Source organism: Crinia signifera, chromosome 9 (assembly GCF_055691185.1).
Source record: "Crinia signifera chromosome 9, ASM5569118v1, whole genome shotgun sequence".
In the NCBI taxonomy this organism is placed as follows: Eukaryota; Metazoa; Chordata; class Amphibia; order Anura; family Myobatrachidae; genus Crinia; species Crinia signifera.
In genome coordinates this window covers 3423440-3477526 of record NC_139225.1, presented here as the reverse complement: position 1 = coordinate 3477526, position 54087 = coordinate 3423440, and the positions used below count along the sequence as shown (strand labels likewise).

Sequence of the window (54087 nt, the reverse complement as noted above, 5' to 3'; positions counted from 1 at the left end):
TCTGGTTGGTGCGGCCGGAGCCGCACACGGTGCTCTGGCCGCACAAACCAATCCCCGCCCACGAGACGGATCGCCACGGCCGTCCGTACACGGACGGCTGTCGATCCGCATAAAAATGGTGGAGGCGTACGCCTCCACCATGGTGGGAGCTGCCCCCTGCATTCGATGGTCGTCGACCATCGAAGGCAGGTCCGCACGCCCCAGCAGCTCCCGCAAGCTGAGACCACACGGACAATCGTCCGTGTGCTAGCTTGTATGGGGGCTGAGAGCTGACATCCGGCGACGTCAGCTTTCCGCCCCCATGAGTTGCGTCATACCCTCATTACCATGCATACGCCCCGCGTTTGCATGGGAACGCCCATGAAACGCGGGGCGTACACATAGGGAAATGAGGGTATGAAGCCCCTCACGCCCCTATACGCCCCCTTTGCGGCAGACGAACTACGTCTGCGGCGAAGGGGGCTGCACATGCGCAGATTGACCTCTGCGCATGTGCAGACTGAAAACATCGGCGGTACGGCCGCACGCGGGCCGTACCGCACGATGCAGAATAAGGGCCTTGGATTTAACCCTTTGTGTGCCAACATCTCTGTCAGAGATGCGCAAAATATCCACTACAAATGCCGGCGTCGCTCACATTTGTTATATAAGTGAAAAAAAATGTTGTTTAAAAAATATTATATTTCCTATATAAAGGTGAACATTCCAGGTCACGTTTCACACCTATTTTGACTAATTGTTTTGACACTCAAAGTGTTAAGCATACTTACCAAATAAGCCACACTTTTCAAAATAGCCCCAGGATGCTTTTGGTCCAAGGAAATGTTAAAGGTCTCCAAATTTAATTTCCTGAGTGCAGGTGCCATAAGGAGTGTCGAAGACAGGGCCATAATATAAATAGATAGGATGGGTACTGAATATGCGTTGCAGCCTGTGCACTGGGTTCCATTTAACTAATTTTTTATTTATTTATTACCAGCTATTTATATAATGCACAAAATTTGAACATTCACATCAGTCCCTGCCCCAGTGGAGATTACACTCTATATTCCCTACCACATGTACATGCACAAATATACTGATAGGTTAATTGGCTCCCAACTTACCAGTATATTTTTGTATTGTGGGAGGAAACCGGAGTACCCGGAGGAAACCCACGCAAGTACGGGGAGAATATACAAACTCTGCACAGTTAGAGACATGGTGGGAATAGAACCCATGACCTCAGCGCTGTGAGGCAGTAATGTAACCATTACACTGTCTGTACTGCCCCGTATATATAACACATGGTGGGAATAGAACCCATGACCTCAGCGCTGTGAGGCAGTAATGCTAACCGTTACACCATCCGTACTGCCCCGTATATATAACACATGGTGGGGATAGAACCCATGACCTCAGCGCTGTGAGGCAGTAATGCTAACCATTACATTATTCATACTGCCCCGTATATATAACACATGGTGGGGATAGAACCCATGACCTCAGCGCTGTGAGGCAGTAATGCTAACCATTACATTATTCATACTGCCCCACACCATCCTTGTGGCCACTTGGGTATAATAATGATGCATACAGATGTAGCGGGTCTCATCATTGCCGCCAGGCCGCCATGGAGGAGGTTCTGGCGCATCGATCTTCTCCTGGCGCTGGCATCCGCCAAGGGGCGTGGGAGCACGCCATGTAATACAATCCGCCACCACTGGGTGGCTAATGCTCCATCAAGCTACAGTCGGAGTGATGTGCCAGTGGTATCCCGCCATTCGCCGTAAAGAGCGCGCTTACGGTATGAGACGCTCGTGCACAATGAGCCGCTCGTAGGAAATGAGCCGCTCGTAGGAAATGAGACGCCCGTGGCCGTAGGAGTGAGCAAAAGGGCTGTGTGTGCAGTCATGATACTATACAAATACAGTATTTACCGTACAATACCTTCACGTTCACGAATAATAAAGTTCCTGTAGTTCCTGCGCCTCATGCACGCGCTGCAGCACAAATTTTACGCATGCGCAAATGAGGTTTTCAAAAGTGACATCTGGTGGTTATTCTGTGGTATTGCACGCCACGGCGAATCGCCAAGCTTGTAAAAAGTATTGCGAATGCCGAGCGCCACGGCCGCCATGGCGGAAAAATCGCCATAGGCGGCAACGATGAGACCCGCTACATCTGTTCTTGCATTTCAATATTGGGTACTGGCAATTATAATAAAGGGGAATGCATTTGGTTCTAATAAAGGTTAGTCCCGATACTGACCTTGTTCCCTTGTGGCTCTGACCTGGGTTATTATTTCTCATCTGCTGGCACTTAGAGATGACATCATCGACAAGTGCCAAGAAATCCAACTGTCCGCATGCTGTAAAGAGGATGACCAGGGTTACCCATTTACACCGAGTCCTTCCTGAGTCCAATTCTCGTAACTACCTGGGAAGGATTGTGGGCTCACTGGACCCAGGGTTATTTTTCTGGGACCCTTTTCCTGAACCACAATAATGGTAATAACTTGAGTTTTAAAGGGTATGGGTTATGAGGTCTACACTGTCTAGGTCACAGGTTCTCAAACTCGGTCCTCAGGACCCCACACAGTGCATGTTTTGCAGGTCTCCTCACAGAATCACAAGTTAAATAATTAGCTCCACCTTTTAAAATGTGTCAATGAGTAATGAGTGCACCTGTGCACCAGTCTAGTCTAGGTCAACAGTCATTAGATCGACCACTGTTGGTCAACATGGTCAACACAAGCAAAAGGCGCCATTGAAAAGGTCGATGGTAAAAGGTTGACTGCGCTCGTAATGCTTCCTGGGCGCGGTGTCACGCGGCGTTCGTCTTACTATTTTAGTCTCCTTAATATTAGTTACTGTGTAAGATACATGACTACTTTGTGTACTATGCTATGATACACAGAATTTGTGGACTAATATTCCAAATGTGGACATGCAGATATTGATACAGTGTGTAGCAGAATAATAATAATGTGAATAATCCAGTAACTGTTGTGTTCTGCTGTATGTTCCTCACCTTATATTACAGACACACGTCTCGCTCTGACCCATTCATAATGTTTACTCCAATGAACATTTTGCTTAATGTTAAATTATTCAATATTATTGTCAGTCTTATCCTTCGTTCTCTACTGGCAAGGGGATGGCGTCGTGAGGAAATGGTAGTTTGGTGTTATAATCCGAGTTCATAAAACGGATTTGAAAAAGAGAAATGTTTTACTTAGGAGACAGAATTTATAGTAAGTGACATGTTAACCTACTGTAGCAAATGTTTCTAAGAATCACACAAAATGATAAATACATTTATGATTGATTTTTTTCCCTTTATTTTTTTCCTTTGGAAATAAGAGAAAGATTTGCAGTTGTGTAGAGAAGGGGTGTCACTTATTAGATAGACAGTCAATAGGCTGAAACCAATTCGTCGACATCCGAATGGTTAAAAGAGAAGTGTGAAAAATTTACCTTCTCATGTTATGCTCCATACATTGTATTGCAATCTATCTCATCAGCAATATGTTGGAAATAGTATATACTATTGTGACCTGAGCCGTATTAAAGGGGGGGTGCGTGTGTGTGTATGTATGTGTGTGTGTGTGTGTGTGTGTATGTGTGTGTGTATGTTTAATAGCGGTAGTTTAACTTATTTTTGTATTATATGAGTTATTATTTTACATTGTGTTTATTCTTTATTACCTGTGTGTGAACCAAAATAAATCATTTGTAATAATATGTAAAAGCTAATGTTCTGTACACACGGTCGACAGCCCTTCTATTGGATCCCGATGCTATCGGATCGCATAGGGATCGAATCGCACAGCAAGCCAAAAGACACACCAGCAATTGTGACTATATAGTACAGATCTGTACTATATGGTCAATGCAGCCCTCTCTATCTGGCTTTGATTTTTGCTGTATGGGAGCCCGCATTGGGATCGAATCGGTATAAAAAAACCTGTGCGGTCACCATACGATCTCTGTGCGATCCCGATGCGATTTTGACTATATAGTCAAAATTGTAGGCTAAATTGTACCTTGTGTACACACCATAAGTGTGTATGTCTTGCGATATAAGGTATCAGGATAGATAGTTTGAAGCTCTGACTGGGGTGTCTAAAACTCTTGCAGCTCCCTGATCCCAGTGCTGTCTAAGAGGGGGCTCTGGAGTTCCCCCCCCCCCAACGGCCATGGTGTTGCCAGGGCAGCGGAGAGGTATTCCGGGCCCCGGTAAAATTTGGGGGCGTGGCCACCTCCATGGTTAGGCCACTCTCCAAAAATGTTTAGGGGGGTGAAAAAAAAAGTCAAAGGGGGGGGGGGGGGTGTGTGTGTGTTATTGTCCCATTCTCAGCAGCAGCAGCAGCACACACCTATAGCATGTGCTGTGCTGACAGCAGGCTCAGCATGAGCTCTCACACTGTCAGTGAGACGCTCATGCTGAAGGTGCCCACAGACGCTACAATTATCGAATGCGTTTTGTACTTTTTAAGCACAAATTGCATCTTAAGTACAATTATTGGATGGTGTTTATGTTCCCTGGAGCCCGATATTGTATGTCTAAAAAAGTACGTGCTGCACGTACTTTTTAGACTACATCTGAAATTTAACATTACAAACATGGGTTCATCACATGCATCCAAGTGCACATCTCATAGCAAGCTGGAAGAAAAATTGTATAGAACCATTGTACAGTCAAAAACGCATAGCACAGTACAATTGTAGCGTCTGTGGGCACCTTTAGCCTGCTGTCAGCACAGCACATGTTGTACATGTGTGCTGCTGCTGCCCGGGGGGACAAAGGGGGAAGGGAGGTATCAGACCAGGGCCCCCGCTGGGCCCCTCTAGTAAGCCTGGGCCCGGGTAAATTGCACCCGCTCCCCCCTTCTGCGGCCCTGGGTGTAGCTGGGACCTGTTCTGCTGTAGTGTTTCCAGCAGTGCACCACCTTCTAGCAGCAAATCCCCACCCCCATCACTTAGTCGTACACTGGGCACTCCCCTCTGCTGCCGAGCACTCCGCCATCTCCACACGGAAGTTCAGCACTTTTTGAGCACACGACTAATATCACAAACGAACAATCTTGGATTATACTTGCAATAGTAAATGCTAAAGTCAAGGCACCAACTTTATCATTTTTGAGCCTAGTTTCCCCACCGAATCCAGCAATAGTTTCTAAATATTTCTTTCTGAACATTTTTGGGTTTACACTCTGATTAGTACCCCCCTCACGTCATGTGTTTTCATAGTTAGCAGGTTTTGTAATCATACCCCAGTTATTCTTGCAACATGAGTCGTTCAAATATACAGCAAGCCCAAATCTGTATGTTTTGTCAAGAACCAACTCGCAGCAGTGAGTTTCAATGGAAAAACTAAGATTGCTGGACTTACAAGAAGCTATAAATCCATCTACGGATACACCAAGTTCTTAAGGGATCTATCCTCTAAAATCTGTATGTTGCATTTATTCATGACTTAATAAACAATGTAGAAGTGTTACCAATGCGGGCCATGATTTGTTTTCAAAGCAGCTTCGTTCTTTGGTCATATTATTCATCATGAGGTTACTGACCATGAACCGCGCTCCGTTCTGTTGTGGTATTCAGGGCGATAGATCTCAGTTATTTTACTTATGTGTTCATCTTATTTGCATTCCGTCTGTTTACCTATCCCACTGTCAAGATATTATTAATGGGTCTTTTTTGTATAATTTATAGTGGTCTATTTTAACAATAAACATTTAAGGGTCTGATTCAGGTTGGTTTGCTATGTAGAGTACATTTGCTGCTTAATAAGTGGGTAAACAACACCCGCCCCCCACTGCCCAGCTAATGTCCGTGCCTACAAGTGAATGGATGTGTACGTTGATGCGTCCATTCGCACGTGGGCGTATAGGCGAAAAATCTTTTGATGGTCGCTGGCCATCAAATTATTTTTTTACCCGTTCGCAAATAACAGTCAATGTAGACTGACTTTGCCCCTGATATAGCCAAGAAGGGGGCGGGCGCATGTGATGTCAGCCGCCCACTTTGTGCAGTGTTCCCAATGCCTGTGTTTGCATGGGGTCATCCAGCGGTTTTCTGGGCACACCCTCCATTTTTGTGGGCACGCCCAGGAAAGGTGGGGTGTCCCCTTGCAGCTGCCCCCTGCCCGCCCACTACCCACCCCACTACCCACCCCACTGTGTGCGAACGCCGCGGCGACTGTCAAAGCCACCAATGGCCTTCGCACATCAGGTCTGCACGTGAGTATATTCGCTGATACGCATGCGCACGGCCAAAACATCGGTCCCAGCAGCAAATTAACAGGGGATCGAGTCAAACTGAATCAGGCCGTAACTTTCTATTATTTATCCTATACTGTATATATTGTGTGAGACATGTATTAGATCAGTTATGGTATATATGGTCGACAGTGATTAGGTCAATACATACACTATGTCAACATTGACAGAATGTTGACACACGCAAAAGGTTGACATGAACATGGACGACACAAGAAAGGGTCGACGTAAGTTTTTGCGGGTTTTTCAGGTATCTATGCTGACACATGTTGACATTGACACCCTATAAGTGTAACCAGCAATTTTTGATTTAGAATAAAATTCCTTTATTCGTCTCACAATGGAGAAACTTCAGAATGTCTCATATTCCTGGATTATATTTCTTGCCGTTTCTATCCTCATTCTTTTAGCTGCCATTACTATCCTGATTACCGCACTATAATATTATGTATACCAGTGTAGCGTCCAATCGCTGCTGTTCTATTCAGTGGGAAATGACTGGGCAACCCTTACAGCTACGAGCCATAGGCAGGTGCGCAGACTTATGTAGAAAAGAAAGTAACATGGGTGTAGAATTTGAAACAGAAGAGTTAATAGTAAATACCACTTGTAATCGGGTCCGCTGAGTTCCCCCTGGATAAAGCAAAGTCTAGGAAAAAAAAACAAAAGATTGTGATTAACGTTAAAAATGAATTGAAACTCCAGGGAGTGCACTGGGGTAAGGACTATTGGTATCATGTATATCATATCGTGGTGATGGATAAAATCTGCACAGGTCTCCTAGGCCAGAACCCGCCAACAACCATGTGTTTTCCCGTACAGTGCTGTGGAGAGTGCAGATCAACTGGTGGTTCTGAGCCACCTATACCTCCAGCAGCCTGTGGCAGGCGCAGTGTCTATTGCTGAACTTCCTCTGAACATGGCCTCTGTGGTCTGTAGTCTCACTGTATGCTCACTGGCACGCTGTGAGACTCTTAAGGGGTATCCTTTGTTTATCGCCCCCAATATCCCATCTAATGTGATGGAATATCATAGGGGGATATTCACTAGCGCCGATCGCGCATAGCGGCTATACCCGACCAAACTAATGAGCGTATTACCAAAAAGTCCCGAATCCGTGCTCAAACCAGTCACTTTTTGTGCATTTTATGCTCACAGCCCCAGCACTGAGGGGTTGCAAACGTAAATTATGTAAACCGCAGCCAATTGCACTCGGACGGATCTACAACTGAATAGCTCCGCTGGGCACCTTCTGCTTACTGCCGGCGCTCTTACCTCTGAATTTCCCCTTTTATAACATACCCAGGATATAGCATTTTTTGTAGTTCACTTCAGACCACCTCCAGGCAACTCCTATGGTTCTATGGTTTTGTGCCAACAGTTCTAATGCATCAACATCATACACAAGAGCGGTCTATGCGTACAGTCCGGGTAACACAGACGACATTGTTAAGACTTTAGCAGATTCTGTTACAGCGTCTTATATAGCGCAGCAGATTCCGTTACAGCATCTTATAAAGCGCAGCAGATTCCGTTACAGTGTCTTATATAGCGCAACAGATTCCGTTACAATGTCTTATAGAGCGCAGCAGATTCCATTACAGTGTCTTATATAGCGCAGCAGATTCCATTACAGCGTCTTATATAGCGCAGCAGATTCCGTTACAGCGTCTTATATAGCGCAGCAGATTCCATTACAGTGTCTTATATGGCGCAGCAGATTCCGTTACAGTGTCTTATATAGTGCAGCAGATTCCGTTACAGTGTCTTATATAGCGCAGCAGATTCCGTTACAGGGTCTTATATAGCGCAGCAGATTCCGTTACAGCGTCTTATATAGTGCAGCAGATTCCGTTACAGTGTCTTATTTAGCGCAGCAGATTCCGTTACAGGGTCTTATATAGCGCAGCAGATTCCGTTACAGTGTCTTATATAGCGCAGCAGATTCCGTTACAGTGTCTTATATAGCGGAGCATATTCCGTTACAGTGTCTTATATAGCGCAGCAGATTCCGTTACAGTGTCTTATATAGAGCAGTAGATTCTGTTACAGTGTCTATATAGCGCAGCATATTCCATTACAGGTACTTATATAGAGCAGCAGATTCCGTTACATGGTCTTATATAGCGCAGCAGATTCCGTTACAGTGTCTTATATAGAGCAGTAGATTCCGTTACAGTGTCTTATATAGCGCAGCATATTCCGTTACAGCGTCTTATATAGCGCAGCAGATTCCGTTACAGCGTCTTATATAGCGCAGGAGATTCCGTTACAGTGACTTATATAGCGCAGCATATTCCGTTACAGTGTCTTATATAGCGCAGCAGATTCCGTTACAGTGTCTTATATAGCGCAGCAGATTCCGTTACAGGTACTTATATAGCGCAACAGATTCCGTTACAGCGTCTTATATAGCGCAGCATATTTCGTTACAGGTTCTTATATAGAGCAGCAGATTCCGTTACAGTGTCTTATATAGCGCTGCAGATTCCGTTACAGTGTCTTATATAGCGCAGCAGATTCCGTTACAGTGTTTTATATAGCGCTGCAGGTTCCGTTACAGCGTCTTATATAGCGCAGCAGATTCCGTTACAGTGTCTTATATAGCGCAGCCGATTCCGTTACAGTGTTTTATATAGCGCTGCAGGTTCCGTTACAGTGTCTTATATAGCGCAGCAGATTATGTTACATCGTCTTATATAGCGCAGCAGATTCCGTTGCGCTTTACAATAGTAGACAGTGATAAAACAAACTAGGTAACAACAGACAGACTTGGAGGTAGGAGGGCCCTGCCGCAAGCTTACAATCTATAGGGATATAGGCAGTGCTATTTTTGTAGGAAAATAGGTTCAGGTACTGTGGGCGGGGGCAAAAAGTGGGCGGTGATGTGGGAGGAACTACAAAGGGGGTGTGGCATTACATAAAAAAAAAACATAATTCCTCACTCTGTCACGCTTATTATACATATGCCACACACCGTGATGCCCATTATACATATGCCACACACAGTGATGCCCATTATACATATGCCCCACATCGTGATGCTCCATTATACATATGCCACACACCGTGATGCCCATTATACATATGCCACACACCGTGATGCTCCATTATACATATGCCACACACCGTGATGCCCATTATACATATGCCACACACCGTGATGCCCATTATACATATGCCACACACCGTGATGCCCATTATACATATGCCACACACCGTGATGCCCATCATACATATACAATTTTTGCTGCCATCAAGTCGCATATGCCACTTAGCATCTACTCCTATGTTCCGATTCATCACCAGCAGCAAAATACAATCCCTGGAATTATATTTAATGACATATCTTGCAGCATGCACCTCTCTTCCACTCAGCCTCGATTTATTATCTGTAACCAGGCAAGTTATTAATAAACCCATTTTTACACGTGCTGCATAAACTTCTGGGTTTTATCCACTGCGGTCACCGTGTCACCCCGCAGTAGCACAGGCCGGGTGACCCCACTGGCGGTCGCTGGGAGGGGGAGAGAAGGGGCAGCGCAGGCCCGGGCACCCGGCTTACTCACCACCAGATCTGGAACTCTGCGGGCCGGCAGTGAACTGCATTCGCAACTTCTTGGTGGGCAGCCCGTCACCATCCGCCGCGGTCCCGGCGGCCAACACACCGCTCACCAGCAACAACCACGAAGCGACCCGCACCGACATCCCGGCCTCTCACTCGATCTGACTGAGAAGAGAGGCGTGCTGCTAGTAAAATTCACATCTCACGCTGGACCGCTAGCCAATAGGCGCTCGCGGTCCAGCAGCCACCAGTTGATTGGCTGCTGGACCGCAAGCACCCATTGGCTAGCCGTCCAGCGTGAGACGTGAATGTTACCTAGCAGCACGTCTCTCCTGGAGTCCGTACGCTGGTAAAAAGCGAGCGGGGGGAGCAGAACAGAGAGCGGGGAGAGCGGGCAGGGAAGCGGGCTGACGGTGCCGGGCGGCCTGGAGCAGGTTCCGGAACGCCGTTCGTGATGATGTCATTTTTAATATGACCTTCAGGAATGGCGTTCCGGACCGTTCCGGCACAAAAATAGCCCTGGATATAGGAGGGAAACACAAGGACAGGCACCAGTAATAGCATAGCTTGTAGGTCCAGAAGGGAAGCTATATAATACATAGGTGCCTCAGAGGGTTATGGGTGCGGTGTATAAATATGATAGGCTTGCCTGAAGAGGTGAGTTTTCTATGTCAATATGAACACCGTATAAGTGTATTACTATGCTCACCAAGCTTTGGGCACACTATTTTATTCTCCCTTTAAGCCCACTGGGATAGTATGAACGGGATTGGTTTGAAATCCCGGCGGTCAAAATCCTGATGCTGGAATCCCGACCGCCGAAATCCCAACAAGGGGGGACATGGGACATGCGGGCTTGCTGCACTCGCGATACTAATTTATTCTCCCTCTATGGGTGTCGTGGACACCCACAGTGGGACAAAGTGCCGAGATTTCGGCTGCATCCCGTATGAACAAATCGGTTTAAAACAAAAAATCCTGAAAAACCTTTTCCTGTGTTGACCATATCTATGTCCACCATTTGCTTGTGTTGACCTTGTGTGTATTGACCATTTTCAGGTGCTGACATAATCACTGTCGACCATTAGTGGTGGACGTAGTCAGTGTGGACCAGATACAGTATCAATCAGACCCAGTATGTATAATATATTCCACGACCTGTTCTCGGACCGCAGAAGACCTCTCGCTGACCCCTCGCTGACCCCTCGCTGACCCCTCTTTGCAAACCGATTTGCTGAGTAGAATATTCTACATCAGAAATACAATCTGATTGCTGTATAACCGTGTAGAGTATCTGTGCAGAGAGGATATGGACATTTGGGAAAAGCCAAAGGGCTGAACCTCCCATGTGACGACCTTGCATATGTCCCTCACTAATTGAAAAGAACAGAACAGCCAGTGGATAAATTAATTAGTAATAATACATCACACTTCTTCCTCAAGAATAACACAGCCTCAACATCTGTGTATTTACTGTAACAAGAGGGACGTGTTGTGCATGTTGCTCCCTGTGTTCCTTTGTGTTACCAGTACAGGCATTGATGTTACATTAGGAATAAATACTGCCGCCAAAGATTCAATGTAAGGCTGAGTTCTGATCTACTTAATGGTATTTTGCAGAGGCAGCACTTGTGCACTTGCCTGTCTGTCTGGCCTCAGACTGTCAGTTGTGTCACGTGACCCTTCGGATCCGGCACTGATGGAAGGCACAATAGGAGTACAACTCCTAATGATGACTTTCCGGAAACGACCGCACATGCTGCTGGTGCCCTCCCAATGTCGCTCTATGGGGCTGAGAGTTGGTCAAATAAATCATCCTTATTCAAATCAAGGATTTCTCAGACCCCGACTCCCAAATTGTGCTTCTAGGTGCAATATTAATAATGATGACAGCCAATGAATGATCAGATTATTGCAGTCGACCACATAGCAGAATACCAATCCAGGTTTGTACAATGGGCCTAATTCAGACCTGATTGCAGGGCGCATTTTGTTTACAAACATACTGCAATTTAGTTTTCAGTTTGAACACATCTCATCCAAATCTAAATCTCTCTGCACATGTATCAGCCCCACCTGCAGGGCACATGTATCAGCCCCACCTGCAGGGCACATGTATCAGCCCCGCCTGCAGGGCACATGTATCAGCCCCACCTGCAGGGCACATGTATCAGCCCCACCTGCAGGGCACATGTATCAGCCCCGCCTGCAGGGCACATGTATCAGCCCCACCTGCAGGGCACATGTATCAGCCCCACCTGCAGGGCACATGTATCAGCCCCGCCTGCAGGGCACATGTGTCAGCCCCACCTGCAGGGTACATGTATCAGCCCCGCCTGGAGTGCACATGTGTCAGCCCCACCTGCAGGGCACATGTATCAGCCCCACCTGCAGGGCACATGTATCAGCCCCACCTGCAGGGTACATGCATCAGCCCCACCTGCGGTGCACATGATTCAGCCCCACCTGCGGTGCACATGCATCAGCCCCACCTGCGGGGCACATGCATCAGCCCCACCTGCGGGGCACATGCATCAGCCCCACCTGCGGGGCACATGCATCAGCCCCACCTGCGGGGCACATGCATCAGCCCCACCTGCGGGGCACATGCATCAGCCCCACCTGCGGGGCACATGCATCAGCCCCACCTGCGGGGCACATGCATCAGCCCCACCTGCGGGGCACATGCATCAGCCCCACCTGCGGGGCACATGCATCAGCCCCACCTGCGGGGCACATGCATCAGCCCCACCTGCGGGGCACATGCATCAGCCCCACCTGCGGCGCACATGCATCAGCCCCACCTGCGGGGCACAAGGTTTTGTCTATTTGCAAACCTGAAATCAGGTCTGAATTAGGCCCAATGTTGATACGCACTGTGCATCTGGTTGTATAATTGCTAGTTCACTAGTTCATTATAAAAGGGAATAATGGGCAAGCACCTTGTTGGGGCGGGTGAGTTTAGTGCAGGGCGAGAGCATACCTGCCAACTGTCCTGATTTCACAGGACTGTACAATTATTTTGGGGACATCCCGCATCCTACATGGAGCCAGCAGTGTCCTGCTGTGAGGGGGGGAGGGCAGTTGTAAGTCCCCCCAGCCTGGTGCAGCCCTGCTGAGCAGAGCAGTGGTGAATAGACTCTTTCCGGGGATAGAGGGGCTGGGGACATGCCACCGCAGGGATGAAAACAGGGTGTGGCCTCACAGAAGTGACAAAACTGTTAGCTAAGCCACCATGGCCCTAACTGTGCAGAGTTTGTATATTCTTCCTCTGGGTTTCCTCCCCCAACCCAAAAATATACTGGTAGGCTAATTGGCTCCCAACAAATTAACCCTAGAGTGTGTGTGCGTGTAATGTGGTAGGGAATATAGATTGTAAGCTCCACTGGGGCAGGGACAGATGTGAATGTTCAAATATTCTCTGTACAACGCTACGGAATATGTGTGCGCTCAGTGCTATTTTTCAGCAGGAACTCAGTTCCTGAACTTCTAATTAAATATGACATCATCAGGAACTGAAAATCTACTTTCCATAAGATAAGTTGTATTTTAAAGTCATATGTGAGTACCTTTGTTTCTAAATACAATATATAGATATATCTCTCCCTCTCACTATTATATATATATATATATATATATATATATATATATATATATTTTTTTTTTTTTTTTTTTTTAATTTTATTTAATTGATCTGCCCCCAGACCTGGAGTTCCTTGACCTATTTTCCCAGAAAAATGTGTGCGCTATATAAGAAACTGTTAATAAATAAATAAAATCAGCGTTCATGCAAAAAATAAAATAGTCACATTTCTTTAGATGATAGCAAGGTTTTTGGTGAAAAACACATAAGGAAGCCGACACATAAATCTAGGCGTTTAATCGAAAATTAGATGCAATGGTATGATGGTAAATACTCATTTTTCGGCAACCTGAAGCTGCAAAGTAATTACACGGCCATATACAATAGGCGGCAATAATCGGTCGTCCTGACCTAAACGTCTTGCACCTTCGACATCCTCCGGTATCATTTACAAAACTGTTACTTTATCCCTTCACTGAGTTACTGAGATATCTAATTACGCCACACAACTATGTGAACGGCATATCTGCAAGTATATAACCACAGAGCAGGTGCAACGCTGGGTTATTTAAGGTTATTACAATAGGAAGGGAAAAATGCTGAAATATGAACCAACAAAATGCAGCAAGAATGAAAAGAAATGATGGTTGATTCACTGCGTTCTGTGTTTAATACAGAGCAGTTAAATTACTGGGGAGCTCTGGCTTCCTGGGCTGATGCGGGAACAATCCTTGTTGTGAGCAGTGAGTTAATTATCTACAATGAATCAACGGAATCTCTGCAGAACAGATCACATTTCACACACAGCCATATCAATCACATCTCGCAGAAGGGAGAATACTTTGTGTATTAAGACTTCATCCACATTATCAATTCTGCTCACTAAAAGCCAGAGGGAATCTTCCTGCCAACACACACACACACACACACACACACACCTAGTATAGACATCTTTTACCGTTACAGTGTAACGTGGCTTAAGGATGTTCCGTAAAGCCTGGGAGAGGGGTCTTCCCTTAGGAATCATAAGTATAGACCGGGGACTGATGTAGAGTTGGGTGTAAACAGATTATTAGTGCAAATTGCACTCTTTTGCATTCCTTCCAACTGTCCCGATTACATTGGGACAGTCTTGCTATTTGGAGACTGTCCCGCTGTCCCTCCTGCAGGTGGAAATGTCCGGGGGGCAGGAGATCACTGGTGCGGATTGCCAGGGCTGCCGACAGGGGGGTGCCAGGGGTGCATCTGTACCGGGCCCCGGCCTCTGGAGGGGCCTGGGCAGCTGCACACAGTGGCACTGCACCACTCCCCTCCCCCCGCACAAATCACCCCACCGGTGGTAAGGCGCGCACAATACACAGTGCAGCCTGCAGAGTGCCGAGCCTAGGATACAGAGGGAAGGGGGGGGGGGGGGGATTGTGCATACCTCTCAACATGACCCATTACAGGAGGGACGAAATACTCGCCACTAGGACATTTTGTCCCCCTGGAATGGGTCATGTTGGGAGGTATGGATTATGTGTATTAAATTTAAACTATTGGAGTATATTAGATTAAAACTAATAGTGTAATAATGCCTGGGTACTGTTTATAGCTCCACCCAATTGAGAAACAATTATCTTATAAAGTTTCCTTGTAGTAGAACAAATGCAACATACTCTAAGCAACCTTATATGTCTGATCCCGCAGATAGATCCTAGCACTTACACACTGAGAAAGGAATCAGGAGAGCTAGTGATATGATTGTGCTAAGGCCAAGGGGTCCCCTGATAGATGGGGCCCAGGGTACAGTGATTCCTTATGTTCTGTTTTGTTAGCTACATATGTAAGTGTATATGTATATATATAAGTGTAAGGATGGCTGCATTGCCTTGTGCAGAGCTCAATCATACATAAATATACTGCCAAAGATTGAATTGGGAGGCAAACTATGACATCACACTTATCCAAGTGATTATGTCACGGTATATGGTGCCTATTGGGTTGGACCAGTATATTTATACTTTACGGAGCTACAAATGGTAGGGGTGTTAACATGAGGAGAAAAACCATCCTTTGATTCAGATTTTACGATGAGGAGGAACTAATTGGGACATTTATTGCAATGTAAGGCACCTCACAGTAACCACAACCATAACTGTGCTTAAACAGAGTGATGCCAGTGAGTTGCCAAGAGGAGTCTCGACATGTCTGACAAGTACAGAAGGTACAGCTCCATTGTGTTTGGCTGGTGGCAGATGACAGGCGAGGCGAGATGACAACCTGCTTGGTCACATCCTGTGGTCAGGGAGCAAGTGAAGATTGAAGCTCACTTCCGGATTGTCTTTGGGTAAGCAGTGACAAATGACGCATGTGGGGTTCTATCGCTTCCTCTGTTCGGTGTTCTTCCTATGTTTGCAATGCTCTGCAGGAGCAATTGGTAAAAGTGTTTTAGCCGCTTGGTAGAATAAAGCAGTTTTGTTTGAGGATACTGTACATGCTTAAATGTACCCATGGTACCAGTAGAAGGAAAGGATTATGGGTGGCAAGACAACGCCAGAGGGTATCCATCATCTGCAACATTCTTTGTTGGTTTGTTTAGAGGCAAGCGATGCAGCAGGGGTGTAACTAGTACTTTGTGGGTAACATAGCAAAATGTTGAAAGGGATCCTCCACCATTGTCACTGCAATGCCCCTTATAGGGTCAGAAGAGAGAGTGAGGGGAATGAGAGACAAAGGAGGCCATTAATTCAGGGAGCTGTGTATAGCGCTGTTATGTTAGAGAATGCCGCACTCGTGGGTGGTTACTCGCAAGTACCTGCATTCTCTGACTAAATTGCCCTGCTGGGATGCTGTTTGCACTGCGCTTGGGCATAAAACAGCATTGCTGTGATAGGTTTGTCGGATTTCCACTAGTTGAATTTAGCAATGCGCTGACTTAAATATCCCAGAGGAGCTCTCTCTCTCTTTCTCTCTGTTTGATTTTAATCAACCCCAAAGAGGGTATCAGAGAGAGAGAGAGAGAGAGAGAGAGAGAGAGAGAGAGAGAGGGGTGGTCAGGGAAAAAGAGGGGCTTATGGGAGAAGAGGAAAGAGAGAGAGTGGGTGTCAGAGAGAAAATGGGGAGAAGCGAGAAGGGGGTGCGAGCAGGAGTTGGAGAGCATGTCGAAAGGAGGAATAGAAAAAGACAGGGGGGGGGAGTGTCAGAAAGAGAATGGGGGAGAGAGAAGGAGTGAGAGATAAAGAGAGAGAGAGAGGATGTCAGGAAGAGAGACAGAGAGACAGCACCAGTATAAGACTGTCAGGGAGAGAGAGAGAAAGAGGGAGGGAGTAAAGAGAGATGGGAAGTGTGAGGAGAGAGATAGTGAAGAAAGAGAGAGATTAAGGGCAGAGAGAGAGATAAAGAGAGGTGAGACAGAGATGGAGTCGGAGAGAGAAAGGGTTGTGAGTAAGAGAGGAGTTGAGTGACGGGGGTAGAGGAGGAGAGGTAGGGGTAGTGGTGGAGAGGGGTAAAGGAGGAGAGGAGTAGAGGAGGATGGCGGGTGGGATAGGAGGAGCATGCAGCAGTATAGCCAGTGATCTATGGGGCAGGAGCCAGCAACACCCAAGGTACTGATTCAGTCCCCCTGTGACAGCATCTGCACCCTTGTAATACCCAGCAGGGGCATCCCATACCACCTGTCTACAACCCACATACAGAGAGGGGTTGTTGCTTCAGCCACAGCATTAGCTGCTTATCAAGTATTGGGGGACCCCTAGAGCCAGAGTGGGGACATCACCTGTGAGACTCTCACTGTCAAAGCCGGCCATGTATTGAGGCTACTTCTGCAGCCTGTTGTGCAGCTACACACAGGAGGTTACCCCAAGATAGGGAACCTGCCTGTCCCTCAAACATGAGGACCGTTTATTGTTACGTTTTTCCTGTGGAGTATAAATAAGTGTGCACACTATTATAGGGACTGTAAACATGTGAGGACCTGTCAATGAGGGACCATTGTTTTGAGCCAGTGACTGGTAATCCGTCACAGTGTATGTTGATTGATTTGCTAAAAATTTGCATTAAGTTTGTTAAAGCGTTTAGATTGGCTGTAGGGCCAGAGAGAGTGAAACTAGATATAGACAAGTTAAGTAGCGCCACCTGGCGGATGACGGTTAGAACCGCCATAGTCCATGCAGGATTAGAATACTGGAGTAATTATTGCTTTATTTTATGCTTTACCGTAAATGTCTGTTTGTTGAGTATTTGTTACATCGCTTGCAACTTATTGAAATATTGCAGTGGCCAGTCCATGTGGTGCTAAATAAATTACTGCCACTGCTAACTGTAGTAGTGTTGCTTTTGTGGGTCCTCCTTGGGTGGTGCCATCCCCTGCTGCAGGTTCTTCCAAGAAGAGGCCGTGAAGATCTGAAGCTGGCAAGTCCAGATCCAGGTACGCCATCACACGACACCATCACAGGGGCATTGTCACACAACTAGTTGGTTGGTTGGACTGAAAATCTAGTACTGGGGCAAATGCCAATAAGCTATTTAATCAGAAACTCAGGAGAATGGACAAAAGCATTCAGTGAAATTGTTTAAATCAAATAGGTCCCAACTACATTACATTCTCTGAGTGATGGTTGTTGTCCATTTTCAGATTTGGGAAACAAATGACTTAATTACAAATTACATTTGCTCCTATACAGTACCAGGTTTTTATTCCATCCAACCAACTAGTTGGATGGTTGGATGAAGGTTGGTCTGATGTGTGGAAAGCATAACTCTCTCTGCACATGTTACATCAGCCCCAGCTGCAGTGCACATGGTTTTGTACATTAAAGAAGGAGTTTGCTTTTGCAAACCAACCTGAATCACCCCAGAGTGTACACACCTAGGTGCTGCTACCACAGTATCAGAGGTGTGGTAGAAAGGTTATGTGTGGTTCTGTGGTGACAGGGATATGGCTAATACTATGCACAAATATGGGAGTGTCAATGTTAGTGGCTGAATGATCAGAGACAGCTGCAGGCGTAGAAGTCCGTGGTAATATGAAGAAACTGCACCTGTCAGATAAACCAGGTGTCTCCCCCGCATCAATCATCTCAGGTCACATGGCGCACTGAGGCTAGTTCTATGAGGACACATCTGTGCACAGGGGAAGGAGTTTCTAGTAGCATTTCCCAAAGTTGCAGACCAGCGACCACCAAGAGACACTGCTGAGTAGACACCACACATACATAATGGATGGTGATGTAGACATATTGGAAACCCACAGGGACACAAAGGGCAGAAGTCTCCGAAAAGCTAATACACCAAATGATCTCAAGAAAAATCATAGTACATTTAAGGTAGGATTGATTATAACTGTTAGAGAAGTCATGGAAATGAAAATACCATTTTGTTCTTGTACAGTATTTACAACATGTGCATTAAGGACCCCGGCGCCACAAAGATCACATTAAACTCTCTGGCGCTAATCTGCAATTAAAATGTTCCTTGAATATAATGATGTTATTAAAAGCAGTATTAAAGGTTACGGACATTCCTTGCCTTGCAGAAACAGTTCGAGCTGGGGAGATTATAGGAGGAATTGTATGTTCGTCTCACGAAGTCTCAATCTGAAGCTCTGCAATGTTTGACAAATGTTCTCCTACCAGGTGTGCTTACGGCAACAGGGTTATTATCACAGCTGAACTGTACATGTGATTATCAGGAGAATCTATTCAGAACCATTTGCTTGGTGGGGTGGGACATAAAATGACATGACAGCAGGGGTGGATTGGTAATTGGAGTGACAGGGAAGATTCCTGGATGGGAGGCTGGTGGTGCGGGTGTGTAAGGGAGGACAGGGTGTCAGGCTGGTGGTCTGGGTGTGTTAGGGAGGACAGAGTATTACGCCGGTGGTGCTGGTTTGTTAGGGAGTACAGGGTGTCAGGCTGGTGGTGTGGGTGTGTTAGGGAGGACAGAGTGTCAGGTGGGTGTGCTAGGGAGGACAGAGTGTCAGGCTGGTGGTGTGGGTGTGTTGGGGAGGACAGGGTGTCAGGCTGGTGGTGCGGGTGTGTTAGGGAGGACAGAGTGTCAGGCTGGTGGTGTGGGTGTGTTAGGGAGGACATAGTGTCAGGCTGGTGGTGCGGATGTGTTAGGGAGGACAGAGTGTCAGGTGGGTGTGTTAGGGAGGACAGAGTGTCAGGCTGGTGGTGTGGGTGTGTTAGGGAGGACAGAGTGTCAGGTGGGTGTGTTAGGGAGGACAGAGTGTCAGGCTGGTGGTGTGGGAGTGTTGGGGAGGACAGGGTGTCAGGCTGGTGGTCTGGGTGTGTTAGGGAGGACAGAGTGTCAGGCTGGTGGTCTGGGTGTGTTAGGGAGGACAGAGTGTCAGGCTGGTGGTCTGGGTGTGTTGGGGAATACATAGTGTCAGGCTGGTGGTGCGGGTGTGTTAGGGAGGACAGAGTGTCAGGTGGGTGTGTTAGGGAGGACAGAGTGTCAGGCTGGTGGTGTGGGAGTGTTGGGGAGGACAGGGTGTCAGGCTGGTGGTCTGGGTGTGTTAGGGAGGACAGAGTGTCAGGCTGGTGGTCTGGGTGTGTTGGGGAGGACAGGGTGTCAGGCTGGTGGTCTGGGTGTGTTAGGGAGGACAGGGTGTCAGGCTGGTGGTCTGGGTGTGTTAGGGAGGACAGGGTGTCAGGCTGGTGGTCTGGGTGTGTTAGGGAGGACAGAGTGTCAGGCTGGTGGTGTGGGTGTGTTAGGGAGGACATAGTGTCAGGCTGGTGGTGCGGGTGTGTAAGGGAGGACAGGGTGTCAGGCTGGTGGTCTGGGTGTGCTAGGGAGGACAGAGTGTCAGGCTGGTGGTGTGGGAGTGTTGGGGAGGACAGGGTGTCAGGCTGGTGGTCTGGGTGTGTTAGGGAGGACAGGGTGTCAGGCTGGTGGTCTGGGTGTGTTGGGGAATACATAGTGTCAGGCTGGTGGTCTGGGTGTGTTAGGGAGGACAGAGTGTCAGGCTGGTGGTCTGGGTGTGTTAGGGAGGACAGAGTGTCAGGCTGGTGGTGTGGGTGTGTTAGGGAGGACATAGTGTCAGGCTGGTGGTGCGGATGTGTTAGGGAGGACAGAGTGTCAGGTGGGTGTGTTAGGGAGGACAGAGTGTCAGGCTGGTGGTGTGGGAGTGTTGGGGAGGACAGGGTGTCAGGCTGGTGGTCTGGGTGTGTTAGGGAGGACAGAGTGTCAGGCTGGTGGTCTGGGTGTGTTAGGGAGGACAGAGTGTCAGGCTGGTGGTCTGGGTGTGTTGGGGAGTACAGAGTGTCAGGCTGGTGGTCTGGGTGTGTTAGGGAGGACAGGGTGTCAGGCTGGTGGTCTGGGTGTGTTAGGGAGGACAGAGTGTCAGGCTGGTGGTGCGGGTGTGTTATGGAGTACAGGGTGTCAGGCTGGTGGTCTGGGTGTGTTGGGGAGTACAGCGTGTCATGCTGGTGTGGGCAGAGCCGGCTCTACCATTAGGCAGCTGCCTAGGGCACAAGGATCTGGGGGGGGGGGCACCAAATCTGCCTATCAAATAATGAAGGATGTCTATGAGGATCCTTGTTGTACATAATGCAGGTGGCTGCTGCGGAACTTCTAAGACCTCACCTCCATACTTTTCCTTGAGGCACACTTCCCTACTTTGCTGCTCCCTCCTTGCACTCTGTTGTGGGTGGCAAAGGTAGGCCTCCAGGTAAAGCAGGGGATCTGCCCACGTTCTCGGGGTGCTGCGAGGACCACCTGATTTTTGGGAGCCTCCCTGCAATTCCAGGAGAAAGAGAAGTGGTCGATTGCGCTAATAATTTTTTAAAAACATTCAAATGTAAATTAAACAAAAATGGTCAGGTGTGAATAATAAATGACACTTTAATTATCACATATAAAAAATTATATATATATATATATACATGTAAAAAGAGATTATGAGAATTTAAAATTGGACAAAAGATCGATAGTCACCCAAATAATCGTGATGAACGTCCCAGTCCTTTAGGGAATTATCCCAATCGATTTTGTGAGGGACCGTGGATATGGTATTTGTAATCCAATATTGCTGGTTATGGACAAGGATGAAAAAAACTCCAGTGCTGGTGCCACTTTTTCCACAGAAGTTTACCGGGCTTTTGAAGGAGGTGGCGTGCCTCCAAGATGGTCTTGTGCCCCGGATTGTGGTGAATGGGCCACTCCCCTTTGTCCAGGGAATGAATGTCCCAAATGGAAAGGATGGAAAAGAAGGTCCCAAAATGGAAAGAAGGGGGGATAAGCCTTTGGTGGTCCACAGTATAGGCAGAGTAGATTTGTCTGGCAAGGGTTGTAGCGATGAAGAGTCCCTTTTGGTTGTAGCGATCAATGGTTGTAGCGATCAAGAGTCCCTTTTGAAAAGCACCTGGTGCATTCGCCGCAGGGGTTAAAATTCACCACCAGGGGCTCGCTGCCCCTGACGAGTTGAATAGGGTGACACGGAGGGCTGGCAGCGAATGCTCCAGCCCTCCGGAACCCTGCGAATGTGCAGCGAATCCTAAACAAGATTCGCTGTACATTTCCTAGGGGGAGTGGGGGCCCCCCAGAAACCGGGAGGGTTGCCCACCTTTCTGGGGGCCCGGGAGGGGGACCCGATTTTTGGGACCCTACCCTGCCATTCTGGGAGGGTAGCCAACCCTGGAATAACCCCATGTTTGCATGCCCTGGTCACAGAGGATTTATCTTTTCGTTTCTGCCCACCAAAGCTGCTATGAATAAGTATTTTCAGAGAGGCAAATTGCATGTGCGCCCATTAATATTTTTCCCTGATGCGAATTTGCTTTAAGTATTTAATAATCCAATAATTCCGCCCTGACCCTCACAGGATTTAAATATAATTGATGAGCTTTAAAAACGGCAGAGGTCCATCAGCCACCTGAACTGTGTCTTGTGTTTTTCTCATCCTGTAATTCTGTTTCTATTGATCCAGAGGAAGTCAAACAAAAACCCCAGCTAAGCAATTGTCAATTACATCGTAGATGAAGAAATAAATTGATGCCATAAAGACCCCAAAATAACTTTATGCACCAGTTGTGTTATTATTGGACATCTATAGTGAAGGGTTTTCTGATAGCATATATCACATGACATGCACAGATAGTTACATAGGTCAAACATCACAAAGGTTTCTAAAAGGTACAAATGTTCGATCTTTCCATTGATTTAAATACAACTCAGCAAAAGGCCAAAAATATTCATAGCATTGGCCCTTATTCTGGATCACTTGCAAAGGCAAATTCCTTCTCAAATGGGCAAACCCATGTGCACTGCAGGGTGGGCCGATGTAACATGTGCAGAGAGAGTTAGATTTGGGTGGGGTTTTACTGCAAAGTGAGATCTATATTGCAGTGTAAAAATAAAGCAGCCAGTATTTACCCTGCACAGAAACAAAATAACTCACCCAAATCTAACTCTCTCTGCACATGTTACCTCTCCCCCCCCCCCCCCTGTAGTCCATTTGAGAAGCAATTTGCCTTTGCGAGTGAACCAGAATAATGGCCAATATTTGAATTCTTCTTTAAAATTAATATAATTATCGAAAATAAAATATGTATGTTTGTACAATATATAACCCGATGCCATAGCAACCCAATGTGACCGCCGACGGCGGCTAACATTCTTCCGTAAAAGACCCAACTGATAGACTAATAGAGCAGTCTATTTACTCAGTCACAGAGGCTATACATAGGCCCACTGTGGCTGCAGAAGCGGTGGTACCGTGGCTCAAGGTAATAGAGGAGGAGTTGCCTCGGAGGATTATAAGCAGGGGCGTATTTAGGGGTGAGGGCACCCATAGGCACAAAAATAACGCCCCCCCCCCCAGCGTAAATATATATATTTTTTATTGATTAGTTATAAGCCCTCATTTAATAATAGCCAATTTAATAGAATAATAAAAAATCCACCAAATGTCACCTTTTCTATCATGTATACATATGTACTATGTATGACAGCTTACAGGGGCAGTATCTGCATGTCTTATCCATTTACACGCTATTCAAGATGGAATATGGTACAGTGCAGTGGATATTTTGCAGTTAATGGTACATTTCATGCTGAGAGTACTATCACAAGCATCCAAGTGCCACCCCCAAACATGTGCCGCCCCTAGGCACGTGCCTCATGTGCCTCTCTCATATTAGACAGGCTGCTTTCTACATTAATGAGGCTCTTGGGTGCTTGCTGCTAAGGCCTCAGCAAACTCAGTGCTGGCTCGTATCATGCTCTGGCTGTGACCATAGAAAGCTGATTTGTAGTCCAAAAGGGCATTAGAAATTTTACCTTTTAAAGGGAAAGTGCTATTTGCAGAGGAGCTCAATAAAATTGTAGTCTCCTTAGCGGCTGCCAAAATTGCTGGTTTACCTTCTGCCCTTCCATACAGGCCTGAGGCTCCTCCCTTTTCGGTCCTTTCATCCTCAAGGGTTTTCCCCGGAACTCCAATGCCGCTAAATCCACCAAGCCTAAGCCCAAGCGGACCTGGGCTACTAGGCACCCCTGCCTGCCACATGATGGGACAGGTCACCCTCTGGGGGAGCCCATGTAGGGAGGCTGACTTCTGCGCTTTGCACAGGAGTGGATCAGTACCACCACCAATGCTTGGGTGTATGAAGTTGTGTCCCAGTGTCCTTCAAAAACCGACCGCTCTAGAAATGACGGGGCCTCCTGTCAGAGCATCACAAAGTGGACAGTCTCAAAGTGATATTACAATCCCTGCTACAGTCCAAAGTGATAGTGCCTGTTTCTCAGCACCAGAAGGGTCTAGGATATTATTCGCCCCTGTTTTTGGTCCCAAAACCAAACGGGATATACAGGCTCATACTGAATCTAAAATCACTCAAAAAAATGTGTAAAGGTACCAAGGTTCAGGATGGAAACATTGCAGACTATAGTGTTGGCAATGGAACCAGGGGACTACATGGTGTCCCGGGATATATGGGATGCGTATTTACACATAGCTATTGGTCCATAACACCAGCGGTTCCTTCGCTTTGCTTTATTGTCCCCACATTTCCAGTTTCAGGCACTCTCTGTTGGCTTAGCCCCAGCGACAAAAATCATGGTGGTTATGGCAGTACAACTTCAGGGGCATACAAGTGTTCCCTTACCTGGACAACCTTCTACTTGTATCCAGGTCACCAGAGGTGTTATCCAAACACTTACAAACAACATTGACACTCTTTCAACAACATAAGTGGATCCTCAACTGGCAAAAATCCTCCATGGTCCCGTTACTGAGGATGCTGCATCTGGTTGCAATACCTGATTCCAGTGCACATCAACTGCTTCTGACACCAGACAAGTGTCAGAACTGTTTCTTCAACAGCCCAGGGTCTCAATTCATCAGGCAATGCAAATTCTAGGCCTGATGGTGTTGATGTTCAACATGGTCGAATGGGTGCAATATCACTCTTGCCTGCTACAGCGTTTGATTCTACTCAGGTGGGATGGGCAGCAACATCGATATACAATTCATGAATCTGCCTCCAGTATTATTTATTTATTTATTAACAGTTTCTTATATAGCGCAGCATATTCCGTTGCGCTTTACAATAGCAGACAGTGATACAACAAAACAGGGTATTTACAGACAGTCAAAATGTAGGAGGGCCCTGCTCGCAAGCTTACAATCTATAGTATAGTGGGGGTATCTTTGACATGGTGGCTAAACGCTCATCACCTAAATCAAGGACGGCCGTTTTGGATCAACAACTGGGCTCTACTTACTACGGATGCAAGCCGGCGAGGCTGGGGTGCCGTAGTAGAATCCCGATCCTTACAAGGAAAATTGATTTGGGCAGAAGCTCAATTATCCATCGACATTCTGGAGCTGCAGGCAGTGTACAATGCACTATGCAAACCACAAGACTTTCTCCAGGGCCGACCAGTACAGGTACGGTCAGACAAGGCCACAACAGTGGCTTATGAAAACCACCAAGGCGGCACTCACGGTGTCAAAGCCATGAAGGGGGTATCAAAAATATTGACTTGGGCCGAACAACACGTCCCAGCATTGTCGGCGGTGTTTATTCCTGGAATCTTATACTGGGAGGTGGACTTCCTAAGTCCCCAAGATATTCATCCGGGAGAATGGTCTTTCCACCCATATTTGTTCCTACTAGTGGAATGCTGGGGTCATCCAGATGTGGACCTCATAGTGTCTCACTACAATCACAAGGTAGCTGCTTACAGGTCACGGTCCCAAGATCCACAAGCATCATTTACAGACGCACTGTCAATACCGTGGAGCCGTGGAAGTTCCGTCTTCATATTAATATTTCCTCCAGTTTCCATGCTTCCACGAGTGCTTCAGAAACTCAAACTGGAAGGCGCTGCTGCTTTGCCAGGGTGCGGTGTGAAAGGGGTATCAGAAGCATTTACAGCTACCACTGCCACTTCCTGTAATCAGAGAACGTACCATTAGAAACGGACTTTATCATTTTTCTTTGTCATTGAATATTAGGAGCCTGAGTTCCTGAATCGGTGCTACCCATAGGCGCAGATTCTATGGGTGCTCAAGGGCCAGAGCACCCACAGAAAACTATGAGCAACCACTGGCCCGCAACCTCCTAAGTCACACTGCCAGGCCACATCCACCTGCTGATTCGTGTCCGCTGCACCCACACCACCGAACCACCGGCGAGCAACAACAGGCAGAGTGCAGCATGCATGCTGCCCAATAAGTACACACACCACCCTCTCCGTGCAGCATGTGTGCCCACAGTGCAAGGCAAGCACACCACCATGTGCCATGTATACAGTGTATACAGTGTGCAGCACTAGCCACTGCACACCATGACACAGGACCGCCCAGGCTAGCACACTGCAGGGCCACACCCCCTCCCCAAATGACACACCCCCTCACGAGGCCACACCTCCCTGAGCACCCTCCAGCAAAAAACACAAATCAGCACCCCTAGTGTTCAAAATAATGAATTCATTAACTATAACCCTGCACTAGCTGCAGGAATCCCAATTCTGGGCTCACAACTTTCCTAGTTACTGGCTATCTGTACTGTACCAGATGGGTCACATTTCTGGTCTCGTCTCCCACAAGGGCCAAGCTACAATGGATCCACAAGGCACTTACGTTATCATTGTACTTTTTATGAGATCTCAAACTTTCTGACACAAGCCTTTCATGAGATAATGAGGCCGGTTTCTCTGTTTGTCCCAGTCCTTACTACAAGCAGCTTCCACAATGGCTGGACAGGTTGAGATTGAATCAACATGACAGTCTGTCCCTGGTGTGTTTGACTCAGACTTTTCCGCTTGATGGGCTGTGGAGCGGGAAGCATCCCATGTTGTGTAGTTGTATTCTGTAACTCATCAGCCACTTTCCAGGGTTGATTTGCTATTTTGTGTACTGGCGCAGCTGCTGATTGTTCAGTCTTTGGAATAACTGCCTAGGGGGTTATTGGATCATTGCTGTGTTTCCTTCGTATCCCTCATGTGGTCTTTCCTATATGGAGTATAGTCTACTCTGACTTACTCCTGCGTTGCAGGTGGCTGCCTTCTGTACGCAGAAACCCTTATGTGCGTCAGAGGTCCTCCTCGGGGGTGTCCTGCAGAAAACCTTCAGAAAATCTTTCTGAAATGGGTGTAAATGGGCAGAATGTGATTCTGGGTAATGTCCTGATTACATTGAATGACAATTCTTCTTGAGACTTTGGCCCTTATTCTGGTTCACTCGCAAAGGCAAATTCCTTCTTAAATGGACAAAACCATGTGCACTGCAGGTGGGGCAGATGTAACTTGTGCAGAGAGAATTATAATGGGTGGGGTTTTACTTCAAAGCGAGATCTATAATTGCAGTGTAAAAATAAAGCAACCAGTATTTTCCCTGCACAGAAACAAAATAACTTCCCCAAATCTAACTCTCTCTGCACAAGTTACATCTGCCCCACCTGCAGTGCAACATGGTTTTGTTCATTTGAGAAGGAATTTGCCTTTGCTAGTAAACCAGAATAAGGGCCTTAGTGAGATTTGGGTTTGGTTGCCATTAACCATGCGTGTATAAACAAGGGGTTAATCTTGCCAACCTTTACTGTTCCTAACAATGTATGGAATGTGTAGCAGGAATTAGTTTTACCCCCGTGTTCCACAGATATCTTCCATAGACAATGATTTGTGGGTGTGAAATTCATCTATGACACTATACAAATCTCAGGCGATTCTAGGCAGCCTGGCGCACAGGTAGTCTCCTGACTGGTTCACGTTGTCTTCTGGCTCCTCTCCTCTTGGGGCCATCTCTCACCAGCATAGTAGGCCCTCTCCAAAACATTGCACTGGGGCAGCTTCACACTTATTCAAGGGAACAAATGACAAAATATCATAACATGACCCTCCTGCGGTCCAGGGCCATCTCCCGTCATCCACCAATCTCATGCTGACAGATATACACTGTCTGGCTGCAGGCTGAGAGGTACAGATTGTTTGACCACCACCACCTGCCCTTGCTCCGACGCACCTAGAACTGTGGCATGATGGGCAGATGTCCAGTGTACCTAAACGTGAAGATAACCCTGATGTTGCTAACTTGCCCACAGTCCTGATGACCGCCATGGAGGTTTTCAATGCAGGCCTCATTAATAGTCAGTTCATAGGCTGGGGGGCAGTTGTTGTTCCCCATGGTCGCGGTTAGTGGTACCCCGGAATCTTTGTGCACAGATAACCCTTATGGTACATTAGGCCTTTCCTCGCCCTCTAGCTCTTCAACATGTCCCCTTTTTGGTCTCTAAGGGCATTTACGACAAATGCTTCAGAGAACGGCCAGTCATTTCAAGTCATGACAGGACTCGCCTCCCACTAGTGAAAGCACTCGCCGCCCCGCTGCACGCCCCGGCGTCCTGCAGATGATGATCGCCCGCCCCCTGCAGCTCCCCATTACATGTGTTCATTCGCAAGCGATTGATCACATGTAAAAAAATGGCCCATCAAATGCCAAATTGTATGTGAGCCTCCCGGGGAGCTGCCGGGCGGCTCACAGGAGAATTGGGTCCGACTTGTCCTAAGGACAAGTCGACCTAAAGTATGGGGGCCTTTACAGGCTGAGTTTGAACAATGGCAGTTAGGAGCTGATTGGATGGTTGTTTTTTACTCTCCACATTATCACTTTTTGAAGCTTGATACATCCGGCTCAATATCTGCCCCAGGGATCGACTGACCGTGGAAATGAAATGTACACGCTATGAGCTGTCATGTATTATTCTGTTAGTTAGCTAATTATTCTCCTCTTAAGACCGGTGTGTAAGAACTGCTGAGAAGTACTGGTTCCGGTGTGTAAGAACTGCTGAGAAGTACTGGTTCCGGTGTGTAAGAACTGCTGAGAAGTACTGGTTCCGGTGTGTAAGAACTGCTGAGAAGTACTGGTTCCGGTGTGTAAGAACTGCTGAGAAGTACTGGTTCCGGTGTGTAAGAACTGCTGAGAAGTACTGGTTCCGGTGTGTAAGAACTGCTGAGAAGTACTGGTTCCGGTGTGTAAGAACTGCTGAGAAGTACTGGTTCCGGTGTGTAAGAACTGCTGAGAACTACTGGTTCCGGTGTGTAAGAACTGCTGAGAACTACTGGTTCCGGTGTGTAAGAACTGCTGAGAACTACTGGTTCCGGTGTGTAAGAGAACTGCTGAGAAGTACTGGTTCCGGTGTGTAAGAACTGCTGAGAACTACTGGTTCCGGTGTGTAAGTGAACTGCTGAGAAGTACTGGTTCCGGTGTGTAAGAACTGCTGAGAACTACTGGTTCCGGTGTGTAAGTGAACTGCTGAGAAGTACTGGTTCCGGTGTGTAAGAACTGCTGAGAATTACTGGTTCCGGTGTGTAAGAACTGCTGAGAACTACTGGTTCCGGTGTGTAAGAACTGCTGAGAACTACTGGTTCCGGTGTGTAAGAACTGCTGAGAACTACTGGTTCCGGTGTGTAAGAACTGCTGAGAAGTACTGGTTCCGGTGTGTAAGAACTGCTGAGAACTACTGGTTCCGGTGTGTAAGAACTGCTGAGAACTACTGGTTCCGGTGTGTAAGAACTGCTGAGAAGTACTGGTTCCGGTGTGTAAGAACTGCTGAGAACTACTGGTTCCGGTGTGTAAGAACTGCTGAGAAGTACTGGTTCCGGTGTGTAAGAACTGCTGAGAACTACTGGTTCCGGTGTGTAAGAACTGCTGAGAACTACTGGTTCCGGTGTGTAAGAACTGCTGAGAACTACTGGTTCCGGTGTGTAAGAACTGCTGAGAAGTACTGGTTCCAGTGTGTAAGAACTGCTGAGAAGTACTGGTTCCGCTGTGTAAGAACTGCTGAGAAGTACTGGTTCCGGTGTGTAAGAACTGCTGAGAAGTACTGGTTCCGGTGTATAAGAATTGCTGAGAAGTACTGGTTCCGGTGTGTAAGAACTGCTGAGAAGTACTGGTTCTGGTGTGTAAGAACTGCTGAGAACTACTGGTTCCGGTGTGTAAGAACTGCTGAGAACTACTGGTTCCGGTGTGTAAGAACTGCTGAGAAGTACTGGTTCCGCTGTGTAAGAACTGCTGAGAAGTACTGGTTCCGGTGTGTAAGAACTGCTGAGAACTACTGGTTCCGGTGTGTAAGAACTGCTGAGAAGTACTGGTTCCGGTGTGTAAGAACTGCTGAGAAGTACTGGTTCCGCTGTGTAAGAACTGCTGAGAAGTACTGGTTCCGGTGTGTAAGAACTGCTGAGAACTACTGGTTCCGGTGTGTAAGAACTGCTGAGAAGTACTGGTTCCGCTGTGTAAGAACTGCTGAGAAGTACTGGTTCCGGTGTGTAAGAACTGCTGAGAACTACTGGTTCCGCTGTGTAAGAACTGCTGAGAAGTACTGGTTCCGGTGTGTAAGAACTGCTGAGAACTACTGGTTCCGGTGTGTAAGAACTGCTGAGAAGTACTGGTTCCGGTGTGTAAGAACTGCTGAGACCTACTGGTTTCGGTGTGTAAGAACTGCTGAGAAGTACTGGTTCCGGTGTGTAAGAACTGCTGAGAAGTACTGGTTCCGGTGTGTAAGAACTGCTGAGAAGTACTGGTTCCGGTGTGTTAGAACTGCTGAGACCTACTGGTTCCGGTGTGTAAGAACTGCTGAGAACTACTGGTTCCGGTGTGTAAGAACTGCTGAGAAGTACTGGTTCCGGTGTGTAAGAACTGCTGAGACCTACTGGTTTCGGTGTGTAAGAACTGCTGAGAAGCACTGGTTCCGGTGTGTAAGAACTGCTGAGAAGTACTGGTTCCGGTGTGTAAGAACTGCTGAGAAGTACTGGTTCCGGTGTGTTAGAACTGCTGAGACCTACTGGTTCCGGTGTGTAAGAACTGCTGAGAAGTACTGATTCCGGTGTGTAAGAAATGCTGAGAAGTACTGGTTCCGGTGTGTAAGAACTGCTGAGAAGTACTGGTTCCGGTGTGTTAGAACTGCTGAGACCTACTGGTTCCGGTGTGTAAGAACTGCTGAGAACTACTGGTTCCGGTGTGTAAGAACTGCTGAGAAGTACTGGTTTGTGTAAGCCCCTGTCATCCATACATATTTCTGTCATTCCCACAACTCTTGCTATAATTAACTGGGAAGGTGAGCTAGGCGTTATTGATGAAGAGGATCGGGATCATTGCTACAAACATTCCCATAGGCAATTGTAGTATCCAGTAACAGGCTTGTGCAAAGTACATTCTTTCACTGCCCTTATTAGAATACTCCTCGTACCATCAGCATTCAGTCCCAAAGGACATATTACCCCGGTTGCCTGTTACTAAATGGTACCGTATGTGCAAATCCTACAGTAGAGGGTTATTGGAAATCAATTCTAGGATTTAGGAAATTAGTTGTGGGCCTTCCAAATATCTAAGACCCCTTTATATGCCTACCGGGACTGGTGGACCATGGGTCTCCAGGGTTGGTATTTGACCTTTGATCTTACTGCTTTTTTATGCTTTAAATGCTTTTTTGTTAAAGTGGAAGGTTGTCTTCCCTGTGTTGCTTATTAAAAAGCAATGGTGCATAAAAGCTGTGTTGATATATCATCTAATATACTGTACATTGTTTAGGGATGACCTGATGCGTTTGACAAGGTCTACGTCCACGTGTGGAGTCAACCTTATGGTGAGAGTTTAAGAAATCAAGGCCAACTTTGAATAACTCTCCTCTGAGAGTACACAGAAGGGAGATGTAGGTGTCCATTGCTAGGGGCAGGGAGATGCAAATCATGCCATCGTGGCCCTGCCTTGTTCTCATTTATTTTACTGAGAAGTGAGCAGGATGCGAGAGAGTGACCCACTCTTCCGAGAGTCCGTGGGGACAGCTCAAATCCAGTTATCTGTGGGCTGTGCTCCCAATTCAGACCTGTACCCTTGGCTGTAATTATCAGATGCATATGCGCTAGCTATCCGTACGAAGACAACCAGAGAAGACTAGAGACACTTGCAGGGTGATGGCCGTTTGGGGGCATTAACCCAGCATTTTCCGGGAGGGCCCCAGAATGCAGGCATTCCCGGCCGTTGGGTGGTGGGGCCTCCTTCTCCCCATGGCCTTCACAGTGCGGAGCCTAGACTTACTCAGTGCTTGCGAACAGGAGGAATATATTTGATGGCGAGTGATCCCCAATGGATTCCCCCTGTGTACACGAGTGGGATTTCAATCATGCGAGGTGGCTTGAGGTGGCGTTTACCTGCTCGTTGGGCTCCGAACACTCGCAGCCCAATGAGCCCGTCCGAATTAGACCCTATATGCCCTTTCTGCCTGTCCCCTATTCCCAACCATCTTCTAATGTGTGTCCTTGTTCTTATGTCTCTCTTCTTTTTTCCCTATAAAATGTAATAAAGTTTGACTTAAATGGATAAGTCGGTATTAAGGTGTTATGGCTGTAAGCCTGGCTCGTATTACACATTTGCTGGCATTGCTGGCGCGCAGTACATGACAGATAAATGACGTCTGTATTGCACATGCATGAGATTCATGGCTGGATACGAGGAGAGCTTGTGCTGTATGTCAGCAATCTGGACAGTTGCCGCTCTGTTGATGCGTTGTCACTGTATGATAACGCTGGTGAATCTTCCTGTGACAAATGGCCGGCCTTGCATGCTATTTATCTAATAAGTGACAGTTTGTACCTGTTTCTGCAGTAAATGAGAGCCGGTGCGCGCTGTGTCTCCATTAAGTGCCACTTTACACACACTCCCCATTAGATGACAGTTTCTACGTGCTGTTCCTTGACACATTATACATGTTCCGCTGCTAAATAGCAGCTTATGCATGCTGTTACCCTGGTAGGTTTATGTGCAGTAATTCCATATTAAACGAGCTGGCGCCCTCTGTTACACCATTGTTCTTGATGAGATACTGTAAATGCAAAACATTTGTGACTTTAACTGTGCTTGGTAGAACATAAAGGGAACTTGGCACCACGAGAACGGGAGTTACCATGTAGTGTATCACGGGGTTATGGACTCTTTCACTGCTGCATCTTAACTTCATATCCCAGATGTTATGGTATAAACTATAGATTGTAAGCTTGCAGCAGGGCCCTCCGACCTCCAAGTCTGTCTGTTGTTACCCAGTTTGTTTTATCACTGTCTACTTTTGTAAAGCGCAACAATCTGCTGCGCTATATAAGACACTGTAACGGAATCTGCTGCGCTATATAAGACACTGTAACGGAATCTGCTGCGCTATATAAGACGCTGTAACGGAATCTGCTGCGCTATATAAGACGCTGTAACGGAATCTGCTGCGCTATATAAGACGCTGTAACGGAATCTGCTGCGCTATATAAGACACTGTAACGGAATCTGCTGCGCTATATAAGACACTGTAACGGAATCTGCTGCGCTATATAAGACACTGTAATGGAATCTGCTGCGCTATATAAGACACTAACGGAATCTGCTGCGCTATATAAGACGCTGTAACAGAATCTGCTGCGCTATATAAGACGCTGTAACGGAATCTGCTGCGCTATATAAGGCGCTGTAACAGAATCTGCTGCGCTATATAAGACGCTGTAACGGAATCTGCTGCGCTATATAAGACGCTGTAATGGAATCTGCTGCGCTATATAAGACACTGTAACGGAATCTGCTGCGCTATATAAGACACTGTAACGGAATCTGCTGCACTATATAAGACGCTGTAATATATATATATATATATATATATATATATATATATATACATACATATATATACATACATACATATACATACATTCATACACAAACATACATACATACATACATACATACATACATATATACATACATTCATACACAAACATACATATATACACACATACATACATATACATACATACACAAACATACATACATACATACATACATACATATATATATACATACATACATACATACATACATACATACATACATTCATATGTTTGCTAGGCTGATAACATACACAACCTACCGAACAGTCTGTATCACTGGAACCATGACCACAGCCCACAGTTATCACGCCTGAGCTGTCAGCAATCCACGTGGGATCATGCCTATATTATATGCAATTCAGAGTTTAACATCTTCCAAATGTAACACGGAATTAATATCGTTTTTCTTATTAATTTTTTTACTTTCGGTCAGTTATGTACTTATTGTCTGTGATTGGAACCTCTACAGTGTGAATCCTGTTCTACCCCTTTCACATCGCAAAATGCAGGGTCGCACTGGGACTTTGAAATGGTTCAGTCCCGGAGCAACCCTGCATTCTACTGTTCACATCCACTCAGCGAACTGCCAATATTGCCGGTTCTCTGACCTAACCCAGGGGCGTAGCAGAGCATCATCGGAGGCGGGGGAGGAGGCAACGCTTAGTGCTGGCGCTGCTCCAAGCACTGCCTCCTCCATTGGTGTGAACGGGAAACGGGTCTCTCATCCTTAGTAACCTGTTCACACCGCAAAGCAACACGGCAATGAACCGGTAAGATCCCTTCTTTTTTACTGGTTCATATTGCCGTGTTGCTACCGCTTTGCAGGACCCGATAACCCCTGTGAAAGGGGTATAGGTTGCTTTTTATTTTACCCTTGTATGTCCTATTGTCATGTATTGCTAATTGCACATTTTAACCTACGTAGTGCATCCAAGATGGCCGCCTGGCCTGGGACTCTCCTGTGTAGAAAGAGCCGTGACTGGTTCTGATAATTTTGCAATGATCTCTCCTAATCCAAATGCGCGTAGGAGGAATGATCCTTGGCAATGATAACACAAAATGTCTGTCACACCTTTGTATTTTATTCATTGTTTCTGTATTCTCTGAAAACCTAAACTTCTGTAATACGTTCATGTTCTCTGTAACGTGTTTTGTGCAGAACTGGAGAAAATATTGTAGAAATCGAATTCTTCTTCTTCTTCCTCTTCCTCCTTTGTTAAATCTTCTTTTTAGTTGTATTTATTATTATTATTATTATTATTATTATTATTATTATTATTTATCAGGAGTTTATAACCCATATATCAGATAACCGATTTGCATTATTCACATACAACACATACAAATATAATGTTTCCCTACCAAACCTTGAGCGCATATTAGTCAGAGGAATTGATTCATTACTCCATAAGCCCCGCCCATTTGTATGGTCACCTCAGTGATCAGGGTGTAAGCCTACTCCATAAGCCCCACCCATTTGTATGGTCACCTCAGTGATCAGGGTGTAAGCCTACTCCATAAGCCCCGCCCATTTGTATGGTCACCTCAGAGATCAGGGTGTAAGCCTACTCCATATGCCCCTCCCATTTGTATGGTTACCTCAGAGATCAGGGTGTAAGCCTACTCCATAAGCCCCGCCCATTTGTATGGTCACCTCAGTGATAGGGGTGTAAGCTTACTCCATAAGCCCCACCCATTTGTATGGTCACCTCAGTGATCAGGGTGTAAGCCTACTCCATAAGCCCAGCCCATTTGTATGGTCACCTCAGTGATCAGGGTGTAAGCCTGCTCCATAAGCCCCGCCCATTTGTATTGTCACCTCAGTGATCAGGGTGTAAACCTACTCCTTGGGCCCCGCCCATTTGTGTGGTCACCTCAGTGATCAGGGTGTAAGCCTACTCCATACGCCCCGCCCATTTGTATGGTCACCTCAGTGATCAGGGTGTAAGCCTACTCCATAAGCCCCGCCCATTTGTATGGTCACCTCAATGATCAGGGTGTAAGCCTACTCCATAAGCCCCTCCCATGTGTATGGTCACCTCAGTGATCAGGGTGTAAGCCTACTCCATAAGCCCCTCCCATTTGTATCGTTACCTCAGAGATCAGGGTGTAAGCCTACTCCATAAGCCCCCACCCATTTGTATGGTTACCTCAGAGATCAGGGTGTAAGCCTACTCCATACGCCCCTACCATTTGTATGGTCACCTCAGTGATCAGGGTATAAGCCTACTCCATAATCCCCGCCCATTTGTAGGTCACCTCAGTGATCAGGGTGTAAGCCTACTCCATAAGCCCCACCTATTTGTATGGTCACCTCAGTGATCAGGGTGTAAGCCTACTCCATTTACTTTCCATTACCACCTCTAATCTCATTTACCCACCAGCCCCCACTGCGACCTCCTGACCTTTGGGGGCATTTATTAATATAAATAAAGACAAATTCACACAAAATATATTTAAAAAATAAATGAAAACTTTTATTTTAAGTAATATATATATATTCTTTTTACTCTGCATTATACAATAGGGAATTCTGGAACAAGATTGTTCCAGAACTCTTACAGACTTGTCCTATAAGAGGAACAAGATGGTGGAGTCATCCATCAGCACTCAGGAGAGGAAAAACCCCCTGTGGGGGAAACCTCTGGGGACCCATGGCTGACGGACTGCCCGTCCCTCTAGGCATTAAGAGACTTTGCAGAGTTTGCCCAAACCACCCACCCACTAACCTTATATAACCCGTCATCCCTTCTGTCACCCCAAATCTGTATTTTAACTTTTTTCCCGGATGATGAAGAACGCACCCGATGCCACCGGGGGGCACGCGCATGTCCACAGTAATGGGGGGGAGAGACAAGGTAGGGGGAGAGACAGACAAGGGAGGGGGGCGAGACAGACAAGGTAAAGGGGCGAGACAGACAAGGTAGGGGGAAAGAGACAAGGTAGCTAGCTACCCATTAGTATTAGGACTCTATGTAAGAATCAGCCAGAACCCCTTTAGGACTTGTCTCTGGTGCTATAAGGGGTTAGGGCTGCAATGATATATATATAGGACAGCTCTAACTCTGTTTCCTATGTCCCCACCGGGTCTGATCTCTATACACATACACAGACGGCCGTCATGTATGTGCATTAGTCAGTAACCCATTGCCAACAGGCTGCTGGCAACACAGCAGAGGATACAGCGAAGGAGGGGACACCGCTGGTCCTCGCTGGAAAGATACTGTGTGTGATGATAAATACCAGCGGCATATCCTGTGTATCACACGGACACTAACACAATATGCTGCCAGTATTTAGTATCACTCTTACATGGAGCCCAAACTATGATATAACTATAACAACAGTAACAGATAATAACAAAGTAATGGGTACAGCACCGTATACATCTCTCCCACCTCTGCACATTAATAAGTAGGGATCCGCACGGGGACTTGATGCAGCATAGGACACCTTGTGCCTTGCGACACGTCCTGACCGCTCCATACAGGGTTTATCCAGCGCCATCTAGACACCGCCCTTAGGTGTCCCAGGCACAGCCCTAGTGGCTGCTTAGTACTGCCCCCCTAGGTGGGAGATTTGTTTTTATCCAATACTGTCCTGTCGGTCAGGTGATCAGTCATATATTACAGTAGTCGCGCTCCGAGTCTGCCGCCGCATCGCACTAACCTGCCCTAGTCCAGTCACTAACCTTATGTGAGTATGTCCTCCTGCTGGTGAGCTGCGCACTGCCCGAGTCCTGTGAGGTGAATGAGTGAGACAGCCTCAGTACAGCCCTGATTATGACATCACTATACCCTCACAGACTGATTGGCTGTTTGTGGTTTGAGGCCCATTATGACATCACAGCTCCTTTGTCTTCTGCATGACTGACCTGAGGGAAATGTGATTTTACTTCTTATTTTAAATATTACATTCACATCAGAATCTAATGTATTATTTGATGGCGGCAGGATTTCCCTATAAATCTTTGGGAATGTGAGGTTTTATATGAACACAATTGTCACTGTAGTTACATTGTTTTCTAGCAGGGGTGGCCAGATTTTTGTGTCCCGGGATCATACCTCCCATCATAACCCATTCTGGGAGGGACAAGATGCTCTCTTTCTGGACATCCATGTCAGTGGCAGTTGCAGGGCTGCAGCACAGTCCACAATTCAGATAGGGGAGCCCCACCAACTGCCACCCCAAACACCACAGTCTGGACTCACTGGCAGGTGTGGCTCCCCTTTTTGAATTTGCGACATTGGTGCAGTCCCACCTCTGCAACTACTACTGGCAGCAAGTCCAGGAGCAGAGCATTTTGTCCCCCCTGGAATGGGTCATGTTGGGAGGTATGCGGGATCTACTTTTAGTTCACATATTTAGCAGAGATCTACCATTGTCAATGGGCCTGATTCGGTGGTGGCCCATGTACTGATATTTAGTTTGACTATTCCGCATGCATGAGAGTACCGGAAACCCCTTACTGCAGACCCGTAAATCTAACTGTACGATGGCGGGCACAGTGGCACATGGCATTGCTGCCAGTAGAGATGGTAACTGTATATTTCTGCAGATATAAATATATAAGAATCAAAAACTGCACATATATACACAAACATACATACATACATACACAAACATACTGTACATACATACATACACAAACATACATACATACATACATACACACACACACAAACACACACAAACATATACACACATACATACATACATACATACACAAACATATATACATAGATACATACATATACACATACATACATACATACATACATATACACACACATACATACATACCCAAACATACACAAACATACATACATACACACGTAAATACATACATACATACATGCATACATACACAAACATACATGCATACATACATACATACACACATACATATATATACATACATACATAGAATCCACCTCTGAACCAGGATCACAGGCCCTATGCTTCCCACAATAGATTTTGTTTTGCTGATCGCTCTTACACACATAGGGCCATATTGCGCTTGCCTCGCTCGGACACCAATTCATTTGCAGAGTGTATCTTAGCCCACTGCGCATGCGTACCATTCCCAAGGCGCATGTGTAGGTTTGGGGAACCGTGCACACTCGCGACCTTACGAGTAGAAATACGCTAGCGAACAAACTCGTGCAGAGTAGTCGTATTGTGGGCGTATGGATTGGCGAGGGCACAAAACTGGGCACAACTGGGTGGTAACCGGGGCGTATTCTGGGGTGGTGACTACATGTGCTGGGCGGTGGCTTCACTCCACTGTGAGAGCGCTCGGACTGATTGAGCTTAAAATCACTAGCTCTGTAAAAGTAAGTCTCACGCCTCGCAGGCCAGCCGATTCTCTGCCCCACATTCGCACGGGCGATCAACACGGACAATTGCTAAAATACCTACACACAATATACACCCATGCAGCATACAAGTTTCTCTACTATTAGTTATATAATCACATATATAAGAATGGTAGATGCTATATGTGATTGGATTACTAATAGTATTACTAATACTGGCCATAGTGACCTTCAAATGAAATTGGTTTTATATTGTTATATTTTATTTTGTATTTTAATTGCTTTGATACCTTTATGTTTATTTTTGGATTACATTTGATTTCTATTTTAGCGCAGTCTGTCTTTTTCCCTCTCTGTGTTCTTTCTATATGTGGTCCAAGTACCCGCATCTGACTGCTGCCTGAACAGAATATTTGTGATTGCTCATAATTTGTTACACTGTGGTCCGACAGCGCACAGCCATTTTTCTTCTGTTATAGGATCTATTAGTCAGTCAGCGACTGATAACAGGACACAAGCACGGAACCACTCGGGTATCGTATCATATAACGGAGCAGGCGGCAGCTGTACTCCAGCAGCATCAGCCTGCAGCCACTGTACCACCCATATCAGACAATTACACCCCACACACTACATCCAGGAGTCGCTCAGGGTGTACTTGGTGCTGTGAGGAGCCTCTGTGCTGGTACAGAGTGGTAAGCCCAGCATATGTGGGTGTGGGGCCAGACTGATATATAGCAGCTGCAGAGGGCTCTTCACAGCACTCCGGTGACGTCATGACATCAGGGGCACTACCGGGAGCTCTGCGTTCTGAAACGTCAGATGTTCATGTTCACGTGTATTTTGTTAATTTGGCCGTGATCTACCAGCGGATGCCCCACATCTACTGGTAGATCAGGATCTACCTTTTGGCCAGGTCTGATCTAGAATAATCCCAGGCATGAACAGTATAAATACAACCAAAAATAAAGACAGAGAAATCTGATGCTAAAACACAGTCATAGTAAAAAAGATGATTCATTCAGAGACAACAGACCACATATGTCCTGTATTCACAAAAGACTTGCAGAAGTTTATTTGGAAAATGAATCTTGCTGGTTGACTACCAAGGAGGCTGCAAATGCCAATACATAAATCAGCGAGTATTACAGAACACATGAGGTCTGTTGTCCATGAATAATTATTGTTTTCATAGGATTGTGATCATTGTTATCTGTGTGTTTTACCATTAACTTACTATTTCTATACTGTACATGCTCGGAGTAATTATTGTGTCACATTGAAATCTTGACACAAGACGCCTTTTTGGGTAGCACAGTTCCAATCTCTTATATGCTAGTTGTAAGCCTGCCATGCAAGTACGGACTTGTGCATCTGTAGAGAAGCGACAAGGCTTTACAATAATAAATATAATATAATATATTATAATATGGCAGGATGTATTTACCTCCCATCTGTGCATTATTGTGTATGCTGCTTTAAATTAGTGTAGAAAGAATAGAAATTAAACTGCTAAAATGAGTGTGATAAATCCTGCTACTTGTGACAGAAGAGGTAAGACCAGTGCTATTTTTCAGCAGGAACCAGCAGGAACTCAGTTCCTGAACCTCTAAATAAATATGACATCATCAGGAACTAAAAATGTACTTTCCATAAGATTAGTTTTATTTTAAAGTCCCCTGTGAGTGCCTTTGTTTCTAAATACAATATATACATCTATCTCTCCCTCCCTCTCTTTATTATATATATTTTTTTTTTATTTAATTGATCCACCCCCAGACCTGGAGTTCCTGAACCTATTTTTCCAGAAAAATAGTACTGGGTAAGACACATATGCACACCTCCCTACTGTCCTGCTTTTTGCAGGAACGTCATGGTTCTTTGGGATGATCCCGTCCGGGGCCAGCAGTGTCCCGTGGCGGGGGAGGGGGGGTTGGGGGCAGTTGGGAGTCCCCCCTGTCACCCCCCTGAAACTATCTCCCCAGCCCCACAGTCTGCAGAATAGCCCCTCAGGCTGCGTCTATTCTGTAGACATAGCCAGCAGCTCAGAGAGCCGCTAACCATGCCCCCACAGTGTCGAAAATGGTGCGTGGCCTCGCGGGAATAGACCACGCCCCGTATCGCTAGACCACGCCCCCACCCCAAATTTGGGAGGTCCCTCTTCGCATCTGGACAAAGTTGGGAGGTATGCACATGTGCACTACTTGGCTGTGCTTAATTAATTGTGTGCAGATATAGCGCCTGGTCCAGTCCTGTTCACTAGGCAGATATAGCGCCTGGTCCAGTCCTGTTCACTAGGCTGCATCTGTTCACAGTCTAGCAAACAGCTAAACGCCGCCTGGCCGAACACCCGTTCCCACCCCCCCCTCCGCACGAATCCCCGCATCCCCGCATGCGACCATCAAATGATTTTTTTTCCTGTTCGCAGATAAAAGTCGGTCTAGACCAGCTTTTATCTTGGCCAGAGATGGCCGGATTCGGGGCGGGTGCTGACGTCATGTAACTTCAGCCACCTTCCCCGAGCAGGCAGTGTTCACTGTGGACCGCCAAGTGTTTTTATCAGTTCACCCATAAAATGCTGGCCGTTCCCCTGCTCCAGCCCCCTGCCCCGCCCCCTTCCCTCCCCTCTCAGAAGGAATGCCTCGGCAAATGTGTCACCAAAGGTGTTTGCACAGGTGGTATGCACATGAGCAGACCCCACATGAGCCGGCAGACCGATTTCGGCCTGCACCGAGCGGGTATGAATCCCCCCTTCCCCCCCATAAAGGTCTGTGGAACTTCTGACATCAGTCATTTGCTGGACAATGGAGAGGGATCATTTGGGCTTAGCTCGTGGTTAGGAAAGCCATGCTTGTAGAACAAAGGGGATGTAACCACATTTGTGAGGAACCTGACAGAGCAGCCAGTTCTTTGTCAAACAAACCTTTTGCAATTGGTGTCATTGGTGGAATCCTTCTTCTGTCCGTGTATCACGTGGTAGAGACCAGACGCTGGCTTGCTGAGTTGGTGACTGCCTCAGCCGGCCCATTTCATAGATCAGTTTGATGGCAAATGTGTAAAGTCTATACAGTAACATTCTAAGAGGAATAGATGTGATGATTACCAAAAAGCAAAATATTGTTGTATTTGCTAAAGCTGAGAGAGTTAAAGGAAAAAATATATGTTCCCTGGCTGAATACTCAAATGTGTAGATTTTTTTTGCATCTGTCTTATTCAGCAAGCTCATACTTGCCCGCACTCTAGATCGGCTCCCTAAAAATCGAGTGGTGTCCTACCTCCTTGTAAGTGTAGGCAAGTTTCCTGGAGCCAGCATCACCCTATCAAAGGGAAACAAAGTTTAATTTTTCCTAAACTTCCAGAGACCAGAATGGGGGACATAATGAGGATACTTGTGAGTGGGCAGCAGCAGCAACTGAGACAGATGCAACAGGAATTGTTGTGTGAACAGTTAGTGCGACAACGGAGGTTATTCTGTTTGATGCGCTCGCATGAGAATTCCTACGCAAGGTGGAATTTAGCTCACTGCTGCAGTGCGCACGTGCAGGTTTCATAGTCCGTTCACGCTCGCACCCCTACACTTGCGAACGAGTCCTAACATGAAGATGTGATGTGGGTGTTTCTCTGGGCAAGGCTTCGTAAGAGGGCAAAATGGGCGGAAACCTGGGCTTATATAAGAGGAGTTGACGACAAGTGCTGGGTGGTAGCTTTGCAACCACCCAGGAGCACGCAAGTGTGCAGATACTCTGAGTCCACTGCCGTTTAGGTACCGTTGCGAATGCTCACATTCCACCTGGCGGGCTGTGTGGAAAAGATGGCACCATACTTTACTGGTAATGCCCAGCAGGATTATATATAGAGCTGGAGAAGAACGAGGTATCGTTATTCTTAACCATAACAGGCAGAGAAATTGGTTCATTACCAGGCCAGGCTCAGCGCTTCCATGAGTTGTGTTTCTCCAAAGTGACACCATTCAGAACTTAGTTGGCTGCTTTAATCAAGAAAGCTGGAAGAGATCTCCTGTCAAAGGATGGTGGACCCATTGGTGTTGGCCCACAATCTATGCCAAGACAAAAACTGTGTCCATGCCCAACTGTGAAGTCCCTGCCCAACTGTGAAAATCCCCATGGCAAAGTAGAAAAACCTGAGGATCTAACATGTTCTGAATGTGGGCAACATGGACACGACTGGATAGAATGCCTGACACTGCTGGAGTCTATATACTGCCCTTTGGCTCATGACGGGAGACCAGTGTGTAAGGAAACGTGGCACTGGCATGTGCATCTTACCCGCGAGTTGGCCTGCACTCTGCCGCAGATCAGTTGCTGGCATCACCATTGTTGCTGGGGGCTGGGGTGATGTGAAGCTGTTGCATTTCGCCCTGTCACCTCATTGCTGTGGTCCAGCATGCGGCCTGGTGTCCTATGCTGGCGTACGGCTGTATGGGCGTTGCCATGACACCCGGGGGTCATCTGATCTCTGTACTCCAATCCTCAGAGTCTGGATTATACCATGTGATGCAGGCTCAGCATTACCTGTCCAGGTCTTAAGCACCTATCCCAGTCCCAGCTGAGATCACATGACTATCTCCCTATCAGAAACCACTTTGGCATACCTCCCAACATGACCCATTCCAGGAGGGACAAGATGCTCTGTTCCTGGACTTCCATGCAAGTGGCAGTTGCCGATGCCGGTCTGCAGCACAGTCCAAAGGAAGCCACATCAACTGTCACCCCAAACACCGTAGTCCATGACTCACTAGCTGGTGTGGCTCCCCTTTTTGAACATTGGATTGTGGTGAAGTCCCACCTCTGTAACGGTCACTGGCATGGAAGTCCAGCAGCAGAGCATTTTGTCATTCCTGGAATAGGTCATGTTGGGAGTTATGCTTTGGGGATAAAAGGAGTCAGTCTTGTTCAATCCGGTGCCTTGAACAACTTGACTTCCTCCGGAGAGTTTCCCAGAGGCTGATTCCAAGGCTCCAGGTTTCCTGCTACAGAGAACCTCATCCTGCTGCTACTGTTGTTACCTTGCCTGGTTGAATCCACCTGCTATGGCTGCTGTTATATCATCTCCAGCGTCAAGAGTACAGTCAGCTACCAGAGTGCAGCACAGGACCATCGGCTCCCAGGCCGACACAGTCGTCGACTCCTAGGCCGACACAGTCCTCGACTCCTAGGCCGACACAGTCCCAGGCTCCCTGGCAGACACAGTCCCAGGCTCCCAGGCTGACACAGTCCCAAGCTCCCAGGCCGACACAGTCCCAGGCTCCCAGGCTGACACAGTCCCAGGCTCCCTGGCAGACACAGTCCCAGGCTCCCAGGCCGACACAGTCCTCGACTCCTAGGCCGACACAGTCCCAGGCTCCCAGGCTGACACAGTCCCAGGCTCCCAGGCTGACACAGTCCCAGGCTCCCTGGCCGACACAGTCCCAGGCTCCCAGGCTGACCCATTCCTCGACTCCTAGGCCGACACAGTCCCAGGCTCCCAGGCTGACACAGTCCCAGGCCGATACAGTCATCAGCTTCCAAGTTACCACAGAACATCGCTTCACAAGCTGACTCCGAGTCTCTGCTGACTCTTCAGTAGTGATTCCTTAGTGGTGGCATAGCAGGTGAGGGACTCTGACAGAGGGCCATGACCTGCCCACCATTGTGGGTTAGGCTGCTGGAAGGGATGGTTAGGGGGGGGCAGGGGGAGGGTCAGTATATTTACCTGACCTGCTGGCATCCTCACTGCCGGTCATCCGTATGTATTCCATTCCCTACACCTCTGAGGGTAATCTGATTTGGACAATACCTTCATTTACATACTGTGGCAGGGACAGCGTCTTTTCACATGAAAGTAATGTGGAAGATCCAGTCCAGGTTTTAGAGCAGCAGTAAGAAAACTGATGTGATCTGTGTTGGGCTGATTAGCAGCACCTGTGCTCTCCTGATATAAGTGTTTCCAGGGCAGGAGGTCATTGTTCCTGATGCTGGACTAGCTGCCCAGGTGATAGGCTGGAGTGTGGGCTATGGTAGGGACCACTGGAGCTTTCTGAAGAGTTTATACTATGCTGTGACACCTGTATGCTGACAGTGTAGGTGATTCCTTGTCATAATACTACATAATATGCATAATATACTGGTATTTAAAAATAAAAAGATCATTATAGGTAATTACATACAGTATTAACATTTCACCTGAAAAAGTAGCAAGGTTTGATGTATTTGGTTCCGGTGCAGGATGCCTGTGTACGCTCACAATGGGCTTTTCTGTGTGAATTTTAAGCAGCTAAACAAAGATACAGTATTTTTACAAGAATACCGAAGTCATCAAATCAAATACCGTTACATTTTATTGACAATTCAAAAAAAGACCGTTCAATATGCCCGTAATTTTATTAATAGGTATCAGAGTCAACAGGCTTAGTGTCTCATTGATTCACTTTACACCATAAACCTGACTTTTTACAAAAAATAAAATAATAATAAAAAATGTAATAAATCAAAATTACAGCTAGATCCCGGAGCTTTTCCTTCCTGGCTGCAGGTGGGGCATTGCAATGTTGGCATGGAAAGAGTCTGCCATCCCACCGTACAAGCAATTTCCATGTTAAAGCAGGATGGAGTGCGTAATGAGTGAAGGAAAATGGAATAAATAGTGGCATCTTTCTGAGAAAATGCCCAATCAGCTCAGGGGGGAGAGGCAGTACCAGCACACCAAGGCATACCTGATTTCACTGACTCAGCGTCTTGTGCAGATGTAAAACAGCAGATGTGGGCAAATGTAAACCTTTCATCACGCATTCTGTGCAGCTTTGGGTCTGGTGGTAACGCTGACAACCATCCGAAATAAACCCTCATTGCTTTCTGCATTTGAAAGCCGGATGGTAACAATGAAACGCAGCACAGAAGCCGGCGATCTGTATGGCAGCCCGGAATGATTCAGAGATATAATCTAATTGACGCTGAGTAAGGTCAGACATATTCTCCCCTCTGTGAGGCTAAATATGCAGCTGCGGGTTCCTCCGGAGCAACACATTTCAAACTTGTTTTAACTGTAGCTCTAGAACAATGAATTTCGCAATGATTCTGCCAGCCGGTGGACAAATTATATTAACATTTTTTTTTTAAAGTGATGTCAAGATATTGAGGAGCGAGTGCTAAATAAGCGCAAGTGATCGTAGACTTCTCAGGAAGTGGGATTACATGAGCCCCTCCAGGTAAAATCCGCCACTGTGAAGCCAGATAAGGCCTGTGAGACTGCTCTGGCTTCACTGTGACTGGCAGTGACTTCCTATTGGATGTCCGACCTGCCAGTCACCAAGGCAGTCCCATTGGGAGTTGTTCCCTCCCTCCGGGATGCCTCTGTATAGGCTGCTGAGCGGCAGCTCATAAAAACCTGGTTCCGCCCATGTGCAGTACGAGGATGCTACTGCACCTGCGCCAGATCCGAGACCCTGAATAACCCTCTTTGGGCTGCTGCAAAAGAAAGATTTTTCAGGAACATAGAAAACAGCAAGCGGCCAGCAAGGGGGTTAGACAGCAATGATGGCTTGTTTTAGGCGATCCTTGCCAAAACCAAGCCATCTGCGCCATACAAACCCTCTCGCCGACCGCAATGAATATGCCCCTTGGTTGCAAGAAGCCAATGTAGACAGAGAAAATGTTCATCGTTGGGCTGGCGATGGTGAGCGATGGTGCTGCAGCCAGTGGACAGCTGCGCAGCATGAAGATACAGTAGCGACTGCATCCTCCTTTGATTCAGAACATTTAACCCATCACAAATGAGAACTTTTTGTATGGCCACCTGTGTATAGCTAATAGGCGACGGGTATAATAGGCTCATACTGTATATGTTGTGCATGCTGATATAATTGTAAGATAAAATATGTTTTGTGCCCCAGAAAACACAGTCGTTCTCCATCCATTGGGAGGGAGGGCCGCTGACGTCAGCAGTGGCCTCCTCCCCACGGCCTCCCCATGGCCTCCGCACCTGCACGTTGGGCTCTGAACACTCGCAGCCCACCGAGCAAGATCTGAATGAGGCCTACTGTGTGTAAGAGAGAACAAGAGATTATCTATAGCAATAGTACAAGGTGACTAAATCTAAGGCAGACTATAAAACAGATTGTGCCCATGTAGTTGCCAGAGCAAGTTAGCGGTGTACAGAGAGACGGATCCTTTAGTACCATGGTAACACGTTATTGTGTAACATCCCAGCATACCGCAGCCTGCAGCAAGATAGGACAACTTCTCTGTGCAGCATCTATCTGGCACAGGATGGGGAATGGAAGGAGGAGGGGAAAAATAATCTATTTCTCCTGCATTTTTTGACACATTTAGCTGTTTATCAAAAATATGAGCTTGGGAGCCAGCAGTAAAGTAGGCGGTAGATGCATGTCAATCCTTCATACTGTACTAAGATATTGGGGGGGGGGGGTCTAGTTAAATTGTAAACATTTGCAATGTCGACATCTGAAACACCGACATCTGCACGGTCCGGCAGTGGAATGTTAGGGTTAGGCCGTGGTCAGGGGAGGTTAAGGCACTAGAAAAAGGGTTAGGCAACCTCACCTCCCCAAGTACTGCTGTGTGTCCAAGAAGTCCTCATCAGGGACTGCAGGACTAGGGAAGGGCATCGTTGCCTTTGCCATCGATGGCTGTTATCGATGGCAAAAGCGCAACTGACCATCGACAGTGCATAACTATCCAATGGATAACCATTGATGTTTTTACATATCGATGGTTATCCATTTTCTTTGATTGATTGGCCTCTGGGCCAATCAAAATACGGGGGCGGAGATTTGCGGGTGATGGGGGCGGAGCTATGCTCCGTGTCCTGGCTCCTTGGGTAAAAAGCAAAAATGAAACTATTCGTTTAAGCTTGACATCGATGATGGGAAACCATCTGGTTCTACCCCATCGATGTCAAAACTATTCAATATCGTCCATAAACCATCAATGATTTCTAATCATCGATGGTCGATTGCAATCCCTAAGCAGGACCCAGAAGAGACTGCTGGAGCAACCACATTCACTGTTACTGTTAGACCACCAGGGAAGTGTTGTCTATATTCTAATGTTGGCCTTACGTCAATGGATGAATGTTCAAACTGGTCAATGTCCAGAAGCTACAGGTCAAAATTTACAAGTGATTTTCACATTTCTATTGGTAGAATATTGGTAGAATATACTGTATATTTGGCTTTGTAACATTATACCTACTGTATGTTCTTTAGGGGGGTGTATACAGGATGAGATTATTTCATGAGATACAGAACTGTTATTTATTATGGAGGGGGCAGTTACTCCTCCAGTCTCAATAGCTATATTTATGCCGCAATCTCTAAGCTGACATTTTGTTACTTTGAGTTGCCCTAGTTGAAGTTTATACCTTCAGCCTACAAATGGGACACCAATGGGGCTTTTTATCAACTCATTGTGTGCAAAAAATATCCGCAAAAAATTGGACACCTTGTTGGGGGACGAATACCCCTTTCACACCGGCCACCCGGCAATTACCCGGCATTTTTGAGTACCGGGTCATTTTGCCAGGTGCAGCCTGACCCCATTCACACCATCTGCAAATTACCGGGTTAAAGCTTTTCAACCCAGTAATTTGCTGGAAAACCCAGGTTTTTTGGTGGTGTGAATGGGTCAAGAGCAGGGTCGGAGTGCCGGGATTTAAGACCCGTCTTGACCCTTTCACACCACCGAAAAACCTGGGTTCTTCAGCAAATGACCGGGTTGAAAAGCTTTAACCTATTAATGTGCGTCTTGGGGTGAAAGAGGTAAAAGTAAACACCAAAACCGGACCCCGGTACACCAAGACCGGACAGGCTCCATTTATCAAACTCTTCATTACGGAGCTTGTAATGTTTGGCTAGGGGGTGCGTCATCCACGGAAGTGCCTGTGATAGCCGTCCGCGGTGGTGCCTGTGATAGCCGTCCGCGGTGGTGCCTGTGATAGCCGTCCGCAGTGGTGCCTGTGAGAGAGACATGGGAAAGGGCAGATTACAGCATCCCTGTATGGTCCAGACTGTTCTGGTTTTTACTACAGACCCAGGCCATAAAGGAAGCATTTATGCTCTTCCTCCTCTTCTCCCTGGTGACCGGTGTCACAGGCAGCCCTACCAGACGGAACACCCCCTGTACAGGCCCCCCACCCGGACCTGAATGAATTTGGTAAATGGAGCCTGTCCTAATCAGCGTTTCAGGGTCCTGCTCTCAGGAGATGGCTCTGTAAACTAAAACTTGTCTAGGTATACGGGGAAGTGTATACACCCTGCCAGAGTTGGTGCCAAATCCAGACATTTTTCTGACTTGCTATTGAATGCATGCCCTTCCAAACAGCAAGGAGTGACTTTATGTCACATGGATGATAATTCATGTACTTGAAATCTTTAGAACCGCACCACATAACTAGGTGGCCTGGATCACCGACTGCAAGGATAGCAACGGATGCCCTCACTCCGCCTAAGTCTTCCATATAGCTGGTACAATTTATTCAAATGCTGCCACCTTGTTCCATATGTACCGTTCAGTAGAAATATAGGTACATTGACACAACTCAAGGTGAGGGACGTCTCCAAAACAAAAATGATTTGGTGTTCTGCCTCTGTTGCCTTGTAGCCTATAAACCATCTTCTTTGACCTTGTGGACAGACCTGAGTCTTAAATCTTTTCGTAGATGATCGTCTACTATATAAAACAGACTAAATGAAGAACGTGAGCTGGAACCGCACCAGTTTGTGTAATCTGACATCGTCCATGCCTTAAACTGAGCGTAAATACTACGTCCATATAGCCAGACCATGTTTCTGAATACAGTAACGTCTCCAACACACTATCCCTCACCATTGATCCATTAATATAACAGTTTGCATGAGGGAATAAAAATAGACAACACTTTATCGGAGACCAGAATAGAACATGTAACATGAAGCTCTCCTGGAACAAACAGATACAAAGACTTAGGGATTTAATAATAAATAAAAAAGGATGGAGTAGAGGGACGAGACAAACCTCGAACAAGAATATAAGAAACGTTAAGATTACATATACAATCAATATTCAACAGCAAAGCAACAGAACCAGGATTTGAGGAACAAACCGAGGGCTTAAGTGGACCTCACAGCCTGTTCTTTCAGATCTGATGTTGTTTTCGTTGTGTTTAAAACCTTGTAGTGTGACATGAAGTGTAAGAAACTGTGCTCTCTATAGGAAGGCAAAAACACTGACGGGACTGTGTCCGCCCATAGGGCTTAACAGGCGTACAATCAATTCCACGCCCTTGCCACCACTCTCCTTGACCTTCAATGACATTCTGTACAGTAACCAAGGAGCAACATGGCTGAAAGAGTAAGAACAATAATATAGGCAATGGCAGCAGGGCTAGGGTCTATTTTATTTAGTACCATTTATATAGCGCACACATATTCCGCAGCGCTGTACAGAGACTATTATTACCAGTTATTATATAGCGCACACATATTCCGCAGCGCTGTACAGAGACTATTATTACCAGTTATTTATATAGCGCACACATATTCCGCAGTGCTGTACAGAGACTATTATTACCAGTTATTATACAGCACACACATATTCCGCAGCGCTGTACAGAGACTATTATTACCAGTTATTATACAGCACACACATATTCCGCAGCGCTGTACAGAGACTATTATTACCAGTTATTATATAGCGCACACATATTCCGCAGCGCTGTACAGAGACTATTATTACCAGTTATTTATATAGCGCACACATATTCCGCAGTGCTGTACAGAGACTATTATTACCAGTTATTATACAGCACACACATATTCCGCAGCGCTGTACAGAGACTATTATTACCAGTTATTATATAGCGCACACATATTCCGCAGTGCTGTACAGAGACTATTATTACCAGTTATTATACAGCGCACACATATTCCGCAGCGCTGTACAGAGACTATTATTACCAGTTATTATACAGCACACACATATTCCGCAGCGCTGTACAGAGACTATTATTACCAGTTATTATACAGCACACACATATTCCATAGCGCTGTACAGAGACTTTTATTACCAGTTATTATATAGTGCACACATATTCCACAGCGCTGTACAGAGAATATTATTACCAGTTATTATATAGTGCACACATATTCTGCAGCACTGTACAGAGACTATTATATTACCAGTTATTATATAGCGCACACATATTCCGCAGCGCTGTACAGAGAGTATTATTACCAGTTATATATATAGCGCACACATATTCTGCAGCGCTGTACAGAGACTATTATTACCAGTTATTATATAGCGCACACATATTCCACAGCGCTGTACAGAGACTATTATTACCAGTTATATATATAGCGCACACATATTCCACAGCGCTGTACAGAGACTATTATTACCAGTTATATATATAGCGCACACATATTCCGCAGCGCTGTACAGAGAATATTATTACCAGTTATTATATAGCGCACACATATTCCGCAGCGCTGTACAGAGTATATTATTACCAGTTATTATATAGCGCGCACATATTCCGCAGTGCTGTACAGAGAATATTATTACCAGTTATTATATAGCGCACACATATTCCGCAGCACTGTACAGAGAATATTATTACCAGTTATTATATAGAGCACACATATTCCACAGCGCTGTACAGAGAATATTATTACCAGTTATTATATAGCGCACACATATTCCTCAGCACTGTACAGAGAATATTATTACCAGTTATTATATAGCGCACACATATTCCACAGCACTGTACAGAGACTATTATTACCAGTTATTATATAGCGCACACATATTCCGCAGCGCTGTACAGAGAATATTATTACCAGTTATTATATAGCGCACACATATTCCGCAGCACTGTACAGAGAATATTATTACCAGTTATTATATAGCGCACACATATTCCACAGCGTTGTACAGAGACTATTATTACCAGTTATATTATATAGCGCACACATATTTCGCAGCACTGTACAGAGAATATTATTACCAGTTATTATATAGCGCACACATATTCCGCAGCGCTGTACAGAGAATATTATTACCAGTTATTATATAGCGCACACATATTCCGCAGCGCTGTACAGAGAATATTATTACCAGTTATTATATAGCGCACACATATTCCACAGCGATGTACAGAGACTATTATTACCAGTTATATTATATAGCGCACACATATTCCACAGCACTGTACAGAGAATATTATTACCAGTTGTTATATAGCGCACACATATTCCGCAGCGCTGTTCAGAGAATATTATTAACAGTTATTATATAGCGCACACATATTCCACAGCGATGTACAGAGACTATTATTACCAGTTATATTATATAGCGCACACATATTCCGCAGCACTGTACAGAGAATATTATTACCAGTTATTATATAGCGCACACATATTCCGCAGCGCTGTACAGAGAATATTATTACCAGTTATTATATAGCGCACACATATTCCGCAGCGCTGTACAGAAAATATTATTACCAGTTATTTATATAGCGCACACATATTCCGCAGTGCTGTACAGAGAATATTATTACTAGTTTTTATATAGCGCATACATATTCTGCAGCGCTGTACAGAGATTATTATTACCAGTAATTTATATAGCGCATACATATTCCGCAGCGCTGTACAGAGAATATTATTACCAGTTATTTATATAGCGCACATATATTCCGCAGCGCTGTACAGTTAATATTATTACCAGTTATATTATATAGCGCACACATATTCCGCAGTGCTGTACAGAGTATATTATTACCAGTTATTATATAGCGCACACATATTCCGCAGCGCTGTACGGAGAATATTGTTACTAGTTATTTATATAGCGCACACATATTCTGCAGCGCTGTACAGAGACTATTACCAGTTATTATATAGCGCACACATATTCCGCAGCGCTGTACAGAGAATATTATTACCAGTTATTTATATAGCGCACACATATTCCGCAGCATTGTACAGAGGATATTATTACCAGTTATTATATAGCGCACACATATTCCGCAGCGCTGTACAGAGACTATTATTACCAGTTATTATATAGCGCACACATATTCCGCAGCATTGTACAGAGACTATTATTACCAGTTATTATATAGCGCACACATATTCCGCAGCGCTGTACAGATAATATTATTACCAGTTATTATATAGCGCACACATATTCCGCAGCATTGTACAGAGACTATTATTACCAGTTATTATATAGCGCACACATATTCTGCAGAGCTGTACAGAGACTATTACCAGTTATTATATAGCGCACACATATTCCGCAGCGCTGTACAGAGAATAATATTACCAGTTATTTATATAGCGCACACATATTCCGCAGCATTGTACAGAGGATATTATTACCAGTTATTATATAGCGCACACATATTCCGCAGCGCTGTACAGAGACTATTATTACCAGTTATTATATAGCGCACACATATTCCGCAGCATTGTACAGAGACTATTATTACCAGTTATTATATAGTGCACACATATTCCGCAGCACTGTACAGAGACTATTATTACCAGTTATTATATAGCGCACACATTCCACAGCGCTGTACAGAGAATATTATTACCAGTTATTATATAGCGCACACATATTCCGCAGCGCTGTACAGAGCATATTATTACCAGTAATTTATATAGCGCATACATATTCCGCAGCGCTGTACAGAGAATATTATTACCAGTTATTTATATAGCGCACATATATTCCGCAGCGCTGTACAGTTAATATTATTACGTTATATTATATAGCGCACACATATTCCGCAGTGCTGTACAGAGTATATTATTACCAGTTATTATATAGCGCACACATATTCCGCAGCGCTGTACGGAGAATATTGTTACTAGTTATTTATATAGCGCACACATATTCTGCAGCGCTGTACAGAGACTATTACCAGTTATTATATAGCGCACACATATTCCGCAGCGCTGTACAGAGAATATTATTACCAGTTATTTATATAGCGCACACATATTCCGCAGAATTGTACAGAGGATATTATTACCAGTTATTATATAGCGCACACATATTCCGCAGCGCTGTACAGAGACTATTATTACCAGTTATTATATAGCGCACACATATTCCGCAGCATTGTACAGAGACTATTATTACCAGTTATTATATAGCGCACACATATTCCGCAGCGCTGTACAGATAATATTATTACCAGTTATTATATAGCGCAC

General features: G+C 46.0%; 1 long non-coding RNA gene across 1 annotated transcript; it reads right to left on the bottom strand.

Annotated features, from left to right (window-relative positions):
- Positions 1-36060: 36060 nt before the first annotated feature.
- LOC146036477 (uncharacterized) lies at positions 36061-45708 on the bottom strand. Its single transcript, XR_014460820.1, has 3 exons — positions 45574-45708; positions 41785-41938; positions 36061-37282 (listed from the first exon to the last, which is right to left on the bottom strand). It is a non-coding gene; the product is annotated as an uncharacterized LOC146036477 (long non-coding RNA).
- Positions 45709-54087: the final 8379 nt, after the last annotated feature.